This window comes from Primulina tabacum, chromosome 14 (genome assembly GCF_025594145.1).
Source record: "Primulina tabacum isolate GXHZ01 chromosome 14, ASM2559414v2, whole genome shotgun sequence".
In the NCBI taxonomy this organism is placed as follows: domain Eukaryota; kingdom Viridiplantae; phylum Streptophyta; class Magnoliopsida; order Lamiales; family Gesneriaceae; genus Primulina; species Primulina tabacum.
In genome coordinates, this window is record NC_134563.1 from 32,249,589 (window position 1) to 32,321,677 (window position 72,089).

The 72,089-nt window shown below is 34.7% G+C and overlaps 5 protein-coding genes across 7 annotated transcripts in view; 3 read left to right on the top strand and 2 right to left on the bottom strand.

Annotated features, from left to right (window-relative positions):
- Positions 1 to 5,163: 5,163 nt before the first annotated feature.
- On the top strand, positions 5,164 to 5,709 carry LOC142523959 (uncharacterized). Its single transcript, XM_075627690.1, has one exon. It carries the CDS (start codon positions 5,164 to 5,166, stop codon positions 5,707 to 5,709), a length of 546 nt encoding a protein of 181 aa, XP_075483805.1.
- A 10,804-nt stretch (positions 5,710 to 16,513) lies between these two features.
- On the bottom strand, positions 16,514 to 31,257 carry LOC142524394 (AT-hook motif nuclear-localized protein 10-like). Its single transcript, XM_075628356.1, has 5 exons — positions 30,678 to 31,257; positions 30,326 to 30,378; positions 22,265 to 22,396; positions 17,345 to 17,506; positions 16,514 to 17,032 (listed from the first exon to the last, which is right to left on the bottom strand). The coding sequence occupies exons 1-5, from the start codon at positions 31,165 to 31,167 to the stop codon at positions 16,763 to 16,765; spliced, it is 1,107 nt and encodes a 368-aa protein (XP_075484471.1). The 5' UTR covers positions 31,168 to 31,257; the 3' UTR covers positions 16,514 to 16,762.
- Positions 31,258 to 31,849: 592 nt separating this feature from the next.
- Positions 31,850 to 37,192, bottom strand: LOC142524975 (uncharacterized). The gene is made up of 5 exons (XM_075629139.1): positions 36,989 to 37,192; positions 35,341 to 35,402; positions 34,133 to 34,223; positions 33,179 to 33,260; positions 31,850 to 32,719 (listed from the first exon to the last, which is right to left on the bottom strand). Exons 1-5 carry the CDS (start codon positions 37,129 to 37,131, stop codon positions 32,048 to 32,050), a joined length of 1,050 nt encoding a protein of 349 aa, XP_075485254.1. The 5' UTR covers positions 37,132 to 37,192; the 3' UTR covers positions 31,850 to 32,047.
- Positions 37,193 to 48,972: 11,780 nt separating this feature from the next.
- On the top strand, positions 48,973 to 61,598 carry LOC142523633 (lon protease homolog 2, peroxisomal-like). Of its 2 annotated transcripts, XR_012814791.1 has the most exons (18): positions 48,973 to 49,314; positions 49,493 to 49,605; positions 49,747 to 49,858; positions 49,954 to 50,123; positions 53,612 to 53,703; positions 53,833 to 54,012; positions 54,095 to 54,178; positions 55,278 to 55,405; positions 55,863 to 56,064; positions 56,153 to 56,359; positions 56,884 to 57,014; positions 57,460 to 57,673; positions 58,304 to 58,606; positions 58,804 to 58,998; positions 59,508 to 59,568; positions 59,666 to 59,753; positions 60,278 to 60,379; positions 61,048 to 61,598. XR_012814791.1 is itself a non-coding variant. In XM_075627341.1 (17 exons), exons 1-17 carry the CDS (start codon positions 49,208 to 49,210, stop codon positions 61,129 to 61,131), a joined length of 2,670 nt encoding a protein of 889 aa, XP_075483456.1. In that variant the 5' UTR covers positions 48,973 to 49,207; the 3' UTR covers positions 61,132 to 61,598. The 2 variants fall into 2 exon arrangements, 1 of the variants encoding a protein (XP_075483456.1); XM_075627341.1 differs by having other exon boundaries at positions 59,508 to 59,753.
- Positions 61,599 to 70,738: 9,140 nt separating this feature from the next.
- The window catches only part of LOC142524946 (uncharacterized), a 6,932-nt gene continuing 5,581 nt past the window's right edge, over positions 70,739 to 72,089 (top strand). Inside the window, exons 1-2 of one of the 2 annotated variants that reach the window (XM_075629106.1) lie at positions 70,739 to 71,324; positions 71,396 to 71,460. In XM_075629106.1, coding sequence (XP_075485221.1) covers positions 70,877 to 71,324; positions 71,396 to 71,460 — 513 coding nt within the window. In that variant the 5' untranslated portion in view covers positions 70,739 to 70,876. The remainder of the gene's footprint in view (positions 71,325 to 71,395; positions 71,461 to 72,089) is intronic. The other variant, XM_075629105.1, reaches the window with a different exon arrangement.

Consider the following 72,089-nt stretch of genomic DNA (forward strand, 5'->3'; position numbering starts at 1 on the left):
GAGAATTTTTATTTTCCTGCTAAGGTGTCACCTAGCGGAGGAGTTAGAGGGTGGGGGTGTTGAATTTTCATTTTCCTACTAAGGCATCGCCTAGTAGAGGAGCAGCGTGAAAAATTTTAATTTTCCTGCAAAGGTATCACCTAGCAGAGGAGTTAGAGGGTGAGGATGTTGAATATTTATTTTCCTGCTAAAGTATCACCTAGCAAAGAAGTTAGAGGGCAGGAGTGATGAATTTTAATTTTCCTGCTAAGGTATCACCTAGCAGAGGAGTTAGAGGTGGAGACGTTGAATCTTTATTTTCCTGCTAAGGTGTCACCTAGCAGAGGAGTTAGAGGGTGGAGGTGTTGAATATTTATTTTCCTGCTAAGGTCTCACCTAGCAGAGGAGTTAGAGGGAGGAGGTGTTGAATCTTTATTTTTATGCTAGGGTATCACCTAGCAGAGGAGTTAGAGGGTGGAGGTGTTGAATCTTTATTTTCCTGCTAAGGTGTCACCTAGCAGAGGAGTTAGAGGGTGGAGACGTTGAATCTTTATTTTTCTGCTAAGGTGTCACCTAGCAGAGGAGTTAGAGGGTGGAGGTATTGAATATTTATTTTCCGGCTAAGGTATCACCCAGCAGAGGAGTTAGAGGATGGAGACGTTGAATCTTTATTTTCCTGTTAGAACATCGCCTAGTAGAAGAGAAGGAGAGTTGGATATTTTATTAGCCCTGGTGATTTAATAACATCAAAGATAAACTCGTGAGAAGCAGTAAATTGAAATGCAAAATACTCGAAAGATAGGACCGCAGGAACGAACAAGTGCTGAGCCCGAGGCGAGCGTGGCGCGCTCGCGCTCGGAAGGGGCACCCGACAGGGCGTGCTGTGGGCGAGGCGAGTGCTCGGCGTGGCAGAGGGCGAGGGCGAGGGCACTCGTGAAGGCTGGGCGCACAGGCAGGCGAGAGCTGGGCAGGGGGCGAGTGTGAGCGTGGGGGCAGGGGCGAAGCGGGGGCGAGGGTGAGCGTGGGAGCAGTGAGCGAGGCTATGTATATGGGCGGCAGAGATGGGTTGGGCGAGCGTAGCTGGAGGCATGGCGCGCTGTGAAGTGAGAGGGCGAGGCGTGATGTGCGAGGGCGTGGGGCGAGATAGGCTGGGCGAGCGTGAAGGGCGAGGCGAGGGCATGATGGGCGGAGGCGTGGCGCTCTGTGAAAGGAGAGGGCGAGGTGTGATGTGCGAGGGCGTGGGGCGAGATGGGCTGGGCGAGCGTGAAGGGCGAGGCGAGGGCATGATGGGCGAGCGGCGAGGCTGCGTGTGAGGGCGAGGCTAGGGCGTGGGGCGAGATGGACTGCGCGAGCGTGAAGGGCGAGGCGAGGGCGTGATGGGCGAGCGGCGAGGCTGCGGGTGAGGGCGAGGCGAGGGCATAGCGCGAGATCGGCAGGGCTAGCGAGGGGATGTGGGCGAAGCTGCGTGTGTGGGGCGAGGCTGCGTATGTGGGCGAGGGTGCTGGGCTAGCGAGGGGATGTGGGCGAGGCTGCGTGTGTGGGGCGAGGTTGCGTATGTGGGCGAGGGTGCTGGGCTGGCGAGGGTTGTGAGGCACGCGTTAGCAGGCGAGGACGGTGCTGTGCAGATGAACGCTTGGCGCGGCTGCTGTGCGAGTGGGAGCGCCGGGCGCACGGGCGGTCGAGCGGAGGAGGAGCGTGCGAATGAGGCGTAAGAGGGAGAGTTAGTGACCAGAGCAGGGAGAAATGAGAATGAAGGAAAAAAAAATTATGGGGGCGTTGCCCCCACACCCCCACGACCTGACCGGGCAGGTCGATCCCCGTAATTTTCGTAGCGGCAAACATTGTTCGTTAACGACAAACGAAATAAATTTTTCTATTACGGTACGTCCTCGTCGCCGATAAATCAAGGACAACACAACTAATCGAACTTTGAACCTACGATTCAGTTCGACTCGGGAGGGGGAGACTGGTGATACCCCAGGGATGGGCCTAGCCCAGATGGAAGACATGGATGAGCCCACTACCCTTGGGCCATCCCTAGCCCACATAGAAGACAAGCCCATCAAGGGCCCAGGTATCTTCCTATAAATACCAGGTTTGATTGTTCAGTTATGGATTCTCTTTTGTTTTCAGCAGCACCCTTAGCTGCTCCCCCCATATATCCTCAGTCGCTGACTTGAGCGTCGGAGGGGCTACGCCAGGACACCCTCCTGGCCCCCTCCTAACGATCTTATTTGTGATTTCAAGCTCAAGGTAATTTCAAAACCTGCGTCTGGACTAGTGACACTTGCCGAGAGCGGACCCTAAATTTCCCGTGAGTATCATGCTTAATTAGAAATGTCAACAGGTCTCATGTTGAACTTTCGTCATTTTTCTAATTCATCTACTTCCCAAAATAATATGAAGAGTACTGTTATTGATTTTTTCCCCATCTAAATAGATAGAGTAGGTCTCTTGTGAGATGGTCTCACGAATATTTATCTGTGAGACGTGTCAACTCTACCGATATTCACAATAAAAAAATAATACTCGTAATATAAAAAATAATATTTTTTCATGGATGACCCAAATAAATTATTTAATCCACGAAATTGATCCGTGAGACCGTCTCACAAAAGTTTTTGTGAAATAGATAATATCACCATTTATCATTTTCTCTTCTGTTTCAAATTTTCGTAACTTCCAACAGACGTGCTTCTACTAAAATCATAAGATTGATTAAAGTTGATATTAAATTTACAGACAAACAATTGATGAATTACTTAATTTTATTTAATATTTTTTTATACAGATCTACTATGCAATAAATATGAGAGTTAAAATAGCAAAATTGATCTATAAGTCGGCCTAATTCTGTTTTTAATTATAAATAGTCAAATTTGTTCTTAGTTAGATTAGTTTTTTCCCCTTAATTTTAGTCATTTATTCGTCTTGAAAGATGACATGCCGACTAATAATGTGTTCAACACAAAATTAACACTAGGAAAACCAACTCTGAGCATTAATTTTACATATTATTTCTTACCAAAAAATAGCAATTAACATTTATTATCTCCTTATTATCAAAATAACTACATTGCAAAGTTCAGTTTGTTAGTAATATGATGGTTCATACACTTGCTAGAGCGTCCAATTCTTATGTTAGTCCGTGTGTTTACCGTTATGTTCCTGATTTTATTTCTACTCTTTTGATTCAGAATTGTAATGACTTCTATTTGTCTCTGAGTCAAATTTGCTTAACTTTTGAATTTTTAAGTTATAAGCTCCTGGAAAGAAGATGTGATGTATCTTGTTGATATGAGTAATATCTTTTAAGTTTTCTTTAATTGTATAGTCACATATGTGCACAGTTTTAAAATGACTCTCAATCCAGTGTGAGATCAATTTATTCATGTTTCTTTTCGCTTAGACGCCTACCTGGAGCCACTCCTTGTTCGTGCTATCTAATGACACCGGCAATTATTCTCTGCTCTTATCAGCCCAAGATCATGTCAAAAGTGTTTTAAAGTAAATTTATGAAAACTTGGAGTTCACACAGCCAAATATTTTACGTCAATTAATGAAATAGATAAATACAAGTAGTAACATGAAAGTCGAATGTAAATGAAAGTAACTAAGGGCATGAGACGATTGATTCACTAAACTTATTGGTTTGATATATACTTATTTACATTAAGAGTAGGTTTCTTGTGAGACAGTCTCACGAATCTTTATTTGTGAGACGGGTTAATCCTTCCGATATTCACAATAAAAAGTAATATTTTTTCATGAATGACTCAAATAAAAGATCCGTCTCACAAACTACGATCCGTGTGACCGTCTCACACAATTTTTTTCCTTACATTAATCGCATCTTCTTGGTTAGGTTTATATACATTTAACTAATATTCCCAAACTAACCATAAAGATAAAAAATAAAAAAAAAATTAATTGGTTATACAATAATTTTCTAAATATTCTTAAACTTATCACAACTTCCCTCTTCTCACAACTTCGCGCCATTATAATATTTATCGTTTTTGTAGTTTTAATTGCCATTATTTTTTTTACAACATATTAAAACTAAATTATAAATATTATTTTAATTATTAAAATGTGCTATATACACGCAATGATTGTAAAAAATAATTTAACGATGTAATCTTTACGTACACGATAAACGTACAACCTTCACGCACGTTAATACTAATTAGTATCAGCAGATTCGACCAATATTTTTTTCCTATCTACCCTCTCGAATTTTTGAAAAAAATCTACATTCCTAAGAAAATAGTAATAATAATAATAATAATAATAATAACAATAATAATAACAATAATAATAATTTAGCCCAATAATATTTAATTTTTTTTTAAAATATAAGATAACTTAGCCCAATAAAAGTTTCGGAAACTTATTTCAGTTAAGATGTGAATATGCATCCAAAAATTTCAGAAATAAAATAAAAGATTAGACAATTAAAATTTTAACTCGATCTCGCGTATATGTGTTGTTTCTCGAGTTTGTCAAAAGATGCTAATATTTGGTTGTATTTTCAAGACTACACGAAACAATAATATGCTTAGTTACAATTTTTGTTTAATAAAAATCCTTCCATACTATGTAAAATATTAAAGCAATATTGATTTATATTTATTTGTAATATTATTTAGGCAAAAATTTGTGTGAGACGATCTCACGAGTCGTATTTTGTAAGACGGATCTCTTATTTGGGTCATCCATGAAAAAATATTATTTTATATGTTAAGACTATTACTTTTTATTGTGAATATCGGTAGAGTTGACTCGTCTCACATATAAAGATTTGTGAGATCGTCTCAAAATAAAATAAAATAATTGTTTAACATTTGCTCGGGAGGACGTCGAAGCCGATGAGAAAGAGCATTGCTTTGTGATCATTTACAACCAAAAATATGTTTCAAATTTTATTAAAATCTAACTCCATACTAAAAAAAAACTTCGTTGATATCTACGGCGCCGAATTTTTTTGTCTCTATCTTCCCACAAAGCCCATCCCTTGTTTAATTGTCTTGAACTTTTACTTCTACACCATCCCTTTATCGGCATCATTTTACGTTAAATGGCAACAATGCTTCCATGGATGTCGAGGTGAGGTTTATGTCCTTGATTCGGCTTCGAAACTAGGCTAAAAAATCTCGAAACACCGACAAGAAGGAACAAATTATGTCTAGAAACGAAGATGATTCTTGGGTGATTCGGGCATTTGAGAAGGACACGGCAGGGAACATGTTGGGCTGCACATGGCCGCCACGGTTCTATACGTGCACGTTTTGCAGGAGAGAGTTCCGTTCTGCTCAGGCGCTCGGGGGTCACATGAACGTGCATCGTCGAGACCGTGTCAAGTTACTTGAAGGGTCACCAATTATACCTCATTCCTCAACAATGGCTAAAGCTCATCCGTCCCCAATCTTTTTACCTGCACAAGAATTCGTAACAAATGGATTGTGCCTTGTTTATCCCATGTCAAAGCCTACTAGTGTCCTTGTTGGCAGGGAAATGAACGCTTCCATGGATTCATCTTCTCCTCTCACTTCTGACTCGCCGCCTAACTTCGCGACAGATTATAAATCGAGCAACGCCACGAGTCCATTGGTTTTAGATGGCAGTGAAATTACGGAGAGTGTGACAGATTCCACCCCGAATGAACAGATCGATCTCGAGCTTCGTTTAGGACGAAAGTCACCACCTCAATGGGATGATAGTACGTAGAAGTATGCCATTTCTATTTGGTCATCATGTATGCATACTCGATCATCATGAGAAGCTAAATTATCGTTATATTTTCAAAATTTGAGACTTCATGCAATAATACTGTTTGATTGATTGATTTATCAGTCTTGTTCACTCTAGTTTGATTTATGGGATCGGAAGACAGGTTTCAACATTTTCATAATATTAATCTTAATTTGCTGGATCTAATATCTGATAAACAAACATTCTCCGGCGCTCGTCGTCGTCGTCGTCGTCGTCGTCGTCGAAGATACATGGATAAGTTGTTTTTAAATATAAAAAAAATTCAAATTTTAGTTTATCCTATATATAAATAGATATATAGAAGCACTTCCAAAAAATGTATCCGAGTATTTACTAGCTAGCTAGATATGATACAAAGGGTGCAGTGCAGTGTCACTTTCAATCCTTGAATTCTGAGAAAATTAATGTAATGGGGACATATATTTCCGTGGGGATTATTGCTCTGACTTTTTTTGTCGCCCAACAATTCCATTTGGCTTTTTTCTGTCACTAACAAACTTCATTAATACTAGCTCGCTCTATACAGCAAGAGATAGATCGAGTAGCTCGTATAATTAGAAGTAAAAGATGAAGTACAATTTCATGTCGACTTTCCGAGTGTTTGGTTCCTTGTTAATTTTCATTTTTTTTTTTATTTTAGTCATTTTTCATCGGAGTGCTAACATGCCAACAAAACATAATACGTGACACCGGAAAATAATGACGACTATATTATCAGAAAATGATGACATGACACTACACGGAAAAATGACTAAAAATTGAAATGAATTGCAAGTTACTAAAATTGTGAATTAACCGACAACAAGATCAAAAATGAATTGCATAACTAAAAATGTAATTTTTTTCAATATAAATAACGAATGAAAAATCTGTTCGCTATTCGTTTAACAGCCGAATAGAGACGGATTTCGCGCTATCAAAAAAACATTTGTACACTCAGACAATCACAAATAAAACACATCAATACCAATAGTTTAGAGATATTTTAAAATAAAAACCAATTTGTTCGAAAACGAAACTGAATAAGGGGTGGTTTGAATATCTATTCAAGTTGAATTTTTAGCTTCTTTAAATTTTGATGGAAGAATTGAAACGTCAAAAATAGTGATATTTTTGTGTAAAGGATGCACCACCCACGAAAAATTATAGACCCTTAAAATTAAAATTTGATGTGTATATATTTTCTTGAATTGGATATATTACATTAATTCAATGACATCTTGGCTAAATTAAATTTCGTGGAAATCGTGTTTCTCTTTAGTGAAAAGATCTGATCCTCTGTGATAATAAGACAAGTTTGTCTGTTTCAATTTTTTTTTTAATGTTTCGATGGTTTTTAGCCATTCACTTTGGCGAGTGTTCGAACTATTATACTAGAAATTATTTCGTTAATGAGATAAGATGGAAAATAAGATAGAGAATGATTATCCGGGTGAATCGGGTAAGAGATACGTGTGTAATCCACCGGATGATAAAGATAATTTTGTATTTAGGAAATTTGAGTAAGGATAATGGCTTCAACTTAGACCTGCAAACAAGGAGAGAAACTCGTGAATGGACGCCGGAGGGGTGTCCGGCGTGACCACTCCGATGCTTAAGTCAGCAGGTGAAGAAAAAAAGCAAAGTAGCTCTATATGTGATTATATACGTGAAATGCTTAAGAATTCCAAGTTCCAACTTTTGTAAATGAAAGTAATATCTGCCATTTATATGAGAAAATATCATGATTACTTTGTTTTCAGTGCCTACCTGTTAAATATGGCAAGTCAGTTGCCCATACTTTTGCTTCTGATGACTTCTAAAACACGCCAAACTCATATTATTCTGACATATTAGATAGTCAATACCGATACACTCGAGTGTGATGCGCTTCTCGAGGAGCCGGGGTAGAAAGTACCCGGGAGCTTGCACAATAATCCGGGCTCTTAATTACCCGAGAAGAGAATAAATGCCTGGCTGATGAGGAGAGTGTCCGGCATATTGACTATGATTTTTGGACTATCCGTTTAATACCACAGGTCATCCATGACTTGGTCTCTTATGAGGTATCACCAGAGAAGAATGTATGATATATCACATGAGATAATAAGTCAATATATATAAAAAAATATAATGATTTATAACTATAATATTTTGTAAAACTTAAATCAAACGTAAGATAGATGACTCATTATTCTCATGGAACAGTAAGAATACCGTATCTACCAATAGTAAGACACTTCAGTGTTTAGGGGTACTAAAAATGATTAAAGTTTTGGCAAGGGTGATATTTGATTTTTTTAAAATTAAATATAACATTTTGATTTCCTATGTATAGATATATATGTTGGGTTAAGATGCATGAATAATAGTAGTGAGCTTTCGTGTATCAAGCTATTGAGGTTACGTCGTTTGATATAGTTGGTAAGGTTTGTCATAAAAGAGTGACGTCAGATCTTAACGAGTAATATTGTATCTAAAAATGACTGATTTTTAAGGGATATGAAACATCATTAGTAAATAAACATGCATCTCTTCGAACTTATGAGATTAACAGCTCGATCAACTAGCATCGAAGTAGTTCTACGCTGAGCTGTTACAGTAAAATAAAATAAAATTACATCTTAACCTAACGACCGTAGGTTGGATCTATCGATAATCATTTGAGCTTAAAATATATTATAATTATTATCTTTATATATCTGATTCATTTACCGAGGATGGACCGCCAGAGTTTTCTCATGGGTTAAGGCCAGCTAAGAGATGCATGTCTTTTCTTTTCTTTTGAAATAACTGATTATTGCCTTCATTTGGTCCCCCTCTGCACTCTCATTAATACCACAATACTCCATTTATGCATGCATATATATATATATATATATACACACACACATATATATATATATATCAGTGATTGATTGTCTGAAAAAAGTTTAGTTGTTTGTAGTTTGTCTTCACTGGGATATTGCCCAATTAACATTGCTGGCTTCCTAGGGTACCACGAAGTTGAGGTTTAGTACACTAAATCTTCTTGATTTTACAGCTTAATAAACGTTAGTTAGAAAATAAATTATAAACTTTTAAGTTCCACAGTTGCTAAAAATAAAGAAATAGATTAGTTAAATAAGTTGGGGAGCCATCTTATTTTAAAAAAAAATCGGAATTGATATTATAGAAAACGAGCAGGAAGGTTAATTTTAGGATAAAGTTTACCTCGTGATTTTCATGGTATTGTGCTTAATCCATAAAAAAAATTTACGGGATTGCTCTTTACATGGATTCACTTTTTTTGTAAAATATAAAGTTACATATTTTAATAACAATAATTTGAAGCATACATGTTGAGGATATCTGGCTGAGATCTCTATTTTCTAACAAACATCCGGAGGATATAGTTTCATAATGTGTCATTATATGTTAGGTTTGATATGCTGAATACTCATCTTGCATATTTATATGAGCATCGATGATGTGACATTCACTTATTCGGATAGTTCAGATTGTGTACCTGATTTTGTCGGGTTATTATTTCATACTATCCGACAAGTTAGGTACCGATAATTGGGTTCTAGTAGTTCAGATTCGGGTTTTGTGTATATATAAAAAAAAAAAAAAACCTTCTTCAAAATGGGTAGTGATCAAAACCTAGATTGTAGACAGAAAAAACTTAACCTATTTTGACCAAAGCTTTTATGCAAGTTGACGTTAATGGGTACTTTTTTCCTAGATTATTTCGTTTCATGTTGGTTTATTCTCTGTATTTGAGTTACATATTAATTTGAGAGCTATTAAAAAATATTTTTGAAAAAAAAAATCAAAGATTTTTTAAAAATTTATAATATTTAATATTATATATGTTTACATATATATAATATAAGATTTTAAAACTAAGAATACCGACTAAAAGTTAATACCATACTAATTTACTGCATCGTTATTGTTGATTTGCTTTATTTTATATTTGAATTTCCTGTCATTGATCCATATTAGTACATAATATTTCAAATAATTTTTAACAATGAATTTTTTATTTTAAAAAAAAATATTACAATAAAATCTCATAACATAGAAAATATTGTTTGAGATCAGATTCTGTACAGATGAATGCTTCATATGAGTCTTTAATATATTCAACACAAAAATCATGTGAGACGATCTCACATATCAATTTTATGAGATAAATATTCTATTTTCGGTCACTCGTCAAAAAATATTATTTTTTATTAGTAAATATGAACAGAGTTGATCCGTATCACAAATAAAGATTTGAGACCGTCTCACAAAATACCTTACTATGTAATCAATTATCCAATTTTATCTTCTTCTTTATATCTCATTATTGGAGTTTATCTTAGATCCATAAACTAATCTCCAAAATCCACTAATAAAGTTGAATTTTAAACAAAAGTTTCATGTTACCATAATTTTTCATATCAATTTTTTTTAAAAAAATCTCAATATCATAGGTTGCAAATTTTTTTTTTTTTTTGAAGATATCATAGTTTGAATTTCAATTGCGAAAAAATATTCAAGAAAGCAATATATATATATAACTTATAAACTGAAAGAGAGAATAATTACAGTTCATGAGGGCATAATAACCATCTTCATTAGAAATTCCATCGATATCATTTGAAATCACTAATTTAATTTTTTGATCATATTTATCAATAATAATTAAAGTTTGAATGGAATGACTAGTGGGGTTGAAATGACATTTTGGTCCGATAAAAAGTGAAAAGTAATTAAATGAGCAGACGGTATAATAATTAATAAAAAAAATGGAGTTTGAGAATCAATTTTTAGAGTGAAAATAACAATTTCTTTAAAATATATACCACTATTTTAGATTTTTTTTTCCAAATATTTATCATTATTTCCGACAACCTATGATATTTTTCATTTTTTTTTGCATCTTAATAATTTTGTTTTATTTTTAAATATACAATACGAACATTTTTTCAATGCTTTTTAAAATATATACAATGAAAAACAAATTTGACGATTCATAATGATAACTTTATCCATCTACCAAACTTTATATTTTATATAATACTAATAGATCTGGCACACGCGATGTGATTTTTTCGTAAAACATAATAAATGAAGTAGTTGTTTAAAATTTTAGAAAAAAAATTATAAATTTTTGAAATTGAAATGGTAATATATAAAATAAAATATAAAAAAATGTTATTATATTATACGAAAACTAACTAGTTAGTTTGATATGATGAAGTGTGTTTTAGACAAATAATAAATTACAACATGACTTCATATAGCTAGAATAGGGTGCTCATATATTATGTATAGTAATAGATAATTATAATAAATATTATTTAATTTTAATTATTGTATAAAATTTATCTAATAGATGATTTGACATTAAATATATGTAGCAGAGTGATATTTTTATTTTAAAAATATTAAATAAATTTATGATTTATACTCCAAATTACGAAATGTTAGGATCAAAAATAGAGTTTAGATATGGTTAATAAACTCTTTCAAATTTTATTTTAAATTTAATATGACCTTGACACTAGTTAGTTGTTAATGTCTATTTCTTGACTAGCTAGATTCAACCTAGACAACTGAAAATGGTTTTCTAAGTGTGGAAGGATCCGACTGAAGGTAACAAACACAAGATATATGGAAGTTCCGAAACAATACCGTTTTATGTCTGTCATTCTTCTAATTAAAGAATGAATCAAAAAAAAAACTTTAATTTATATAACTTTTTTTACAAACCCACTTTGATTAAAACTTATCCAATACATATTTTGAAACTATTAGTATCTTCTGCACAAACATGAAAACACCAATGTCTATTGAACCCTAGGTCCAGAGATATACAAACACAACTAGGGGTGGGAAAAAATATCGAAATACCGAAATACCGAAATATCGTACCGAAAAAAATACCGAACTTACCGAAAAAATCGGTATACTGAACATTTCGATACGGTATCATACCGTATCGAAATGTTCAGTATCGGTATGAAATATTTTTTTTCGGTATTTCGGTAATACCGAAATACCGAAAATAATTTTTTATTATTATTTTTTTAAAATTTAAGTTCGGTATACCGCAAAAATGTCGGTATACCGAAAACATTTTCGGTGTCGGTACGGTACCGGTATGAACTTTTTCCATACCGAAAATTCGGTATACCGAATGTGCGGTATCCGAAATTTCGGTATCGGTATCGGTATGGAATTTAATTCCATACCGATATTTTCGGTACGGTATACGATACCGTAGTTCGGTACGGTATACCGTACCGTACCCACCCCTAAACACAACTCTTTAACAGATAGCTTGAATAGCTAGAACTGCTAATGCATTACGAGTTGATCCTTGATGATATGATAAAAACAGTATGTGTGTGCTATGCATCTTTAAGATAGAACAGTAAAGAGTCCTCAAAATCGTTGATTAGGAAGATAATGAAAATGCATTAGTAGTCTCTTTTAGTATTGAATCATGCCTGTATATAGATGAACTCCTTCAACGATCAGATCTTCAACAAACGTATATTTGTACCGATATCTAACATAAAAACAAGATGTCATTTGTCTCATTTCCCTTCATAGTATGCAACAATTAATGTTCATTGGCATGTATCTAAATATGGCAATGAATGGCTTCTGAAAGTTAATACATGAGAGAGAAAAACATGCTTGTGTCTTTGTCTTATTAGAAAAATTCTTGAACAACTTAAGATGTTGATAATGTGCATTGATTGGTCACACAATATTCTAAATTGTCGGACCGGTGTGTACCCAGGACTTACTTGGTGCGCAAGTATACATGCTAGAGACCAATATGAAGCTTGAGCTTCTTATGTAGTCTAGTTTGAGTCTTGGAAGCAGCTTATTCTAGAAGAAATATGTTCAGCCTGGCTTTAGAATATCTAGTTGGAGTATTGTGCAGACCAAACAGATCCATATGCAGATCCTTGTGACCAAATAGAACCATACTGTAGGAAATTTGAGCATTTAATTGAAGAGTTATACCTTCTATTTTTTAAAGTAAATCTAACTTTCTTACCGAGCTAAGATGAAATACAGATATTATCTTTAGTAAAATCAACCTTAAACAATCCAATCATCATTTCTTGCTTACTCAGAAAGGAAATAGAATGAAGTTCAGCTTTCAATCGTTTGTGCCATAGCATATTCTTATTATCATTCAAAACAATAAAACTTGTAGGAGCAACAAGTCGGTGTTTTGTTCTCTTAATCTAAGTAGCATGATATCACCATTAGAAGATATTACAGTGCAAGTGTATTTATGAAACTCAACAGAATATTCATTATCACATAACTTGCTGATACTAATCAAGTTGTAGCAAATATTTTCATCTAGTAGCACATATCCAATGATAACTTTGTCATAGATAATATTACTCTTACCCACAACCTTATCCTTGGAATCATTTCAAATATTTATTTTTCCAATATTTATTCTTTGTCATTTGCATTCAATGGCTTCTGAAATCAACTTCACATTTTCAGTCGTATGCTTATAACTGTCATTTTCCATATACCAAATAGATTCTTTGACTAGTTTTTTTATTTTGTATTTACAATCATTGAAATAAACATTTGGTACCCAAAGCTAATTGGGTCCTGATCGGATTAATTCTTTCAATACCCACACTTGAATTAATCTAATTGGCCTACCCATGTGTATCCAATAGATTGTGAGATTTTGCATAATCTTGTATATTGTGGTAATGTGCTCTATGTCTCACTAGATGTTTTTATGCCTTTCATTCTTACCATTCATTCTATATCTCTTTCGAATAGTCTTGCAGTTATAATACCGGCTAGGTTTACCCATCATAAAGTTATGTCTGGTTGGACTAGGATTCTTGCGATACCTTTGAGATATGTGCAACTAGACATAGAGGACACTGGTTCAAGATAGCTAAGTCTTCTATGCTTTGCCTTGTTCTCATAAGATAAAGTCCAACTGGTTTGGACTTCTGGCTGGTCATGTTTATATATCGTGCTGGACCAAAGCTAGTTCTGTCACCGACTGGTTTTTGCATCTCATGCATTTTCCAAATAGAAGCGGAATATTTGTTCCAAGAATTGACTAGCTTTAAAAATAATTTATTCTCATTTATAGTTACTTGGAACATTCTTTGCAGATCATCATTCTCAGTAACTAGCAGATTGAATTTTACCTTTGGACTGTCAAATTCATTTTCGCCGCATTCAGCTAGAGTCACTATACTTGTTTGTTAGGATTTTATTTTTGCCTTTACTTTTTCAAATGATAGGGAAAGTCTTTTGAACTTATTTATCATGTCATGTAGTTTAGTGATAAAATTTTCTTTGGTGAATTCATTATAACTAAAATCAAATATCATGTCATTGGTAGTTTTCATGTCAAATTCTGCAATTTTTAGCTCAACATTAGCCTTCGGGCACTGGATGAATTCTCTCAATTGAATGGCTCTGAATTTGAATCTTCCAACTTACTTTTACTTTCCTCAACAATAAGTAACTTTTGGTCCCTCTTTTTCTTGAATGACCTCTTGTCATCCCTAGACCATCTCTTCTCAAAGGGCTTTTTTCATCTTTATTTGGCCTACTACAATATACAATGAGGTTACCCTTCTTTCTGTAGTTAAAACAAGCTCGAGTATCATCGATTTGATCTTTTTTACGATAAGAAATAAATTTAGGTCGATTCTTTCTCATAAATTAGCTGAATTTCTTGATGAAAAAAGATATAGCCTCATTGCTTATCTGATCAGCAGATTTTCTGCTAGATGACTCTTCACCAGGTAATTGATGTTGGGGTAGTAGCAGCCAAAGCTTTGATTAACTGAGGAGTTGAATGTTCTTCTTCTATGTGAATCCCCAGCTCGAACTCATAAGCTTCAAGGTCTGCAAATAGATCATGAATCTCGAGTTTGTTGGGACCTTTGGACTCCTTCATAACCACTTTTTTCACATCTCATTCCCTAAGCAATGGTTTCATAACCTTTAAAGCAAGTTCACGGTTAGGGTATTTTTTGTCAAGATAAGCAAGTTCAATAATAATGCAACTGAAACGTTCATCAAATTCATTTAATGTTTTGCCAAGTTTCATCTTGGCATTATCAAACTTTTGAATTGCAGCAGTAATCTTGTTCTCTTTAGCTGGTCATTTACTTCACATAATTGAGTTAATTTTTTTAATCTTACTGAACATATTCTTATCAAGATTTTTATAAAGAATATCATTAGCCATATTTTTTAGATTGGCTTTTTTTTCTTATCCTCAGTGGTCTAATCTGATCGGGGACTTTCAACCATTTGAGGTGCACTCACAGAGATAGCTATAGCAATGATGGCTATCAAGACCTTATAAGACCATCGGTGATGACATATCATATATCATCATAGGCAGTCAGATGTACCTTCATACGAATTTTTCAATCAGCATAATTTTTTTTGGAAAACATTGGAATCTTGTTAAATAATGTCATTTAATATATATATGTCAGAGTTCAAGTAAAAGTGTCTCTAATTCATTTTCTAAGATCAAAGATAGAGTTTAGAGGAGTGAATAAACTCTTTAAAATTTAATTTTAAACTTGAAATTACCTTAACAATTGTTGTTAGTGTATGTTTCTTGATGACTGGACTAGTGATACAAATATATATATGTGTGTGTGTATATATAAACAGATACTTGTACTGATCCGACATAAAAGCAAGGTGTTTTTTCTCTCATTTCCTTTCATAGTACGCAACAATTAATGTTCCTTGATTTATATTTAAATATGACAATTAACGACTTCTGAAAAGTTGATACTTGATAGAGAAAATCGTGTGTGTTTTTTTCTTATTAGAAGACATCTTGAACAACTAAAGATGTTAGATAATGTATATTGATTGATCACACGATATTATGAATTATTGGGTTGATATATACACAGACTGACTTGGTGGCAAGTATAATAGCTAGAGATCAATCTGCAGCTTGAGCTTCTTATGCAGTCTAGTTTGAGTCTTGGAAGCACCTTTTGAGGTGCAATCTGACGTTAGAATATCTAGATGAAAAATTGTGCAGACCAACTGAGATCTTGATGATTAGGTTGTCTGGCTTGACTTCATAATGTCCAGCTTGAAACCTGTTAATACAAAGAATATCAGTTAGATCCTGAGACAGCTCGATATTGTTTGCTATTACCAAAACGAACATATTTTTAATCTAACAAGATACATTTAATTTATAACTTTTCAAATTTATAATGCAAATTCAAGATACATTAAAAATTTGAAAATTGAAAAAATAACTAAAATTTTTATGATTTTAAATTAGAAAATATAGTTTTAAATTTTAATAATAATTATTGCATAAATGTATATGGTAGATGTTCACTCAAAGTTTGAATCATTATGATAACATTATGTTTTCCTATTTTGTCATTTCCATGATAATTTAGTTTACAAAAATATAACCACCTATTTTTAGGTTCCTTCATAATATATACAAACCAATTACAACATTGACAATTCATAATATAAAAATTTGTTCCTTAAAAAAAAATTATAATAATGATGTAAAACTTTGCTTATAATCCACACTTTTATAATTAATATAAAGAGAATAAATTAAATACACTTACAAATCAAATTATTTTTACCTTGTGATTATGTTGATAAAATATTTCTTAGTTTTCACTTTATTTTTAAAAAAAAAATACTAAATAAATAATAAATGGAGATAACCCGAACCCAATTGGGACCAAGTTTTAATCCGCGACACAAATCGTTTCGAGTAAGAATGATAATAGATGGGAAGGACTTGCCATATATAGCATAGAACAGGTTAGCATGTCTGAATTTGTCAGAAAACCAGCACATCTACCAAAGGCTAAACTAAAGAACAAGAAAAACAAATATGCATCTAAAGAAAATCCAATCTAGGGTAGGAAATCCGTCCTATACTCTGTTAGCAATTACAACCAACCTCTAAATGTAATCTAGAAATCCAAATATGCATGCTGCAGAATATGTGAGGTTAATTAGGGTGCATTTTGATTGAGTTTGGCCAACCCATTGAAGAATACATCGACACGTTCTGCATTGGTTGACCAGTATTACCGAAAGGTCCTGAGCCACGATCTAGAGGACTGTCATCATTTTCCTCAGCCGACTCGCTGGAAGCACCGGGGGAAGCAGGGCTGACCCCTGCTGCTGGTGTGCCAAAATTGACCATATGTGCTTGTGGTGGAGACGACAATCCAGACTTGGATTTCTTCCCATCTGCAATGAAACTGCCTACCACAACCTGTTAAAGAAAATAGTCTGATAATAAATATGGAATAAGTTCGAGACGTGATACATAAGAGTAACTAAGACTATTTCTTACTGTTTTGGTAATCTAAAAGTCCTGATGGAAAAGAATACAGATGCATAAATACAAGTGCAAAATCGTCATCATCGCATAAGTCTAAGATCCAAGCTAGTTGGGTCCAGATAAAACATATAAAACTATGGATTTAAATAAAGTTTGGAACTTAAATGTCTGATACTAATAGATCTTAAGGTATCACACGGTATCATAAGATTTTTAATGTGAAAAAACTTGTCCAAACATTACCTGAACTGATGATGCAGCTTTGAGCATTCCTGCTACTCCACCACCCAATACCCTGCCGTCTGAACCAGCCAGTGACACACTCAGACCACCAGTTTGATTGCGGTTACCAGAAGTATCTGATAGCATGAAAGAACCTGACAATGAGATTATCTCAAATCGACCCTGCAAACAGATGAAGGCACCATTATGCATAGTCGCGTACCACTCTCAAGATGAACCGAAAAGAAACTACACCATCTTTACATTGAGCCCTTTATAGTAGTTGCACTTTTGATTTTTTTATAAGAAAGTATATTCACCACTACAAATGAAAAGGACAAACAAAAGATATTTGACATTGAAAAACTGTAGTTCAACTTGAGATGTTATCGGGAACCAAAGAAAGCAAAACAAATCGGTTGGGAGCTTCGTACAGAACACCAACGATGAAAGATTAAGAATGTCTATTTTATGAAGAATACCCAGTAGCCACCCATTTCATCTCTTCTTGGAATGGTCTTTCGAGATTTTATTGCTAGTGATAGTTGAGGTTCAGATGACTTCTGTACAAGTGGAACAAGACTCAAATGGATGGGATTAGAAAGGTCAGAAACAGAAAAGGCTTCCTGTGGATGTTCTCGATGACAAGCAAGCAACTGCTTCCACCGGTTGAGCACACATTTTCAAGTCTGTTGGAAGGATTCTCCATTGACTGAAGATACTTTGGATCGATAAAAATGCATTTCGGCAGCTTGATCCAGAACTACTGGAGTTTTACGTACAATAAACCACAACGAAGCTGAATAAGTTTCCACCAGGGAGAATGTGCGTTAAATGGGTCAAAAAACATCAAAACCTGATAATTAATTAAAATATTTGATAGAACATAATGGGAAAGGAGGATCCATATAGCCGACCCCACTTAGCGGGATAAAGGCCTATTGTAGTCGATTAGATGTGAATAAAAATAATTATTCTTCTATTGACAAATATAAAAAACTATAAATTAACTTCCATGTACATCTCTCAATCGATATCATTATTAACAAGTGTTCTAAATTGCGTCTAGGCGGCGGCGGCCAACCGCACCGAAATGGTGCTAGTCGGCCAGCCTAGGCAGCCTTAGGGTAGTAGGACTCCGGCTGTAGCTTCAACTACGCCGGTCGAGTTTTTTTTTTTAATCAGAAACTATGATTTTATTATAATAATAGTTAGAATTACAAAGCTAGTGGATGAGCGATCCACAAGACACCACAGCAATCAGTAAACTACAATCTCTTTAGTAACAAATAAAACTACAATCCCTAACTAGGTCCGATATGAGCAGATGCTGAAACTGTGGTATGTTAATCGTCCAACTCGCTACTCTGAATTTGATCTTTTCCATAAATCCTCCCACGAGTCCTCTTTGTCAGTGAAAATTCTACTGTTGCGCTCCATCCATATTGACCAAAAAATACAATGAACAATGATGAACCAAAAAATTTCTAAGGCCCATCCCATTGAGAAATCCCGGCTCCATGAGAAACATGTCTTTCAATCTGCTTGGAAAAGTCCACTAAAAGCCCAATTGTTGTATAACTTTGATCCAAATACGAGTCGTAAAATAACAATGTAACAAAAAATGATCTTGATTTTCCTCGTTTTCCTTGCATAAGCTACACCATTGAGGACTTAAATTATGACCCGGCCGTCGTTTCTGCAAATTATCACAAGTCTGCAATTTTCCCAAAGCCACTATCCAATAAAAATCCTGAACCTTATGTGGGATTGGTACTTGCCAGATGTTAGAGAAGCAGGGGAAAAAAGGAAAATTATTAATCGGAAAGAAGGAAGAATAAAGAGAATTAACAGAAAAAACACCGGAGGACTCCCGTAACCAAACCCGAACGTCCCCAGTCCCCACACACAACCTAACTGTGTCTAATACCCCTAAAAGAGTGATGGACTCTCCCAACTCGATGTTATTTAACCCTCTTCTGAACCGCACATCCCACTGAATGGTTGAACTACCTTGAATATCACTGACGGAATAGAAATGGTAAATCGGTTTATTAATAGACGAAAAAGATGAGGAAAACACTCTTGGAAAGACAACTCACCCACCTACCTATCCTCCCAAAATCGAATGAGATTCCCCCCCTTGAGCACCGTACCAATCAAGTGATGACAAGTCGTTTGAGACCGAGAAATAAACTTCCAAGGACTTTTGCAGGTCGAGTTCCTCGCCAACCTGACATCCCACCCATTATCTTGCATTCCATAAATGCTTCCCAAAACCTTTTTCCACAAAGAATTTTTTTTACCGCGCATCTCCACCACTATTTCCCTAATAGAGCCATATTCCTCAGACGTCTACTACCCAATCCTAGACCTCCCATATCTTTCGGTTTGCTCACTTGTTCCCAATTAACAACATGGCAATGCGTCTCCCCACTGCGCCGGTCGAGTTGACAGAGAACGGCGAAGATTTCGGCGGCGACGGCTTTCCGGAATTTATATAGCCGATGAGATTCTAGGCATGATGAACGATGGAAACAGAGAAAAGAAGGAGAAGGAGAGAATGAATGAGTATGGCAGCAATCAGTGGCGTCTAGGGCAAGAGAAAAAAGAAATATATCAATTTTTTTAATTCTAGACCAATTAATAGACAAGCTCATTAATTCCCCAATGACTAAAATATTAAACATATTTCTTGTTCTTTATTAATAACAGATCTATTATTTGTTTTCATGAAACCGACTAATCCCTGCTTAGACGGCCTAAGCGCTGATCTAGAGTCCGACTAGCGTCTAGTGAATTTTAGAACCTTGATTATTAAGGAACATGTCTTCACATCGGTTTGTCGTTTCTCGTAGTTATCATATGCCAATATAACTAGCAAAATCTTTTAAAGAGACTAGCATTGTAACTAGTGTAAATTACTCATAGTCAACACTTTACCTTTAAAATAACCATCCGCTACCAATCTATTTTTATCTAGCAACCCTTACACCTGCTACAACCTTTCGCTAACAGATCCAATTGTATCAAATTGGAACAATTCCCTAATGTGGATCTATCAAAGTTCATAATTTGTTAAGATATATGAATTTCCATTTCGGATCCATGATATTGAGCCATAATGCTTCCCTGAAAGTCTTAGGATCATATAGATGGTTGAGTTCATCCCGGCTATTTTAAGGCGTAGACCATAACATTACCGCAGTCTCAAAACCCTTTCATATCTCCTCGGGACCAAAATGCCCAACTGGCTAGTAGGAACAATCATTGTGGTTGTGGTTAGTGACTTGAATCTCTTGAAGTCCATTGCACTACCAACACTACTGAATAAAACTTATTTCTACAATAATGTGGCATTTCATGAACCAAGGACTTTTTTCACCGAAGATGAGATAAGTAATAGCCAATAGACTCCAAATATTCCATAAAGAAACAGAAATATCTATTTGTCTCTCCCACTATCCACTTCATGTAGGTAACACTACCCCAAACACTAAAGTAATCATAAGTGCATAGCTTCCAAAGCATTCTCATATGAAGCACACTTTCGTGTTTCCAAAGGTGCTGAATTCATCAAACGAGTTGTTTCAAACACATAACCCCCAAAATGAGCCTGGGAGTGCAATAAAACTCATCAGAGCACAGGGTTCATTTCCTTCTCTCAAGTCTCAACAACCTTATTCAACTAGAGCGTCAAACAGAGATAATATCATTCTCTTTTAAGATAATCTGAAAAGAACGTAATTGAGTATTTACTTAATCCATTAGGCATAAATAAATGACATAATACTTCTTCCCAACTAATTATCCCCTTCAATTTTCAAAGGTCTCAAACTTGTACTTCACCAAACATACATCCCAAAACCTCTGGTAGTCATCCGCAAAGGTAGTGAAATAGGTGTATCCTCCCCAAATCCCAACACATTACAAGATTTTTGTACTAAAATTGTTTAGCTAAAAAAACTGCAATTAAACAATAAATTTATCGTCTCTTAGACCAAGACAACAATTGATCATGGTAAAGAACATGAGTAATTCATTATGATTCAATTTTTGGTATTACGAGAAATAAATTAAGGTACAAATTTCATCTCAAAGAGTTCATGAGATTAATAAAACAATTTTTGGCCAAGACAAGACTTGGTGTTTGCTTTATTCTTCTCAACTTAGTCAGAGAAAATGATAGAAGCATTCTGTTTTTCAACATTTGTTTTTCAAAGGTGAGCTAGAACTTTAATTGTAGACAAGAAAACTCACACTTCAATTTCTCTTGATGTCTAAGAGTTGCTTATCAATATTCAGAATCCGCACAACATAATTCACTTGAGATACAAGTATAAAGAAGGAAGAAAAATCTCCAAAATAGAATGGGCACCAGCAGAACTTAAAACAATGATTAAGGTAGTTTTTTAATATCAAGTTTTAGGTTTTCGCATGAATGAAGAAATCTCTGGCACATTATTTAGTGGCCATGAGTTACGGCGTAAAGGCAGATAGTTTTCTTTATATTGTGATCCCCTTAGATGTATTCATTCCAGATTCCTTTGATTATTTTCGCCTCCTAGAAGAATTAGGACTCTTTGTCAAAAAACTTCCAAACCCTAGCAAGTTCTCTCGATGTATGGACCTTGAAAGTCCAAATTATCGGTAGTGGTTAGAGAACACAATTCTTTGTGGCTCATCACATGACCCTCGAGTGGTGAAGGATAAATTTTTGTGAAAATTACCCAAAAAACCCATTCAAAAATTTCATATCCAACAAACCTAAATATAGTAAAAAAATTATCATTTAAAAAATATCAATCTTCTATTTTCCATACAAAAATACCCAAATTTGTCCAAATATTATTTTTCCACAAAACACAATGCATTGATCTAACACCGCAATCTTTTTGGTACAATTATATGTTACACCAAGAAAAAATAAATGTCACTCACCTCATATGTTACTGTGCCGCCAGACATTGCTGGTTGGCGAAGCGTCACATTGCTGATGGATCCATTAGCAGATAGAATGCAAACTGTACGTGGTCCCTGCTGAGAGAATGCCATGATTTTTGAAGCTATATCCTGAGAACACCAAAAAAAATGGAAATTATAACTTCTTCCTCAATGCATAAGGTTCGCATGGAATTGGACAGCACTGCAGATACAAAAGGTTGAAAGATGTCTTAGCACGGCTTCTTGCACTTACACAAATCTTATTCCATGCAATGTAAATTCATTGTATAAATCATGCTTATTTCTTGGATTATGTTGTGTTCCTTTGAACAAAGAAGGCTTTTTTTCCCCTAGGACGCCTCTTCTTAAAAGGCTGCTTAATTAAAGGACCCAATGGTATTTAGGAAACAAACATATTCGGGACCATTTATGAACTCAGTTGAACTCGAAATCGGTATTGTCAATGTCATTACTTACCACAAGACTCTTAACAATTTAAAAACCAAATCAACTTTGAGCAAACATTTTTGCTCAAAATGAAATTCAATATAAAGTACACGAGCAGGCTTTGACAATTGACTCATTATTTAACGATAATATCATCGATATATAAACAAATATTAAATTTTGGAGAACAATAGTTGAATTTTAAAAAAAAATAAAGAGTCGTGCACTTCTCAATCCTACAAAGTTCATTCCTTCTTTCATAATTTTCTTATAATTCTTTCAATGTGACAGGACGTGCGCTTTGCACATTCTACTGGTGTTTTAACACAATGGATGTGATGCTTGCTCTGACTAAAAAAACACACTAAAGCATGGATATTGACTTCCATATGACCTTCTCTTTATTCATCCTATCGATTGAAGACGTCTTGATTTGGTTGTAATTATCCAACTATGGATCTTCAATAACATCTCAAGAGATATAATTTGTTTCATAGACAACATATGAAATCTCTATATGACTTTTCAGAAGCTTCCATTTCTGTAATTGCTACCTTAAGCATATGTTACTTTTTTATGGACTAGACTGGATATTCAGATTCTGTAGAACAAGGAGTTTGAGCAGCTATTGATTTCTAGATGGTCCATAACACTACAAAGGGAAAAAGAAACACACTTGTAGCACATAGGTCAAAATCATTAACTGTATTACCATCTTGACTAAAACCTATCACTATAGTCACATAATAGACCCTTTTACAAAATTAATCATTTTTTAAGATGACCTACGTGTAGGATTGAAATTTTACTAAAAAAGATATAACCTTACAGCAATTTTTTAATTTAATGAAAGCTAGCATAGCAATGAGTGCAGGGAAATCTAATTCACTCACAACGACAAATAGAATAAGGTTAGGAGTGCTTCGTATAGAAATAGTGACTGATCGCAACCAAGAAAGGTTTATTTACAATAATAGAAATTTCGGTGAAGCAAATTTCTGTGACCATATAAGTCAAAATCTTTCGTAAATTTTAATCAGTCCAATGACTTTCTGCAAGATACACTAATTAATTATGACTTACCGTTTTCTTTAATACACATTGTGAACATATAAATTCCATCACAGTCCAAAGGTTCTTTCAAATTTTTTCAAATACTTCCACTTTTTGTAAGATTTTGTCCTCGATATTTTTTGACATGTTCTTCCCTTCCAACGACAGCCATACCCAAAACATTCGTGCTTCCATTTTTTTGTGAGATTTGGTCCTCAATATTTTTTTCCATGTTCTTCTATTCCAGCACATGTTTGTTAAGAGGATCTCAGATCACTTTTATGTTTCTAAAATAGAAGGAGAACAAGAGGGGACAAGTTTAACCGATTCGCCTCTCATACATGGCACCGTCATTGCAAAAGGAGTAATACAATAACATGGATTTGACAAGAGGTTACATAACTCGAAACTTTAGATATTCCAAACCTCTCCAAGTTCAAGAATCCAGTCATGATTTATTTGGTCTTTTTAAATCTTTAACATTCGGTTTACACAGAGTTGTCCAAAGCGCATGAAGTGCGAGCAAAAGCACACCACTTCAGTGAATCGCGTGCTTCAAAGAGAAGGCAAGCTTTTTTGTTAATTTCTGGCAGAGTTTTTCTCCTCTGTTTATTATTTAAAAAAAAAAAACTGGTCAACCCCTAACAAAATTTTCTCTTCCCTCCCCTGTACCATCGCGTCGCCTCTGCCAGCGCATTAAGAAATGGTGATGTAGATTTGGAAGACGAAGATGTTGATGATTTTAATATTTGAAATTTAAAATAATTTTGATTTCATTTTAATTTTTTGTTGTGCTTTATTTATGTATGGCGTGCACTTTGCTTTGCTCTTAAAGCTATGGGACATTTGAGCACTTTAACGAGATTGCGTTTTAATTACTACGAGTTTACCATTAATTGCTTTATTTTCTTAGCATATATAAATTACAATGCGTAAGAAATATTCATCACCATAATAGAAATCTAAGAAACATATCATCGTCTCTAAATATGTAAAATAAGAGAAACTATGCCATTTGCTCAGGCAATTTAACAAATTATCATCCATCCAAGGAAAATTGCAGCAAACAAGCAGGTGAAATCAAACAGAAAACAATAGATTTAACCTTTGCTGATTGTAGCCAGGGACCCACCCCGGACCCGCTTGTGACCCAATTAGGCGGGTTTATTAAAGGGCCGGGTCAAACGTCATCCCTAGTTCCATAATACCAAGATACCCCATGATCTACTATAGCACGTAGTAATAACCATTCAACAAACCTAGACTTCCACAAACTTGCAATAAATCTCATACCCACCGACTCTCTCTTAATTTCTTGAAAAGCGACTATATCCGGTTATTCCCAGTGTTCTAAATGGCGGTCGAGGCGGCCGCCTAGGCAGCGGCCCTCGACCGCACCACCTACGCATGAGGCGGGTGTTTTAGGCGGCCCAAGCTATACGGCGTTGGGGAGGCGAGTCGAGGCGGTGAGCAGGCGGCGAGGAGGCGGTCAAGGCGGCGAGGATGCGGTTGAGGCGGAGGAGGCGGGCAGTCAAGATTTTTAAGTTGTAGTCAACAATTTAAAAACCTAGTCAACAATTTTAAAAACATAGTCAAAGTCAACTAATTTTAAATATCAAAACCCTAGCACATGTAGATGATTTGGAAGATTAGTTATGTTTAGTATAATACTTATTCTAATGATGGATAATGGATTGAAACTTTGAAATTTAAACTTAGTTTTATGGTAAAAGTAATTATATTACTTTGTTAGCATATAGCACTAATATGATGATGAATCTTTATTAATTATCTTGTTAGTTTGCATATATATATTTATTTGCACACTATTTAGATGATATTATATTGTATGAAGATTCTTTGTGCTTAAACATTATTTAATTACACATCTTACATAAAAAATGATGACTATTTGTGATTATATTGCATGATTATATATGATTATCTATACAAAATTACTCAAAAAATTCAACCGCCTAGGCACCGCCTCGGCACCGCCTAGGCGGCCGAGGCGGTAGGTGGTCACCGACCGCCCCGCCACCGCCTCCCGTCATTTACAACCTTGGTTATTCCTTACGCAGAATTACTCAAACTAGACCCCTATGTGTACCCGACCCTCCTCCCCTAATATTCCAAGAGCAAATCTTAATTCAACCATTGCAGGGCCCCTATGAGACGATCTTTTCTCATAACTGATCCCAATACTCAATATCTTTTAACTCCCTGGAACTTTTAATTCTCGACGTATTTCCTACTTCATTCATTTCAAGCAGTTTCTCAACCCCCAGTCTAGACAGGCAATCCTCACTATCAGCCCATCCTGTAGAACTCTTTGTTGATCCCTCTACATTCCCTTGAATCATCCTCCAATTCTCATCCCCAGACAGGCAAACCACCAGCTTGTACGGCTTTTCACCCATCAATGATTGCACACTATCTCATGATATCCCCCCCTTAGAAAGACCCATAACAAAAAAAGACAAGGAAATAAGGCTTTAAGAAATAAGGATTGTTTTAGAGGTGAATTATGACAAGAAGGGAGAGTCTCTCCCACTTTGGGATCCGAATAATATGTGTGGTGATAAGCCCAAATCGTATAGAGATTTTAGGGATTTTATTTTATAATATTTGTGCTTATCTAGAATTATTATCCCTAATTTTGTGCTTATCTTAATTAATTTTATAATGATTGTAGATTTGAACAGAAGAGGAAAAAATGCCTAAATTGGGAGATAAGATGATTTTATAAGATTTCAAAGGAAACGAAATATCAAAAGAAAGAAATAAAATATTCTCATTCCTTGATGATATTGAAAATTTAGAAAAATCTATATAAATCTTGATAAATATCTTATCTACATTTTTTATACTTGACATGGGCTTAAAATATTTGAAAGAGGAGGCCCATTGAGAAGAATAAAAAGGGGCAGAAGCGTAACAGGAGAGAGAGGCACAAAACAAAAGAAAAAACCAGCGCGGAAGGGACATAACAGAGAAAAGAGGAGAGAAGAGAGAAGCGTACAGAGGGAAGAGACAGAAGAAGGCATCGCAAAATCGCAAAAAGAGAGGAAAGGAAGAGAGCAAAACAGAACAGAGCAGGAGGGCCGTAACAGGAGAGAAGAGAAAGGAAGCACAGAAGAAAAAAACTACAGTGAAGTAGCGACAACGCGGAAGAAGAACATAAGGGGAGGAAGATTGGAGGACAGAAACTGAAGGAATTCCTCACACACGTCTAAATCACAGAGAATTACTCTTATTTCCTTCTTTTTTTTGTTTTCTCTATGAACTTAAATATGACTTTTCACTTCTATTTTGAATTCATGGAATAATTTTCTTTAGGCTAAGACCACAATAGGGCCAAACAATACTTTATTTGACTATTTGTTTTATTTTCATTATATTATTTTTCTAGATTTTAATTATTGATTGATGTTAGTTTAATATTTCTTGTTAATAGCCTGATCAACTATTTACATGTATGTTGATTGATCACGAATCGGAAGATGATTGATTAAATATAGCAACAAAGACGTCATTTACACATGGTTAAACTGACTAGAAATAGTATTCGGTTTCAGTGTGCGGTTTTAGGTGAAAACTGAAATTCCACGAAGATTTAATGCATTTAGATCTAATTAAATTCAATTAGAAATAATTGGACTGTTAGATTTAAATAGGTTTATTAACTCAAGGAATCGTTTAATAAATAAATTTGAGGATTTCACCGTGATTGTCAAGAATTAAATAGTTAATTGAATTTTAACATGTGTCAACATAGTAGAGTTTGGTACCGTTGTGTTTCTTAGTTATTTATTTGAATTTGAATCCCTCCTTGATATTTGAATCCCTCGTTTTTAATTGCAATTATTTTATTTAAAGTTTAGAGTAATAATCCACATATCATCTTTTTATTTATTTTGTCTAGCTTAAGTTAATAATATAAATTCTAGTAATTAAATATTAGTTTCTGTGGGATCGATACTTGGACTCATCATCCATTTATTATAACTTGACCTAGTCCGCTTGCTAGATTTATTCCCAACCGAAATCGTCGGTCATGTGGCATTCACAATTTTTGAGGACCCAGAGAAGATGCAAAAAGACCTCGTATGTCCTCCATTCCCAAACAAATAGGTACTGAGATATCTGAACCAGCTGGGCTGCCAAACACGGATGATTCTGAGCTCTCTCCATAACTATATTCGATCGCATCGTTGTGTATTTGATCCTCGCATTCACCAAGACCTCCGCCTCCCAACGGCTGATCCCCCATCCTCAATGGATCTTCCCTTGATAAGTCATCCGCATATGAAATGTCTCCACCACCTCTTGTACGAACCTTTCTTCTATAGTGTACATTCTCAAAAGTCTACTCTGATGCCCTTCTCCCTACCCCACAACTAAGCAGTTCTGCAACTCCAACCACTAACTTGTTTATATTCTGAATGGATCGGCTTCTGGAATCATATACCTTTTGAGGAATAACTCTCTTGAGATTCTTGATATGTTTGCCTTCTAAGATCGGTTCTAATCAAAATACTTGTTTGCTGAACTTGCACCATTTCCTTTAATATTATCCGGCTGTTGGTTTTCACTAACAAACAGGTCCACGCCTTCGATGTTGTGAATATGTCCAGAGTACCAAGTCTCATTAATATTCTTAGAGATAGCCCAACCTTCAGTCACACAAGCCCCACTTTCAATTGTTGTTTCCACAACTACTTCCTCGGTTTTTGCCTACTGGTCATTATCGATATTCACGTCTACCTTATCTGAACCTTTAGATGATTCGGCTTCCTTGTGTCCCTCACAAAAACCTTCATTTTGGCCCACCCAACGTCGTCCTCGCTCCGTCAACCACAACCTGAGCGTATGATTGTCGTTCAAAGATCTCGTACATTGCTATATTAACATAACCCACCACTACTTGAATATCCAGGAGACCAACCTCCGATTGAATCTGCATCACACTCCAATTGGATATTTAGTTTGCCTATTATGACTTCAACTATTGTTGGTTTGACTAATTTATATAGCAGTTAATTATGATTAGAAAAGCATATTTGTTATTTTTTTCTCAATTTTCCAACACTTCATTTCCCTGTTTTCGAGGAAATAAAATCTAACACTAAATATTGCTAACGTTGAAAATTTAATTGTTACGTCAGAAAATATAAAATAATAGAAAATGTTTGAATTATAATTTCATAATTTAAGCCACTTTCAATAGATGCAAATCGAGTAGGGGAGGGGAGATTTTTGAGGGGCAAAGTTGGATTTTGACAATTGGGATTATTTATCACACGTATAGAAAGGAATTAAAAATCAAAGAAAAACAGTACATAGAGCAGGGCCCAAGGGAAAAAATAGGTAGGGTATTTTTAAACCAAACAGGTGATGGGCTTCGACCAATAGTTTAATCCTTCTATTATTACTTCCAAGTAAACATTGCATAAAAGTTATAAGTGGTTATTATTTTTTATTGACACTTGAACCTTTCAAGTCAAAATATGCCAACCAAATAAACCACGATTTCCACGTTTACAAGAAATTTGCATCTTATATTGGTATAGTGGTGGCCTCATGATTAATTGTGAAATCACATTGATTATTTACGAGATTTTTGCACCAAAACCCTTACGAAAATTAAATAGATGTCTCTGCCCTTTACTTTTTATAAAAATTGCACGATTTACCCTTGCTAATGCTATTTTTTGAACACGCACGGGTGTTGTAACCAAGAAACAAATTTTTGAACAATATTACATTGAATGTATCGCATGAAACCCAATATTGAGTTGAGATTTCCCCGTACAAATCATGGAATCTTTAAGAAAGATTTCATGGTATCTTGCTCAACCTTGCTATTTAGATCTTGAAAATGTATATTCCAATAGATATATTTAGTGGAACTGAACAATATTATACAATAATAAAATGTCATTTTTTAAATTTCGACATAATATTGTTCAAGACTTGGTTTCCTACCTGAAGCATGACCGCGTGTTCAAAAAATAATGTCACCAAGGATAAATCATGTAATTTTTATGAAAATTCAAGGTCTAATACGCCTATTTAATTTTCATGGTAGTGAAGTACGTATTTTCGATATTTCACATAGGATTTTTGTGCAAAAAAACTCCATCATTTACTTATCATTACATCCAGATCGTTACTTCAAAAGAATCCTTCTTAGATCATTTTTTGTTGCATAGAAACTTATTTAAGCTCAAATCAAAAGTTTATAACTTTGCATGTGTCATAATTAAAAAGGTAAGAGGGGTGTCAAAATAACATATACAGTTCAAATTAGGAGAATGCCATATCCTCCTAATGTAACATTGTTTCTTAGAGAAACTAATAATATCGTTTTTACCCTACACCTTAGCCCTTACTAAGATTTAGACAAATGCCAGAAAATCCTGATATTAAAAGTAATCCCATCAACTTCTGAATGGTAATTTCCCAAAATGGGACAAGAATTAAAAACACTTAACATGAATTTCAGTTTCTCTTTTTTTTTTCCTACAACAATAATGAAAAGAACAATTAATTTACCTCGCCCACTGCTACCATAATCACATGAGGCGTAAAACCAACTCCAGGTGATCCTGCCAATCAAAAGTTGAACTTGAGAATCACCCTCTTAATCACGCTTGACAGCAAAACAATGCAATGGTATGGTAAAGGAGCCAGGAAACTGGTTTACTGGATAATCTAAAAGTATTTGAATGCAACGCATTTCTAGATAACATTAAAAAAAACAATTTTGAGAAAAATCTGCTGCTCGTCTCCCTCCGCCACCACATGAGCAAGTTGCAATCTTAAAGATATTTTTTTTACCCTAAAAATAATCACAGAATAACACTACATATAAATAAACGTGTCAAAAGAGCGGGTCAGGTAGTACCTAGAGCATCCAACTGTTTTTTCACAGAACCCGGAGGCCTTCCGCGGTTTCGTTTGGCCGCTGTCTCCGAGGACTGAGCCCCCCCACCACCGCTAGAGTCCACGTGGCCCACGGTCGAGGAAATCTGGTTAGCTGGTGCCGGGGACAGACCCAATCCAATGCTGTTATCAGGTGAATACTTCCTAGGCCGACCCCTTTTCTTTCTAGCCGGCTCAATGCTGAACCCACCACCGCCGCTGCCGCCGCCAGCAGAAGGAGACCCATCAGAGTAATTGTGATCTAGTGGCTTCGGCGCGGGCGCAGCAGCCATAGAATTGAACGGAAATCGAGGGTTTTGCTGTTGGTGGCCCACAGCACCAGAATTGTTGGTATTGTGAAGTGGGTACGAGTTGTTGGGCGGATGTTGGCCCAAGAAAACGGCAGGTGGCGGTGGTTGAGGATGGTGGTGGAGGTGGCGAGGCGGCGGCGCAGAAGAATCTTGTGAATCCATTCGGAATCGAACACTCAGATGTGAACTGGACAATCGAATCAATTACACATTTCAAAATAAAAATCAGGGGTTGATTAGTTTGGAATCTAATTATCATGCATGTGTACGGAATTGTAATGAGGGAGGGGTTAAGAATTAGGGTTTTACGAATATATTTTATTAAAATACTATTTAGCTCAAAATAATATACACATAATAATAGTTTTTTAAAAAAAACATATTATATTTTTATGAAATTATTTAATTTTATAAAATCGAACTATATATATAACACATGTTTCTTACATTTTATTGTAGAATCCAAGTAAATTAATTTAAAATAATAATTTACAATATCAGTGTATATGTTTTATTTTTCGAACATGGTATTTTAGAAAATGAATTAAATTCATATTCTATGCACAAAAATAATTTAACTTTATCTAACTTCTTGTTTACAAATACTAATATACGTTAAGAGTAATCTCATTGAATTAATCAAAGACGTGGTTACCTAATATATTATTATTTAACACATGTGATATGTGTATAAAATAATTGATGAAATATAAATTTACATAATCAAGATATAATATTTTTTATTAAAAATTATTAATATTCACTCCTGTTTTGGAAAGAGAGGTGCTAAATATACCGAAATTAGTTTGTCTGAAGCATGGTTGTTTTCACAAGACATACCACGTACTCAATCTAGTAAGCATTGTCTTTTCATTTCTTTAATTTTACTTGCTCAACTGTCACAATTTTTATTTCAACTATAATAAAACAACAAAAGGCTACGAAATCATGACTACGGTTCATTTTTGGCTTTCATTTCATGCTCACGTTTAGAATACTCTTCACACCTGTAATCTGAATCCAGAGACTTGCCTATAAATTTTCAACATTTTCGAGTAGCAGAAAATTGTGCGTCGATCCGGCTAAGAGATTCTTGATCCACATCAACAGGACTTACCCACTTCGGCAGAGAATAGAGAGGATGCTGGTCTTTAGATGAATCAGATTTCTCATCCTGTTCCACAAGAACAGGAAAATCACCAGATTCTATTAGGCCAGACTTATTAGACCACCCGAACATCTGAGATGCGGTCTCCCAACATGCTTTCAGATCTTCTTCATTTCGCACTTGATTCATTTTATCAACAAGATCACTTGAAGCAGGAAACTGATCAATTTCACAAGAGTCGATGTCTTTAGAAATTTCAAGGTCACCACTACCGGCATTTAACTCAGGCTTTCCAATTTTTTTCAAGCCTTGATCAACGATGTAATGAATCTTCTTTCTGAAGTTATCAGTTCTCACTGGATTTGATCTGAGCTTCGATTTCAAACCGTTCACTGTCCTACTAATATTATCATCAGAACTTGGGCATACTTCAGATTGCTGCTCTTCCTGAAACTGGTCATCATGTTCAGAATTGACTGAGAAAACCTCTCCTAACAGACACGCATTTTGTGTGTAGCGGTCAAAAGCTTCATTTTCTGTCTCAATACCTCGGTCTTTGAACTCTTTCAACTTTGAGAACCTCCATTCATTTATGACTTGAGCATCCTGAAAATTTTATTGTTAGGAAATAATTTTTCAGCCATATAAGTTGCACACTAGTTGCAAATGTACATCCTAGAAAATTTTATTACGGTATAAATTATTTAATTAAACTAACTGAACTATATCTACGGTGAGAACAAAATGAATATGCAGACAGAGATTTGGAAGGCTGTATGGTAAGACTTCGGCTAGCCCCAACACGTTCATGCAATCGGTTTTTCCATTATTAAAGACCAAAAAATGAGGGAAGTCAGTCAGATGACACTTTGATGGAAATTTTGTAACTGTTATTTTCAAGGAAACAATGAAAATTTTTACTATTTATATAGGGTCATTTTTTTTGATGCTATATTTGCCCATGCCAAGAAATCAACATTGGTTTTCAGTGCCCACTCAGGCTTATTAATTAGCAGATATTTAATGTGAAAAACATATGGAACACAGAGTTAGGATAATCTCCACCTTCCGAGTCAATGGCTTCCTAGATCGAAATGGAGTTAAATTACTGAACTGCGCAAAATTGTTAGAAAGATGGCGAAGTCTCCTGCAAAATAAATTGCATATATCAGAATGTTACACCCTCAACATTGAAGACCTTACTGTGCATGGCGTTCTCAGCATGGCAATGTATTAAATAGAAATTAAAGTCAAGCACATGAAATCAAGCCCTGGAAGGATATATGAGAAACTACGGGTACCGGGACTAAAGTGATGGCAGCAGCTAAAATTTGCTCAAAATGGCACAAAATTCGTTATGAGACAAGGGAACTAACTGGGGGAAAAGAAATTATCCTCTTTTTATTACATCTACACCAAAGCAACTATAGGAACTGATACAAGTACACCTATTCATCTGTACCAAACTGAAGACCTGCTGGAAATGTAATTTTTTTATAAACAAATATTCCGGCACGGTATATATTATTTTCCACGTGAAAAACCGCGACGATAAAATGAAGTTCTGGGTACACAAGGAAATAAAAGAAACTGATTATGAAAGCAATTATTTTTTTCCTTGATCATGAAAAAATAACTTCAAAATAAGAAGGAAAAGGCCACTGAAATATCATAAATTAAAAGTTTCAGCAGTTAAATTCATGACGAGCTTTAAAAAATGTTACTCAGTCTCATCTCATCAAATGGATTGCGTGTAAAAAATTGAATCGTCGCAATATCAGACTATGTAGTGTTGAGATTCATTATTTTATAACTAATTCTTCAAAACATCATCCAGCGAGCAGACACCTGCAGGTGGTCAGATTCGGTTTCTGTTTAATCATCAAGTTAAATGTGGATAAAGAACAACTTTATTCCATTCCGAAACATTTCTTGTAATAACAGCTTTGGAACCTATAAGGGAAAAGAATAACAGAAGTATACCAAGTTCATTGAGAGCAGAACGCACCAAAAGCTTACCCTGAATGAGATGCTTCAGTTGATTGCTGGTCTAATATGGGGGAGATGGATGAAGGTACCTTGTCCGGGAATGATGAATTGCCTTTTAAAACTGCACCAACCACAATTGCATGTGTAATTTTGCCAAGAAGGGATCAATAGAACATAAGCTCATCTTTCAGAAGTGATTTTACATGCAAAGTACGATAAAATATTTTTTCTGGAAGAGAATGCAGCTATAGAAGAGGTTTTATACATGGGCCACAATCAAAAAGTAATCTCAATCATTCTGCCCAACGAACCTTTCTCACACCTGCTTTGCTACCTTATGAACTTTCATAAATGACTATATCGGCTTCTCTAAGGTGGATGTAGTTGCAAGAGCCTTAAAACATAATCTAGCATCTAATTTGCATTTATTTTCTTCAGTCACAAGCACAAAATATCATGCTCATGCACAAGGCTCTAAATTTCGTTAGACACTAGTTGGGCGCTAGACCAGCGCCTAGATGCCGCTAGGCGGATTCCATGTTATCAGCATAATAAGATGAAGCTTGGTCTCTTAGGGTAAGCCAACAAATCGTAATTTTTATTGGACTTTGGTTTAGAACCTATGAAAAAATAATTTTCGTTTTTTTATTGGGATGTGCTTTCAATTAAATTAAAAGTCAAAAAAACTTTTCAAAAATCCAAAAAAAAATAATAACTTTCGGCCGCCTAGAACCGCCTAAGTCCGCCTAGCCACCTAGGCTGGCAGACTAGCACTTTTCAGTTACCAATATCTATTCTTTATTCATGAGCATCATCTAAAATATGAAACTTCCCACAATTTGCATGTTGCTGGAATGGATCAAATTTCTGTCATCACATGAGTAAACATGCAGGAAAACTTCCATCTCATACGAAGAGCCGTTTTCCCCTTATCACTCACAATCATATATGCTTGCCCCAAAATGGAGCTTAACACATTGTAAAAAAAAGAGGACGATTCAGGCTTTGAGAATTCAGATTGCACCAGTGCTGAAGATGCTGAAAAATATATATGCACAGCCAACAAAGAACAGAAATTGGGAACTCCACTTTGATATCTTAAATTCAATAATAGTGATTACAAGTAGAAAGGCAACGAAATCAGAATGGTCAGAATGCAATGCCTCAATTTACTCTTTAGTGTAAAATATTTGAGGAAATATAAAATAATAATGCCACTGATACTATAGTAACCGCACCGTGTATGTGACAGGGATTTTGAGCTTTTGCACAGCAGCTTTTACATGACTGGTATGGACACCTGTTATTAATTGAACTCGTCATAAATGACATTCATGCACTAAATTCCAGTATGTCAAGCACACCAAGAATGTTAAAGTGGACATATAAACCAGTCCAATTAATACATGAATTCAAGCAGAATGAATGATGAGAGGAAATTCTGACCCACTACAAGCACCAATACAAAGCATAGTAGGATGTTTTAAACAACTTCCCTTTAATTGAAGAACCTCTAATTTTCAACAAGGAAAAAAACATTCCAGGCAATTCCATGAAACACATATGAATGGCATTCAAAAATTCGAGTACAAACAAAATCGGGTCTGTAGTTAAGCCCTTGGACTCCATACTGTAACATATATTTCAACAAATACAAACTTTACTGTTTACTTTCAGAGTTGTGCATTGACAACTTGTCCAGTGAGATGAAAATTAGGTTAGTTGCAGTTGATTAGAGCAGAGTCGCAAAAGAACAAAAAGATCATTGGATATAATAAACATGGAAGATAATTAAACCCAGTGTTCCATGGAATCTCAGAGCATGCACCCCCTGAAAAAAGTAGAGTTTTGAGAAAAATCTTTAGAACAGGTCAGCTGGACTTCATCAATATATGCAATAAATTCAAAGCCAACTCCAAGCCTAATTCAGAATTGCGTTTTTTTGTGAGTGACAGACATTAGAATTTCAAGACACTAGTGACAATTTTAACAAAGTGAGGTTCATCCCCACATCTTGCCCTCAAAAGGAGCAATGATCGGTCAAGCTACACGAGCAACAATCACGTTACTAGAAGCGCGAGGCATGAGAGAAAGAGTGTGCTTTGTTAAAGCTGAGGCATATAGAGGCACTACCGTATTGCAGTTCATTTTCTACTCGACTATTCTTAACATTTAAGTTGAGCTTAAACACGTGTTGAGAATGAAAAGTGCACCAAAAATAGGGCTTCATGATTAACATGTGCCCTTCACCACAGTGAAGCACCTTTGCCTGTGTCAAGGCGCAAGGGATTAAGCATCAAAGGGCGTTGAGCAGAGATGCATGCTTTATTGGCTTCGAAATATACCTCTACCAACTGGAAAAAGCTTTCGCCAACCCATGAAGCAACAATTAACATTCAAGAAAGCCGGTTAATTAGCCCCTTGGATGTTTTTTTGAGATAGGGTTTGGAGTGGGCTGGCAACCGTGGTCTTATCTCCAATAACAACTTTCATGCAGAATTGATCCAGAAAAGCAACTTCCCCAAACAATTTATTTTACTGAATTATATTCATATAACACTCTTCCCATGCCTAAATCCTATTTATGTGTATCTATTTTAAACTGTTAAACATCTCAATGGTCAAAATCTTAAAAATAAAAATAAAAAAATGCAGTAACATTATTTGCCTCCTACAATTTGGGTGATACAAGTATAAACAACTCACAAATTCTTGGTTACGATAGGAATTAGGGTTCAGGTTTGGAAATTAAACCGGCTAACAAACTATCCACAAAAGACATCAGAAAAACAACCAATCAAACGGAATAAATCCAATGGCGTAGAGAAAAAAAACGAAAACTAGCAATAGCAAAACGCAAGTAAATTAAGAGATTAAAAAACAAACCTGGAGCGAGCGACGTTGCCGCACTTGATGCACTTAGGTTTGTTGAGGCCCCGGAGGTTTTTCGAAGAGTTGGCGCTCAAAGAAGTCAACGCCGCCACAGAGACGTCGGCACTGACGGTTTTGGCCGGGGATGAAGCCGCCATTATTATTATGTAAGATCCAATTGGCTGGTCTCGGACGAAGTCTTGTTGTTTTAAAGCTAATTTTTTCACTGATATAATACAGGGGCATTTTTTTATTTTTTAAAAAAAGGTCCTCCTGAAAACTACATAACGAATTTTGATATTAAAGAAAATTAATTTTAAAAATTAGTTTTTTCTAATATTTAGATTCCAAATACACTTTTTGATATGAGCATGAGCACTCAAACATGTTGATCAGAAAGCAATTTTTGTGCAGCTCAGGTTTAGCCAAATTCAAGATCAAGATCCAGCTGATTGAGCCATTTTGAGTAATTAGATGTATTTGGGCCATGTACTCTTTTTTATTATTATTGTTTTGGCTTATTGTAATATTTATATATTTTTTAATGGGTTTGTTAATTTTTTATGTTAAACTTATTTTTGTATGCTAGAGAATAGTGGGCCATTTAGAATAGGGTCTTGTATAAACTATGTGCCTATCATTTTTGTGAAGCTCGGGGTCGAATAAGGTGGGGTGATCGTCGGTGCCATAAAGTTGCACTGACAATGAGCAGCTCCTGGCAGGCTTCTAAGCGAAGGAAACATGAATGAACCGATTTTACACCGGAAAGAAGGGGATTCCAAAACTGTTCAGGTATAGGACTGTGCGGTTGATGAGTGCTTAAAAAGATTTTATAGATATTACTCATATCAAGAAAGTACATCTTCTTTTCGGGAGTTCATCACATAAGAACTTCAAAGTTAAGCGTGATTGACTTGGGTAATTCTGGGATGGGTGACCCGCGTGTGAATGAGGACATAAACACGCCGGAAAGATTCGTCTTGGTACAATGAGGACCGTCGTCGAATCTGGAGCGTTACAATTTTATGGAGGAAAAAAATTGCATTTTAAGTGATATTCACCCCTATATGTGAGGGCTTCAAATTCATATGGGATTTGCATCCTATTTTGTTCTCGTGACCAAATGTTTGGAACTTATCAAGGATTCATACCTTGTGGGGTTCAATCTTTGATACTGGACTTCCTAGCTTTCTAAGTAGCGGATCGAGTTCCTTTAACGGATACTTTTGGTTCTTGCTTCTTTATAGGTAATGGATATCAAGGTTCTTTTCGTATTTGTTGCAATAGATCAAGGTCGAATCGCATACCGAGGTTTTTCTTCGCTAAGCAACAGATCTAGGTTTCATCTCAATGTTTCCTGTTTTTGTTTTTGTCTTTGTGTTATTTTTATGTCGGGTAACATTGTTTCTTCTATAAGTTGTTTTGACTTTGTTGTGTCGTTTTTCTATTCCACGCATGTTGTTGTTATCTTTGATTTTTAAAACGTTCTTGGGTCGTAAACATGTGTCGATTGTGATTCTCATGGTTCACACCAAGACTTTCCCATGTTGTCGTATGTGCCCAAAATGTTATTGGGTAGTAAACACGTGAATATTTGTTTTGATTCTTTAGCCATACAACTATATCTCATTGCATGGTCCAAAAAATCATGAGAAAAATGTTAGAGTAGGTGCCCGGCAAGCCAACTTGTGGCTTGGGCTTTATTGACTCTAATGTAAAACAATCTTTATTTTAATAATATTTTACGATTTTATTCGATTATGACATTATACTTTATCTGTATACCCATGCAAGCTGCATAGATAAAGTTCTTGAATATACAATAGGTACCATGAGGTCTGCGTCTCAACGTAAGATCATGAAACTCATTAGGAAGCGTACCGTATATTCTAAACAGTTTCCTAGTCGATTCAGCCGCCTAAAACAAGGATAAAGGTCGCTCGAGCTCGAGACTAGCATCTGTGGTGTAAACGCCATGTTTCATCGGCAAGGGCATGGAGATGTCCATTCACACAGATGGGTGATCATATGATGATGCACTGAACAACCCTCCATCGGACTATCCAAGTGGTTCCCACTTATTGAGTGGAATAGTTCGTAGTTATGGTTGTACATCATTAGTTCTTTGACCCGGGACAATGTAGGGGCTATACGTACTAGCATGCACTTTGATCCGCTTACCGACTCCATCGAGGGTCATCAGGTGGCGAGGTTGGGTGTAGTTTCAAAATACGTAGGAGCAAATGCATTGTAGTCGGGGATTCACCGTTCGCCAACGGGTGAAGATATACCATGTGATCTGATGAGTTAATAGTGCAAGGAGTCTCTGGCCAGAGCAAGAAATGTGCTTTAGGGAAAGGTGTTTTCCTAGTTGCACATGCCATGACACTATTAGTACTCAAAGACAAATCACATCGTTATCGAATTCATATGCAACTCTCGATATACCAATGGTTGCAGATTCGATCGAGATATATGTGTTGAAGGGACCGTACTGTACGCTAACCATGACTAAAGGTTCTTGCAGGCACTATCAGTGATACCTAGGGGATCATGGGGCGATGCTACTAGACGCTCTTACCATGATCCGATGGGTGCAATCAGAAACGAGTTCTGACATTCTTGATCAAGGAGTTGATGAAAAGAATGGGGTTAACTAGGGTAAACCCAAATAAGAATAAATGTTATTCTGAATCACATGGAGATGTGAACCCATGGCTAGCTGTATCCCTGAACCATTGAGGGTCACACAAGTATCGGATTTTGTGTTCCCGTTGAGATAGTCAAATTTCAAGGAGTTGGAATTTGGCGACTATAGTTTGATGGAGATCAAACAAGAAGCTTATAAAGGAGTTTATGAGCTGATTTCATAGGATGAAAGAAGTGGAAGTTAGCATGATTGCTAAATAAGGAAGGAGAGTGGAACTGCCTGTTTTGTGAAGGAGTTCACTAAAACTTGCAGCTGCCATATATGGTAAGTTCTAAATTTGGTAAATGAAAATTTTGATTTTCGAAATTTTTGATTTTCATTATATGAACAAGATTTGTATCATTGGTACATCGGCGCTCTCGGATCGTCGATCGGGATTATAATGAGTTCGGAATTATTTTTTTAGTGAATTTGGAATTTACTAATTAAATGATTGTGCTAGTAGTGGTGACTACTAATATGCACAAATTCTCATAAATATTCTAGAGGAGTCTAGAATTAAATTAACTAAGGAGTTAGTTTATAAATTAAATAATTGTTATTTAATTTAATATACATATACATGTAGATATTTTATATGGTGATATAAAATATGTGTATATAATATTATTATATCATGTATTATTAAAGGTTAATAAATACATTATATATTAAACATATGAGAGTTTAAATATAATGAAATTATTAGAGTCCTTGTGGGAGAGGAACTCCTAATTAGATTAGGAGTCTCACTCTATATAAACACCACTATGACTCATAATTAAAAACCCTAATTTTGCACACAAAATTGAAAAACACTTTCCTCCCTTTGCCATAAAGCTCTCGGCCACCTTAAACAAAAGTTGGAAGAATTTTTGACCAAAAGCAAATTGGATTTGCTTAATGATTGATTAAGAATAATAATTATTGGTTAATGATTGATTAAGAATCAATTAGCACAAAATCCATTACTATGAATCATGGAACACACGGCCATACCATAGAATTTTTGAGAAAATAATTCGGCCACTTTGTGTTCTTCCAACGTTGCACCGACTCCGGATTTTGGAAATTCGGAGGTTACAATCTCAACGCACAAATCGTTTGTGATTTCTAGTGCAATCCAAGCGAGGAACAAAGTTTCTGATCGTGGACCTAATTAGGAGATAAAAGGAGAAGAGCCGTTCGTAGGGATTTACAAGAAGGACTATCTCCGCGTAAAAATCGGAATAGTTTGGAGTCCAAGCGTCAAGAACGCAAATGTATAATTCTGAACACCCTATGGATGTTTTGAACACACGACGCCCAAGAACAAAATTTTTAAACTTCCGCTGCGTCTTGGGTGCGAGAATTCGATGTCCCACAAAAAAACCCTAATATATCGATATATTGAGGATTATCTGCTGGACATATAGAAAAGTTCTTAATAAATTTTGACATATGAACCATAAAACATTATCTAATATATAAAGTTGACAATCCCCGTAGAACTTACGGAAAACCGGATGGAGATGCAATTAATTCTTTTTGAATAAATAAAAGAATAATTACAGAAACTCAAGTCAAAAGCAGCATGAACCATGTCCTGGATTCATTCTTCAATAGTCCAGATCATGATAAAAGTTGTTTTTAAAGAATGAATAGATTTATCCATTGATATTGTTAGATGCAATAAACGAATGTGAAATATTAAATATTCGATACTAAGAACTATGTCATATAATTTTTGTGCAGGAAAATTGTACGAGTAATTTATCCAATAATTGTCTACAACCTCGCAAATCGAGGTTTCATTCGGGCTTTGATGTTGCTTGTTGATAAAAGAAGATAATAAATCATATTCTATTATCTATCGGGTTTTATATGTTCTCTCTAATACACATCATTCAAAATTATTTATTATAAATGAGTTCATTGAAATACAAAAAACATTTGAAAAAATTGCTCAGACAATTTATCTAGAAAAATTCGAATTTTTCTTAATATAAGAAATAAGTATTCAGATTCAAAACAAACCGATTTTATAAAGAAATTAGGGTCTGAGAATGGAGCCAAAAAAAACTATATTTCCAAATAGATAAGATAACAAGTCAAACACGGGAAAAAAAAATTGTCCAAGAAACTCAACTGATAATAAAGTTTTTCAACAATAGGAAAGATTAGATGTCCAGAAAGATCGAAAGATGTCAAAATAGTATTTGATATTACAAGACAAAGAAATCAATCAACTTGTAATATCATATACTATTTAGAACATTATACGATAGGAATCTACCATAGAATGATAATCATTAGAGAATTGGAGGTTCATATCAAATGAATTCAAGTAAACGACCTCGGCCAATTGGTTAATGGACTAGAGTTTCTATAGGAACACAAACCTTGTAAAAAACTCGAAAACTAAATGGACTTCATGGCATAAGATCATATGTGAAAAATCTAATGAGTACGAGTTCAATCTCAATATACATCATAGTAGGGATATCATATGAACAATATAAAGCAGAATATTTTGTTATTTATATTGATTTAGGGGCTGAACTTTGTACCACAAAACGAGAAGTCTTTCCAAAAGAATTAGCTGAAGAATTACCTCAAATAGTTGCACGAGACTTCTCAACACAAATCATAATCTTATGCAAATAGATTTAAAAAGCAGAAATTCAAATCGGAGGTGCATGATAAACACATTGGTACAAGATGAAAACATCATCGATTTAATATCATGATACGAGAGAGGACACCTTGTTAGGAAATAATTTACTACAAATGTTTAAATCTTATACACAAGAAAATGATGCTAGATATTTAGTGTTCATAACATCATGTAATCACAAGGTAATAGTCTAGAGACCAAGATAGACATTTTATAGAATAATGTCGATCCAGTTTCGCGGCAAATGTATGGATAAAGGAAAATTTTAACACCAAAAAATGAAAGATTCTAGAAGGTTTGAAGAAATAATAATCCAAATAAAAATATAGCAAAACTTCCAACTAGAGGAAATGAAATTACTCAAAATAGTTTTACACCGGAAAGATGTAGAACTTGAATCAAAAGTATCCATATATTATGTCAAATGAATGATCAAATAAAACTAAAACGAAGATCATTTGTCATGGTGTGGAAAAAAACAACTTCAAGTTAGCCAAAAAATTAACGAAGACATGGAATATGAGTTCGTCATATACAAGCATATCCCGATGAACATATTTGATAAAAAAATATGGAGATTATTATTATCAATAAATATTTGGACATTGGTTTAATCAAAGCAGAAATATCATCATACAGTAGTACATGTTTTCTAATAATAAATCATAGTGAAATTGAAAGAAACAAACAAAAGTTAATAATTAATTATCAAAAAATTAATAAATCCTGGAATTTGATATATATTTTATGCTTAGTACAGATCATTTAATTAGTTGTATTCACAATGCAAAAAATGTTCTCTAAATTTAATTGTAAGTCCAGATTCTATTAGATTTGGATGAAAGGAAAAAGCAAGAAATTTACTGATTTCTTCATATCACATGATCATTATATTTGGCAAATATTACCAATGAGATTTACTAATGCACCTCATTTATTTTAAAGAAAGATTGATAATCTATTTAAAGATTATCTTGAATTTATTTTTATTAATATTGATGATATTTTAATAGTATCTAAAAATATGGAAGAAAATGTTAAAAATTAGAAATTTTCTTTATAGTTCGTAAACAGAAAAGACTAGTTATATCTTAAAAAAGAATGTCATTGCTACAAAGAAAATTAAATTCATTGGCGTAGAAATAGATAAGTCATAAATAGTTAGCAAGAACACATTATGGAAAATGGCACATAATTTTCCAGAAATACTTGAAGACAAGAGACAACTCCAAAGTTTATTAGAAGTTCTTAACTTTGTTGAAATATTCATCAAGAATCTAACAAAACAATAAAAATATTTAGTCAATTACTGAAGAAATATGCAAGATTCACATGGACAGAAAACACACTAATGAACTTAGCCAACTGAAAGATATTTGAAAAAAGCTCCCATAAATTGGTATTCCGAAGATAGTCTGGTATTATACAAAAATTCAAATGATCATTAGTGGGCAGAAGTTCTTACAAAGCTCATATTAAAAGGAGAAAAACCATGCAAATATATTGCAGTTGATTATTCTAATATGTAGAAGTCATATGATGACACATCAACGAAAGTCCGTTCAACGACAACGATTTTTATTTGTTGTCATTGCTAACATTTGCGACAGATTTTTTACATTAGCGACGGAAATAATGAAACAGTTGCTAATTAACCATCGCTAAAATTAGCAACGAATTTTCCATAAAGTCTGTCGCTAATTTAGCGACGGTTTGTTATGATATCCGTCGCTAATTGTTTCAGTAAAATAAAAAAAAATACTTTTAATAATTTAATAAATCTAACAACATTCATGATCTTAACTAACACTTAAAAATTTACAATAAGGTGAAGGAAAAAAATTTACCCTAAATCGAAACTAAAATCGTGTAAGAGAAAAATTTTAAGTGTTGTGAAGCAGTGTGAAGAAAATGGAGTGGGAACGTTGGTATTTATAGAGAAGTTGCGACGCTTTTTGATATAGCGACGGTAATTTTATAAATCATCGCTATTAGCGACGGTTGTTCATACACTATCGCTATTCTCGACAGTTAATTAAAAAGTGTCGCTTTTAGTGACGGTTATTAATAAACCGTCACTAATTTAAAATTTTTAGCGACAGTTTTTAATAAATCGTTGCTAATTTAAAATATATGACGGTTTAGCTTAAAACCGTTGCTAAATTTAAGGGCTTCTCCAACCCTGCGCTATCATAGCGTGAAACGCTATAATAGCGCATGGTTTCCAAAATGGTGCAGCCTCCCTCCTCTGCGCCGCAAATTTGGCGCAGAAGAGAAACCCAACGCCATTTTGGCGCTGGGTTTGGGCCTTTTTTATTTTTTTTTAACTTTTTTAATGTTTTTTAATTAATATAAATATGTATTAAATATTTTTAATAATATTATTATATAATTGATGAGTAAAATTAAATCGTGTTGATATAAAATATAATTCATAATAAAAATTAAAACACAAAAAAATTAATTATAATTATATTAGAAAATTTATAAAAATATTACTAGTTTTTTATTTTATTTTTGATATTTTTAACTCTTGTAAATATATAATTGATAAAATATCAGAAAAACTAATTTTATGTCAATTTTAATAATGAAGCATTTGTATTAATTCGTATTATAAATATTAGAGTTAATATATATAAGAATCAAATAAATAAAGTTAAATATTAATAAAAATAAAATTATAATGATAATACTAATGTTAACATTAATTATAATTATATTTTAAAATTTATAAATAAATAGTAAACAAAAAGAATATTTTAGGAATATACTTTTTAGTGTAAGATTTGAAGTAAATGAGTTGAAGATGAATGTTATATTTGGTGTAGAAACTGCACTATTTTGGTGCAGATTTATGGGTTGGAGATGGCCTAAGCAATGCGACAGTTTTAAGAAACCGTCGCTAAATTTCGCGACGGTTTTAATCTAGCAACAATTTAGTAAAATCGTTGTGTTTTGTCCAAAAAACAAGATAATGGAGAACTATTTTCTAAAATCGTTGTCGATTGTCCAAAAAAACACGCTAATAGACAACAATTTATAAATCGTTGTCGTTGACCCTAAAAAACGCTCAAAGACAACGGTTTTAAAACCGTTGTCGATTGTCCAAAAAAATCACGCTAATAGACAACAGTTTATAGAACCGTTGTCGTTGACCATAAAAAAATGCTCAAAGATAACGATTTTTAGAAAACCGTTGTTTTTGACCCCTAGAAAGACAACGATTTTCTAAAGATCGTTGTTTTTTGCTTTAAAAAATGCCATACGATAACGATTTTCAAAAAAACCGTTGTAAAAAATAAAAGAGAACGGATTTTGCGAAAAACCGTTGTCGTATGTGTGTTGTTGAATGACAAATTTGATGTAGTGTCATATTATGAATTTGAGACGTTTGCCTTGGTTCATAAAGATGGACAAACTCAAGTTTGCGTATAAATTTTATCAAAATTCAGTTAACGAATATTTTCTGTTAAATACAATGACATGAAAAACTAAATGATTTTAGAAGATATATTTGTAAGGAATTTTTTTATGTGGAATAGCAAGCTGTCGGAGAGCAAAAAGACTCGCCAAAAATTATGTAATATGACTCAAATTAGAAGATAGTCAAAAGAGATCTGTCAAGAATGTCAAAACCAGAAAATATCAAAAGTCGGGAAGGATTTTCAACCAATATCTAACTGAAAACATCTTGCAGAGACATGTCCAGACGGTGAAGGATCACACAAGGCACGTTTTCATTAGAGACCACAAAAAACTAAAAAATTCCTCGATAAATTTAAAGAAAACATGTGATCCATCACTCCATTAGTGGAAGATAGGACCAATCAATTACTACCAAGAATGGCAGACAAAAGAAAAGGTTGTTCCTCGGCTACCAGCATTAACTCGCAACAACTGAAAAACGATAATGTAAAGTTATAAAATAAGAATGAATTCTGTATTTATCAAGAATCTCTATATAAATATTAAGATAGAAGGAAGTTGAACGCCTAAATCATCCTCTTCAATTTTCTTTCAAATAATTATTGTAATATTTTATTTCAATTTATGTCTATTGTATTTACAACTACAATTAATAGCTAAACAAGTTATCTCATATTTTACACGAGGTTATTAATGTATATAATTAGTATGTCTGAATAAACTCTTGAGACTTTTACCTCTCTCGTGTTATAATTATTTCAAATTAAACATTCAACTCTACACCTTGAGGTAGAAAACAAAACAAGACTGCTAAGTGTTAGTGAAGGAATCTGTGACGTGAACCATCATTTGCGACTATGTGATTAGTCTACGAGGCGCAGTTTGTAAAATCCGACAAACACGACCCGACGATATTTTGGTCAAAATGTATGAGTTATAATTTATTTTACGAAAGCACGATGAGTTAGAAAAAGTAAATAAAGTAAAATTGGGTTAAAATTGGAATTATGGACAAAATTGGGTCATAAAAGTAAAAGAACAATTTTGGCTCACTAAAAAGATAAGGGACATAATCAGAAATCATCAAAACTAGATGGATATTTTAGTCCTCGAATATTTATTCTACCGTCTGTTGTTTGGTATGATGATTTGTGGTTCATGAAGCCTTTTATAAAGATGAAATATCTATTTTTTTCTTTACTTGTCTTGTTTGAGATATGGTTAAGAAACGAGAAGTATGATTTGAAAATTAATCTATCTAATTCTAAGTTATTTATTTTACTATCTATGACAACTTAACATATGTTTTTTTACTAGAACAAATATAAAAATTTGGGAAAATGTTTATTTTTTATCATGTATATTTGTGTTTTTTACAATTTTGATCATTTATGCTGCCAAAGTTCGATTTAGATCGCTTTTATCTTTGTTTTTTTATATTTTTTTTGGACGTAGTGTTGATGTGGCAATGACTCAACACCAACGTGCGTAGTTTCACATCAATAATCTTGATCTAAAAAATGAATGAAATTGTAAAAAAATAAAGATACATGATTAAATTTGATATTTGATAATATATAGAACAACAACAATAATAATAAAACAAATTTATAAGATCAAAATTGCAATTTTTTTAAATAAAAAATGTTTATATTTCATATCAAAAAAGTTGTTTTGGATAATATTCGACCATATTATGTTTGATAATTTTATTGCTCTCATTTTTGTTATAATGCTCCAATATATTTAGTGTACCGTGTTTTTATTAGATTGTTTTAATTTGTACATTCACATACAAAAATATCTATCTCCACCATGCATACTTTACGAAGAGCCCGTGTTTATAAAAATGTTTATGTTATATCGATAATTTATAGTTTATCTGACAAAAGATTTTAAATTTGTATGTACTATAAATATTTTTATATCTACTTATAAAATATGTCTTATCGAAGACCAAAGTGCTCTCTAATCATTTCAATAGTTGTAAGTTATTTTTCTTAACAATATAAATTTGAATTCTAAAAAAAATCATCACCCGAATATTTATTTTTAGTAGGGAATCTCATCCAAATTTGGAGCAACGTTTTTTTTATTTTTTGATGATTTAGAAACTCACAACAACTACCCTTCAGTATGGATCGAGTAAATTTTTATATTAACGTAACAATCTGTAAATATAATTATGTTAGTTATGTAAACCACACAAAACAAATCTATGTGAAAAACTCGTTCGAGAATGTGTCGGCTAAGAGAATTCAACTATTGATAGTTGGAAATGATGAGGCGGAAAGTTTGTAATAAATCAACTGTTTTAGTTCATAATTATTGACAATAGCATTATACCAAAAGGTCAGCGGGTGGCGTCGGTTGACTCGTGGTGGACCAGAGTAATCGATGGGGCAGCCAGCCCACCACTTTATGTCCACACAGACGACGTCGTTCTATTGGATAAGATAAAGCGTGCATCAATCTCCTCTCAAGTCAATCAGCTAAGCTCGCCACGTTTATTCGTTAAAATTTTGATGGCATGGAAGATCGCCAATTTATATTCACTAAAAACCATATTCTATGATTTTTTTATTATTTACAATCGTAATAACAATTTGATTATATAATTGTAATAAAAATTTGACTATAAAAACAACCTTATATTATTTCTTGATAAATTAATTTAAAATCTTATTACTGTATTTCCAAAACAATAAGCAATAAACTTCACAACAAAACATTATATTCTTTATGAATTTTATGGATGAAAATTTTAATTGACGAAAGATTTTCAGAACTCGTATAAATATTAGCGCATAAAAACAAAAAGAAAAGAAAAGTTTGGAATATCTTTAAAGTGAACATTAATATTTTTAAGATAAAAAATATTATTTTTTTTATGAATTATTTCGTATTATAAAATTGATACGTACGACTGTTCGCATGAGTTTTTTTGTTATATTATATAAGAAAAATCAAAAGTTAAATATAAATTAATAATACAAAATGTAATCATAATTTAATTTATATTTAAAAAAATTATTGAAGAATTCTACGATAAATATATTATTTGAAATTTTTATTTATAAAAATACTAGAATATAAATATAAAAATTTGTGTGAGATGATCTCACGAATCGTATTTTATGAAACATATATCTTATTCGAATCTATATAAAAATATATTATTTTTTTATTGTAAATCTCGCAGTGTATCGTATCGCAAACAAGGAAGTAAGAGAGCGGTTAAGCAATGCGATATAGGAGCTGGGGTAGGGGCTGGCTGTGTGATTGAAATTTGATCAAACCTCACCTGTTTCTTCTTCGACCTCGCCCCTCTTTTTCGTTCGATCACTGAACCCTAATTGATATAATCTAATTCGCAAATTAAGGCGCACTAAAATAAAATATAGGGGAAACGAAAGGAATATATTTGAGAATTAGTACAAAATTTTATTTACATAAGCTAATGGCTGAATCGGTGGAGCTGCCGGGCCGACTCGCTATTCTTCCCTTTAGAAACAAAGTTTTATTGCCCGGAGCAATAATTCGTATTAGCTGCACTTCGCCTAGCAGGTGTTTTGAATTTTTTTGTCTTGCTATTTTTTTTTTGTTGAATACTGTTCCCAGGCAAATTTGTATGTTTTGAATTGAAATGATTTGTTTTCTTAGAGTATGAAAAGCAATATGTTATTTTTTGCATGATAACATTGTGAAGTTAATGGAAGTTATTTTACGTTAATGAATGTGCTAGTGTGAAATTGGTGGAACAAGAGTTGTGGCAGAGAGAAGATAAAGGATTAATAGGCATTCTGCCAGTTCGTTATCTTGCGGAGGTCCCCAATGCTGGCCCCATGCCGTCGCCAGGTTAGTAGTAGCACTCGCTCACCAAATCGGATGTTATTTTTGTATGTAAAATGTGAAAACTGAAAAAGGTGAATCGAATGTAACCGCAGTAGTAATAGGAGTTGTGATGTCTGATGAGTCATTTTGGAATTGTATTTTAAGGCATTGGAACTAACTTGAGTGAGAGAAGCTCAAAAGTTCAAGAGGAAACAGCTGATATCTTCCCTAAACATGGTGGCAAGAATCAACAAGAAGTTATTCACTGGCATAACAGGTATTTATTTATATATGATGAAGCTAAATTTTGTTAGTATTCTGAGTGTCTGAATATTGGAGATTATATACCTGTGTTTGATGGTTTTCTTCCAGGGGAGTTGCTGCCCGAGCTTTACATCTGTCAAGAGGAGTGGAGAAACCAAGTGGCAGGGTCACCTACACCGTAGTGCTTGAAGGCTTGTGCAGATTTAGTGTGCAGGAGCTTAGCACAAGAGGGACATACTACACTGCTCGGATCACTTCCCTCGATGCGACAAAAGCTGGTAAACAATTAGCACACTTCGTATTTTTTGGTTAATCGTGGATATTGGTAACTTTGGACCAAAGGCAGTCAGTAAATGTTGCTCTGGCCAAACAATAATTCCTAATGATACTCACGGGAAATTTAGGGTCCGATCCACGCAAGCGTCACTAATCCAGACACGGGCTCCAAAATCACCCTGAGCCTGAAATCACAAATAAGACCGTTAGGAGGGGGCCAGGAGGGTATCCTGGCGTAGCCCCTCCGACGCTCAAGTCAGAGACTGAGGATATATGGGGGAGCAGCTAAGGGCGCTGCTGAAAATAATATAGTGAATCCAATAACTGAACACTCAAACCTGGTATTTATAGGAGAATACATGGGCCCTTGATGGGCTTGTCTTCCTTTTGAGCTAGGGATGGGCCAAGGGTAATGGGCCCATCCATGGGGTATCACCTAATGTTAGGAAGTACAATCCATGTTGTGCTGGGTATTGTGCATTAAGTATACATAAACAATCCCGTCTTAATTAATGAGGAAATTTGATGGTTTTGTTGTTTCCTTGGGCTCCCGAGATCATACTATTGGAAAAAAATTATTTAATTTATCCCACGCACCTATAAGTTTATCTCTTTTAAAACAATTTTTACGTAATTGATCGCATTCACGGGATTATATCATACCTCGCAATTCTTTAATCATGAGTCCAAAATCTTTAAAACTTTAAACTATGAACCATTGAACTTAAATCAACATGGTCCTACAAAGATCATGACCTCAATTGAGGTTCTTCTTTTGTTTCTTTATTTTTCTTCAAATTTTGGGGTATAGACACCACAAGGAATTACCATATGAACATCCATGCTAGTCAATGATTACATTTATATGATGAGGTTGCCGGAATATCGCCTTGGAAGACGTGAGGGTGGTGTGAACGAGAGGGAGCAAACATTTTGCGTGAATCTATTAAGTTTTTGCATAATTTGTTTTGGTAATTCTACATGTAATCTTAATATATTATGAGTTTGAATAAACATTGAACTTTTCCATGCCAAGTTCATCCATAATAATGAATATAAACAATTACTTGAACATTTTAAACCCGTCTAGTAAAATCATGCAATCCTAGTTCGTCAATCGAATTGTTATTGCAGATGAGCAACCCTTACTCATTATTACAAGTTTAATACTGCCTGTCGTCATAATTGCAATTACTGATTTGAAAAGTGTTCTAACTTGGAGGCTTTCTCAAAAGAGAACCTTACAAGTTTGGAATCCCCTCTTGAAGAAATTCACAATCCTATTTTGTCGGACACATATTCATATATCCTTAAATTCAACTCTTTCACAACCCTCTTTTAATTTTCAGTGCAACCCACAACTAGTTCAGTGTGATCTTTAACATTCTATGGGATATAGTAATCTAAGAATATTTATTTACTCGTGATGCATGGATCAACGAACATAAAATGCCAAATATATGATTTATTATTAATAGTAAATAAAGAAAATTGGGAATATATCACAATATCAGCTAGTAGTTGGCTCAATGAGAAGCTACTTTAACAAGTTTTTTTATGAAATAGCCTTCTAACTAAAAAGCTAGTGTATGAATTTGTGCTGGTTTCTTTCATTTTTACTGCATGTTTTTAATTTTTGGCAGATTTTCTCTCGGTTAATTTTGATTTTATACATTTTGAAACATAACAAATAATAAAAACAATCCAGCCACAGTGTCACGTCCCAGGATTGACTTGGCCACAATTTCCTTTGAAATGTAAATTGAACCTTGATGTGTTTTTCAAAAATGGAATCAAAACCATTTTTCTGTTTTAGTTCCATAATCAGGATCAAATTCAATGACTTGCAATTTGGTTCTGGTTTTTAAAAATTAGAAACCAGAATCGAAATTTAATATAGAACTGCATGGAACTGAGAAGGCCATCTTAAGTTTTATATTTCCAGTATACATTTATAATTAATTTATATAGTTCCACTTTTAATTGGGACTGAATCATTGGTTTCAAAATCACAACAACTGATTTTGGAACCATAGTCAAGGCCTCGTACTCCGTCTAAATTGTACTTTTACCGAGTAGATAGTTTGTAGTATTAATAAAAAAAAATTCCCTCGCTTTTGGTATTTTTCTATACCTTTTTTAATAATGGAGATTTAGTGACAGAAAAAGCTTGTTAGACTTTATTTAAAAGAGATTGCCATTCTTGGCATATTTTCTCTCATTTAATATACTATCTATTTGCTAAATGTTGATTTAACCTTTCAGTAAATGCACCAGTGCTCTTTGGCTTTGTCTAGGATTTTTGGTTAATTTGTCTAACGCATTTAACTGTATATTCTATCCTTACGATTATTTAGATATAACTGCTTTTTTTGGGTATATGTTGTTTATATGCCACACAAATTTGGCAAAGTATTTTCTTAAGTCAAATCTACGTCCAAAGCATTTACTCAAGCTATGAATCTATGATACAATGCATATGTAGATTTTAAAGGAGTTTGTTTACTCCAAATCCCTATGATATGTGTGCTTATAAATAGAAAGTATGGTTTATTTTCATAAACAACTCTATTATATACGTAATATTTGCATCAGATTTTTGGTGAACTAGTTCAGGACAGGTTCTAAAAACTAGTGGGGGATTTTATACTTCATCCACCGATTTTGCTCGTTTTTGACTAGCTCTGCTCAACTTTGGCCTCATATGTTCCAGACTGGACTCTGAACTTTTAAATGCAATAGTTCCTTGAGCCTCCAGTGAAGAGTTCTGGAATGTTCTGAAGGCAGCTGTTTTTGTCAGTTTTTTTTTTTCTTATGGTTATTGTGATAGTACAGTAATTTAAGGCAAGTACTAAAACTTTAGTACAGTTTCTCAAAAACTCCAAAAAAATGTGTGAACTGAGTGTGCCCATTTTAATGATATATGGTGAATTTGTTACAAAATTGAAGGCGGTGTTACTTTTTCTGGCATGAAGGCTTGTGTTCACTTATTTATTAACCGATAATGTTCTCAAACTTGGGTATCCCATTTGAGTTAATGAAATATTTGTAACCCTTTTAACTCTTTATCTTAATCTTTATTTTCCTAAATGTTCTTTACGCATTTTCGGGGCATATGGGGTGAAAGGGTACTGAATAGAGTTTGAGGGCTAAAAAGTTTGTTGGACCACAATGAAATCCTTCATAAACATATGGGAAGAAGGAAAGGAACTGAATGGCTTAATTTAATTTTACCTTTTATTATAGCCGCTTCCTTGCTTCCCACATGTGTGAATTAATGAATTTGGAAGTTTGGCACACGTTTCCGTCCTTTGACACAGGCTGAAAATATTTAACTGAATTCTATATCTATTCTTGCATAAACAATTGCACTTCAGATTCTGACCTAAGTTATATTGTTTTTCTTATGCTCATTAAGTTTTACTTTACTGCTCTTTGGACATCATCTTTGATTTATTGACTGCTTTAATGTTCTTTTATAATCTTATAGAGATGGATCAAGTGGAACAAGATCCAGATTTTATAGCGCTATCTAGACAATTCAAGGCCTCTGCGATGGAACTTATCTCTATTCTCGAGCAGGTTGGTTATGTGAAAGACATAAGCATTTATGGAGGAAATCCTGTGTTGGAAATGGACATACGTTTCAGTGTTTTTCCATTGTAGTATTACTTATTTTTCATTTGATCCTTGTTTGATTTCTGCTTTTAGAAACAAAAAACTGGTGGCAGAACTAAAATTCTCCTGGAAACAGTCCCCGTGCACAAACTGGCAGATATATTTGTTGCAAGCTTCGAGATTAGCTTTGAAGAACAGCTATCCACTTTAGATTCCGTGGATATTAAAGTGAGGCTAGCAAAAGCAACAGAATTGGTTGATAGGCATTTACAGGTCTGTAGAATTCATCTTATGGCTTTGTACATCAGTACGGATCATGTACAGTTAAGAGACATGCTACAACTGCTTCCTGCAGTCTATTCGAGTAGCGGAGAAGATTACACAAAAGGTCGAGGGGCAGTTGTCAAAGTCACAGAAAGAATTTCTCCTTCGTCAACAGGTTTTTCTTACTATATATATTTCATACGAAGGATTATAGTGATTCCTTTTAAAATAAACCATGAGAAAGCTCCTTGGCATGCAGAACTGTCTTTGTGAGATAAAATGTATTTAGGCATTCAACTATAGTTATTAGAGGCGCCTGCATGCATTCACATAACATAGTGCTTGTGTTTGTATTTTGAACTTAAAAATTTACCTATCTTGTTTAATTTTGGCTCTCTCAAGGTCAAATATTTGAAACAACCGAGGCAAAAGAATTTTCCTTGGTTTCCGCCTTATAAAGTTGCCAGCTAGTCCTGTGCTTGCTTCATGTAAAATAATCAATTGATTCCATTTTTATACTAATGTTCGGGCTCGACCTTTTTCCGTAGTTTGCAAAAACCATTTTTTTTACTTGCAGTAACTTATTAGAAAGAAGAAAAGTTATAACTGACTTCACTATCTAGTTTCTTAGTACCAACAATTCTTTCGAAAAATCTCTCATGATTAATTTATAAATTGTCTTGTAAATTCCAGTGTTCTAAATATCCCTCTAGGCGCCGGCCGACCTCACCAGAAAGGTGCTAGTTAGTCGGCCAGCCTAGGCGGCCTTAGGGTGGTAGATTAGGAAAGTAGTTTGGTTAAGACCAATTTTACCTGTTATAACCATGGCGGCGACGGTATTTAAGAGTTTCCAAGATTTCAAAGTGATGAAGAATAGCGAATATTCTAGGCATTATGAGATTTGAGAGGAGATGCTAACGATCAGAAACAATGGTTCTCGTCTAGGGTTAGAAAATACTAATATATAAAGGACCAATTAATGGGCTTGTAATGAGACAAGCCCATTGACTTAAAAATGGGCTGATTTATTGACTTAAAAATGGGTCACTTGACTAAAATGAGCCTCCTTAATTAAAATGGTCCATCTAATAACTAAACTTTCAAAAATTACTCCTATTTTTTTAACATGTCTAGCAGCGCTTAGGTGGGCGTCTAGTCCCCGCCTAGGCACTGATCTTAGGCTGATCTGACACCTGACTAACGCCTAACGAATTTTAGAACCTTGGTAAATTCTAATGGTATTCCTACACCTTCGTACTTTTTGTATGTGTAAGATGAGGGCTATAAAGGAAGAGCTTGGTGATAACGACGATGATGAGGATGATGTGGCCACACTAGAGAGAAAATTGCAAGATGTCGGGATGCCTGCAAACATCTGGAAATATGCTCAAAGAGAATTACGGTACAGTACTTCATTACCAATCACTTTGATAGATCTCAAAGAGCAGTGATAGTGGATTTAAATATTTCATCTAAATTATGTTGAAACTATATTAGCAATATTCATACATCAATACTTGTGTTAAGCTATCAAATTGTCAAACATTTGATGTAATAGTTAGTCACTCAAAAGTCAAAATGATGGTGTATTGACTTCATGTACTGTAGCAAAAGAGCATTGACACATTGGATCTTCTATCGAGACATAATTTTTTAATACTCATACTTTAAGGCGAAGATAAGTCATATTTTGTTAGTCTTATGCCAAAGTTCGCAAAGCTATATCTGCCAATCTATTTTGTGAGATATGACATTGTTGTCTGCTATACAACCCATAGTTTGGACTTCTTCTTGCTCTTGGTTCAGAATTCCAAATCTGGTGGAGCACTTTTTTCATTTTCGAATTAATTTTTGTACAGGAGACTTAAAAAAATGCAGCCACAACAACCTGGATATAACAGCTCTCGTGCGTATTTGGAGCTTCTTGCTGACCTTCCCTGGCAAAAAGCCAGCGAAGAACGGGAATTGGATTTGAAGGCAGCAAAAGAGCGTCTCGACAGTGACCACTATGGTTTAGTAAAAGTCAAGCAGCGCATAATTGAATATCTAGCTGTTCGGAAGGTTGATCTCTAGTTCGGATTTTATTCTTGATATTTTTCAATCTTGCAAATGTTAATCCAACTGAATCTGTCTGAAACATGTCATACAGCTCAAACCAGATGCAAGGGGCCCGGTGTTGTGCTTTGTTGGTCCACCAGGTGTAGGAAAGACATCTTTAGCCTCGTCAATTGCTACTGCTTTGGGCAGAAAATTTGTTCGCATATCACTTGGTGGCGTCAAAGACGAGGCTGACATTAGAGGCCACCGGCGAACATATGTTGGAAGCATGCCTGGACGTCTTATTGATGGGCTGAAGGTGAGAAGGGATCATATCGAATTTTTCCTTGATGTTCACTTGATAAGATTAAAAGCATTGAGGTTTTCTTTTTTACAATAACATGCTATTGGTAAAATGAGGTGAGACGTATATGACTTGTCCTTTTGCGGGGCTTTGACCTTTCATTTGTGGCTCTGGGTGGGATTTTAATTGATATTTGTCCACCTTTTCGTATTAGAGATTTTTTTGGTGCTACAGCACATGAGTGGATTTTGTGAGGTAAAATTAAATTTGTTATGCAAACTATCTACGATGATCATGATTTAAATTTTGTCTTTTTCTCATCAATTTATGAATGATTGTCCTTCATAAATTGGACTTCTAATTGTTTTGGTTTGGGGTTTTGGTGGGCAAGATAGAACACCAAATTAAATAAGAGTAATATTTCATCGAGATGAAAATAATCTTATGTCCGTATATTTTTTCATCCCGAGTTTGGTGCATTTGCATATTTCACAGATTCTTTTCTTGATGAAATCAATGTATCTTTTTTTATTTTCCAGAAAGTTGGTGTTTGCAATCCTGTTATGCTTCTGGATGAGATTGACAAAACAGGTTCCGATGTCCGGGGTGATCCAGCTTCAGCGCTGCTTGAGGTCCTTGATCCCGAACAGAACAAAACTTTCAATGATCAGTATCCTTACACTAGTCATGTTTGGCTGACTATGTTAAAGTACTTGGATAGTAAAAACTGCTTTAATTTTCTCATCTACTTCATGGGGAATTCAGCTATGAAGATATGGTTGTGATGAAGTCATAAAACCTGATAAATTCGTACTGAACTTATGGGAAATTTGGACACAGATTTTATTTAATATTTCTTTTCTTTCATTATAAGCTGCTCAGGCATAGAAGTGAGTCATTAAGAATATGGAGTTAAAAGATATGAATTTGAGTTAAAAAGATTTGAATTTATGTTGCAGAATCATGAAAAAATTTATTGTTCCACAGAAATATGAAAGAATGCCCGTGTCATGCTTTTGTTCTTTCATTACATGTTTATACGTTGAATTTATCATCAGTCTTGTGCCAAAGTTATCGAAAAATAAAAATAGGTGATCCTTGATTGAAGTTTTTAGCTATTTGAATGTTCCATTTGACCTTTCGAAGGTTATATTTGTGGCTACTGCAAACAGGATGCAGCCTATTCCTCCGCCACTCTTAGACAGGATGGAAGTCATTGAGCTGCCTGGATATACCCCTGAAGAAAAGCTTCGAATAGCAACCCGACATTTAATTCCGCGTGTACTTGATCAACATGGACTGAGCTATGATTTTCTACAAGTTCCAGAGGTATGGTAGTCACTAGTCATTATGCACTTGTTCCGTTCTATGATGATTCCTCATATAGAAATATGATTGGATACCTGTTGTAAACTGGCATGATGCATATATGTTTTGGTTTGCATTGTAAGTTTGGCTTTTGCATGTTATTATGTGGTTCTAGTTTAGTCCTTTTTTGTGAGCATAATTTTGTATGTTTGAATACAATTTCCTGCATCTCCCCTAGCTTATCTGGATCATATCTAGTCATATATTACATTTTTTTAACTTTTTGGATTTGATTTTTTAATTATTTAGCTTAATTAGTACCTGGTTTACGTGCTTGTAAACGTGGAAATAGGTGTTGTCTCTAACCCATAGGTCATTTTATTAGCTTGAGGATTTGAGTCCGGCACACCACATCATCAATTTGAGTAGATAACGATGCTGCGGCGTGCTTTGGTGACCCCCTCTTTCAGGGTTGACGTTTGCATTATTATTAATTATTTAATTAGGTAGTCTTATTCATATGACTATCACAAGTATGTTCATGCTTACGAAGTGCCTCCTGTTCAACAGTTCCATCATTGGCTAGTCATTTTGTCGGATTATCGAAAACTAATGGACTTAAGCCGTACTGGTTCCTTGATTTTATGGTAGGCCATGATAGAACTTGTCATTCAAAGGTACACTAGGGAAGCTGGTGTCCGCAATCTGGAGAGAAATTTGGCTGCCCTAGCTCGTGCAGCTGCCGTTAAAGTTGCCGAACAAGATCCTGTTGTGCCACTTAGCAAAGATGTCCAGCGGCTGGCTTCGCCTATATTGGAGGGTGGACTTTCTGATGAGGCTGAAGTAGAAATGGAAGTTATTCCTATGGATGTCAACAACCATGATATCTCAAATGCATGCCGTATTACCTCACCTTTGATTGCGGATGAAGCTATGTTGGAAAAAGTTCTCGGAGTAAGTAGTATTTTCTTTTAAATAAATGATAACTATTAGAATCCCAAAAACCCAATTTATCTTGTAACTTTGATTGCTTTGTAAGGGATATTTGGGTTCTGTTAGACATCGGTTGTTCCTCTTTTCTTGTTGCTGCAGTTCTCATCATCTGTCATGACTTACAGTATGACGTATATATCGTTTATGCTGTTTACTAGCCACCAAAATATGATGATAGAGAAACTGCTGACCGAGTTGCAACTCCTGGGATATCTGTTGGACTTGTTTGGACAGCCGTTGGTGGGGAGGTTCAATTTGTTGAGGCTACTGCGTTGGTGGGAAAAGGTGATTTGCATCTGACTGGGCAACTTGGGGATGTAATTAAAGAATCGGCACAAATTGCATTGACGTGGGTAATAATTTTCACTCTTTCACTGCACATATGGTTTTATGTAGTTATAAATAATATGCTTGTCTTGACTCTTAGTAAAGTAGAAATGCGGTTTAGGATGCTGCAAGAGTTGAAATTTGCTATCTAAAATATATTGTCGTAATTCCAACTCTTAATGTACAGTAGAATTCACTAGAAAGTTGTGTGGGTGCCACCTAGCAATTTTTTTGCTCGGTATTTTGTCAAATTTTGAGTGATTAGGCGGGGATATGATTACCATATTCATGTTTGTTGGAACTAGCAAATTCACAATGAAGCAATAGTTGACTGGTCACTTTTAAGCATTATTCCGTCCGGCTGCTCTATTTTAGTTAAAAATAATAATTTTCTGATTTCTTTTGTTGCTTGAATTTTTCTGGTACAATTTGATGTGGGGTACCATTTAATTGTGTGGAAAACAAAAGGATAAAGGTCGTCTCATAGTTCATAGGTGTTTGTAAGCTTTATGGTTCTCTCTATTCATGTACACAGGTAAGAGCAAGAGCAACTGAACTGAATCTGGCTGCTGCTAAAGATTCTAATCTCCTTGAAGGTCGAGACATTCATATACATTTTCCTGCTGGGGCTGTCCCAAAGGATGGGCCTTCAGCTGGTGTAACTCTTGTAACCTCATTGGTTTCACTATTCAGTCAGCGAAGAGTTAGAGCAGATACAGCAATGACTGGGGAGTTGACTTTAAGGGGTTTAGTCTTACCTGTTGGTGGCATCAAGGACAAGGTATATTTTTTTGGAGATTTACACAGTAAATTTTATGTTACATTTGTGAGATTTTACATTTTAGTTTACAAATATGAACTATTATTTTGCAGACCTAATAATTTTCAGTGATGAGTATTGATTTGATGCTAGATAAACTTCACCTGTCTTAGATAAGGGTGGAAATGGGATCAAATCAAGGTTAAATGAGGTTCTTCATAGATGGGATCAGCAAAAATATATTGGCTCGAAATGAGTGTCCAAATTTTATTTTTTTCCCTCAACCTATATAAGCATTCTGTCTAGCATAACCATTGTTTTTCCACTAATCACATTATTATCCATAATAATGTGCTATATTTTGTGTTTTCTTGAACGCTCTTTGTTTGAAATGAATATTTAACAAAACATTGTATCCTTTATATCCTATAGATGTACTAGATGAGATAAATAAGCTCATTTCGTCTTGTGTTCATTTTTCATTGACTTCAAGTAAGAATTGGGTTTGCCACCATGTAAATTGCTTATTGTTGTCCACTCGACAGGTTCTAGCGGCCCACAGATATGGAATCAAAAGAGTTATTCTACCAGAGAGGAACTTAAAAGACTTGGTGGAGGTACCATCAGCCGTGCTCTCTTGTTTGGAGGTAAATTTTGCTCAATACAGTTTTATGTTTTGTAATTGTGTCTTGATTTTGGGAAGTTATGAGTTTAGATGTATGGTTATAAACAATATGTATCGAATTTTATCTAAATAATATTCTTATTTTGGTTAGTCGAAAGTAGAAGTGAGTCGAGAGACTCCCGAGTATTTTGGTGCAGTAAAAATTCAACTCGAGGTTGGTTGTGACCGAGCCAGAGAGGTTGATTATTAGGTTACGTTGGGTCGATTTCGGCATTTTTTACTGCTACTTGAGCGTTGATCTGCCATGTTAGTTTTTAAAAAATATTTTTGATATAATTAAACTCATCATTTTGTCTTTGATTCTTTTAATATTGAATGTTTTGAATCTTAGTTTATAAAGACTGGATAGTATTTTGGTAACTGATTTGTCCAATCTCAAGCTCAACTGAATCTTGAAAAGATAAAGCTAATCAAAGTCGAGCTTGAGTGACTCTGCTCCTGCACGTTCGCTAGTTGGTTTGAGTTTGAGCTCTCAACAAGAGGGTTTTACTAGAAAGGGACTAGTAGGGGAATTGTCCTGTTCTCAAGCCGAAAAAAAGTGATGTTGATAATTATATGTATAATTTTTTAAAAGATTTCAAGTTTAGTTCCTAAATATGTTGACCTAAATTATGTATCTTTTTGCAACAGATACTGCCTGCAAAGCAAATGGAGGATGTGTTGGAACAAGCTTTCGTGGGTGGTTGCCCATGGAAACAGCATTCAAAATTATGATAACCCTCGATATCAAGTGTATTTATAGCCCAGATTCTCTTGAGACCACAAACTTCGTGGAGATGGAAAAAAAGTGACTTTATATACTGGTCGACCAAGCGATACGATCAAGTGTATAGCAATATTCTCGATGTTAGTAACCTATCAATTAATGCATATGGAGCATTTAACAAGCAAGTCTCGTGCAGCTGCTTGATTTAAGTCCTAAGATGTCAACTACTCCAATCCAGTACTGGAAACCTTGTTTTCCACTGTTCCTCAATGTGGATATTTGGCCCTGAGTGGACAACTTATTTTCCAAACTATAGTTTGGTACATATGATATGATGTGTGATATGTAATATAAAGATATGTTAAAAATAAGTAACATGATAGAATATAATATTGAATGTTTTGTATGATTTTAGTAAGAGATTAAATTTGTTTGTTGGGTATAATCTTTATCATAATAAAATTTGATTTTTGCATTGTTATCAAGATTTTTTGCACGTGCAGATAGGGTGGACGTTTGGGTTCAAGTATCGGGTACCAGGTCGGTTCTTTCAAAATGTCTGGTTCAGGTTTTTACTCTTAACCGATTTTTTTTGCCCGGGTTGATGTAAGACATTAATACGTCGAATACTGTTTTTTTACGTTTAGATTTTTATATAATTAATAAATAAATAATACTAAAAAATCATAAGGAAATAAAAAAGAAAAATCGACAAATATTATTCAAAATTTTTGTATTTGAAAAACATATGACCATTTTTATTGAAAATGTTTTCGACTTTTTGAGAAAAATGTAAAAAACCAAGAAGAAAATTTCGGGTATCAACAATTTTGAGTCAAGTTAGGATACTCGAAATTACCCGAACTTTTAATACTCAAACCGAAGTCTACCCTTAAGTGTAGATTTCAAAACTTAAAACTTTTTTGGATAAAAAACAAAATTTAAAACTTTTTTTCTTGCACACACTAATGCTATATATAATATATATAAAAATTACAATGTGAAAACGGGTGATTTTTTTAAAATGCATTACATTATAAAAGGGGAAAAACAAGTAAATTCATTACACACACTAGTGCTATATATAATATATAAAAATTACAATGTGAAAACGGGTGATTTTTTTAAAATGCATTACATTCGTTTAGGATATTTTCATTCGTTTAGGTCTCCGAAATTGCGTTTTACTATTTTAGAAAAGTTTTGTAGAACTCACAACTTTCATAGGAACCTCGGAATTTAATTTCGCCAGCTATTCTGGAACCCCCTCAACTTTTTCTTTCAATATATATAAAAATTTCGAAAATTTCTATTTTTGAACATTGTTGGTGTCACACCTCGAGCCCGGACTCGCGCCTGCATGACTGCACAATGGGTCCCTATAACAACTACTTCGTATTCATCCTCGTTTTACTAAAATGATTAACCTAAGTTGCTATAGAAGTCCATTGTAGTCCATTATAAACTCATTTTAAATATTTAATTTTTACCATGAGGGACAAGAGGTATCACAATCACTCCTCGTTCAGAACGCGACGTCCTCTTCGCAGCCTGACCTCTCGATCCACCAACAACGAGAATCTAGAGATGGTTCCTATAGGTTCAAGAGGTGGCTCCTGTCATGTAGCACTTTTCCCCGCAAGTTCAAGAGGTGGCTCTCATGCACGTAGCACTTTGCCCTGCATAGCACTTATTTCTCGGTGTTCCTTGCCGGTGACCGGCTCTGATACCATTCTGTCGCACCATGGTCCTAAGCCCGCGCCTACGTGACTGCGCACAATGGGCCCCTATAGCAACTACTTCGTATTCATCCTCGTTTTACGAAAATGATTAACTCAAGTTGCTATAGAGTTTCATTGTAGGTCATTATAAACTCATTTTAAATATTTACTTTTTATTATGTGGAACAAGAGGTATCACAATTATTTTACAATAGTTTAGTATATTTCAATTATCAATTTTTGAGAAGACCACAACACTGAATCTTGAGTGTCAATTTCTGAAAGACATATTTAACACAAGAATTTTGTTTAAAATATTAACACGGTTTTTTGAATATAATGATATCAAAATTTTTAAACCTACCCCTATTTGTGGCAAGAATATTTGCTAATTAATGGACATTATTTCTTCACTGTATTTGGGTGTCAAACTCAAAAACCACCTTAAAACTTGAGGGAGTAATCAATATTATTCTCAATTATGATCTAGCACAATACCTTATATTGCTAGATATATATTACTTTTTATGGATTCAATCTCCTTGCTATATATATGATGTTTGAATTCATCTTCCACTCGTGAAAATTCGGACCCTCTACCACCTACAAATTCGAGAGTCTTCTTCACTTTGTTGATTTTTTATTACTTCTTCCAAGTTCGAAAATTTCTTTTGTTTTATTTAGTTAGATATTTTGTTGGGTGCAATAATTGTTCATGTTTGGTAGAGCGATCGAACCGTAGTACTTGAGCTACGGTGCGGTTTAAAAGATTTGAGTTGCACCATTACCATTAGTTATAACTTTTGGTAAAGCGCTTGCTATAACTTTTGGTAAAGCGGCAAGCGCTCGGTCCTATAATTGGTATCAGAGTCAAGGTCACGGGTTCGATTCCCATTGATTGCAAGGAGTGCAATTATTGGGAGGGAGATTGTTGGGTGCAATAATTGTCCCTGCTTGGTATAGAGATCGAACCGTGGTGCTTGAAGCTGCTGTGCAGTTTAAAAGATTTGAGTTGCACTATTACCACTAGCTATAGCTTTTGGTAAAGCGGCAAGCGCTCGATCCTACATATTTACTTTGTATGGTTAACCCTCCTTGCTATATAAGTAGCTCAAAGCTTCATTCATCTCTTGTAAATTTGAGAACCCTCATCACTTGCAATTCGAAAATCTCCTTGACCACCTACAAACAAAACAAATCGAGCATAGAGGTTGCCATATTCAAGGCTTCCAGCAACTGATATTCGCCCAAGTCCTGTCATACGAAGTCATCCATTACAAGCACCGCCAAAGTTCAAGCGTAGAATGCCAAACCAATCTAAGGTCGTGAAAGACCTCAAGCTCGAGATCGAGACACATATGATGAATTTCACTAATTTACTTTGTGACAAGAACAATTCAAAGGGATTTATGGAGCAACTTCAAGATGATGTAAAACAACTCTCCTTCGACTGGATATTTGCAAAGAAACAACTTAAAGACTACAAAGAAGAGCTACAAGAGGCCCAAAAATATGGTCAAAAAATGTTAACTGTGGCTTAAACATGGTTCGACGACTACCATACTGCAAAACAATTTGGTAACCTGTTCCAACAAGAGTTCAATACGTGTATTCAGGAAACGGGAGACTGTATCAAGAAATCAAGCAATAGTTTCAAACTAACCAAGATTTCATTAACGTTTTGATTCAAGACTAAGGTAAGTGGGATTATATTTTAAAATAATTTGTATATAAATTGTTTAAATTTTCGAAACTTTGTTCGAGCATGAATTATTCGTTTCGTGTTGAGTTGAAAGTACCATTTGTTTTGAACACCGCTAGGATTAAACTAGATATGGGTGGAAATTCCAATACGATAAGTTTATATCCCTTTTACGGTGAGATTATAACCATTGTTATGGTCTTGTCCCCTTAGAGAATTACAAATTAGGGACTAATATTAATAAACCATGGAAATTAGATGAATTTTAGTGTTTACGATGAATTATGTAGCACGTCGAGAGATTATGAAGTGTAAATATGATTTATGATCCAAGTTATGAGATGATATGTTATGATTTTCGAAATTATATATATATTTTTCATATGTCTCGAAAAACATCCACTTACTGAGTATTTAACAAAATACTCATCCCTTACATTCACCCCATCTAAAGATGATGAACAAGTTGAAGAAAAGGAGCAAGAATACTTTTGTGGATGATGATAAATATCTTTTTATCAAAGAACTGTAATTGTAATTCGTTATTTGATTTATGATGTAAAACGACTCCGCCATCATATTTGTTTTCATTTGTTATTATTTCGAAGATTTAAGTTGTAAAGACAATATTATTTATGGTATTTATGAAATATATTGTTTTCGTTTATACTGCACTACAATATTTGTTGTTTTGCGATTGTGTAATTGCTGAACAACGTCGATGTCAACTAGCCTAGTAGCAAGGCATGACATATTTTCTCCGGTGGAAGAATATAGCTCAAATTCGTGCACTTATTGCTATTGTTGCTCGTTTTGACTTGCAACATGAACAACTAGATGTTAAAACAACTTTTTTCATGGTTAATTTGAAGAACAAATCTACATGAAACAATCATAGAGATCGAGGTTTTGAGAAGAGAAAACCATGTTTTCCTGTTTAGAAAACATTTGTATGGTTTGGAACAATCCCAGACAACGGTACAAATGGTCTGATGCTTTCATGCATGCAAATAATTACTCTAGGGATGAGTATGATAGTTGTGTGTATATGAAGAAACTCAAGGATGGAGTATTTATTATCTATTATTCTTGCAAAAATATATAGGAAATTGAAAAGCTAAAGACAATGTTAATTACAAAGTTTGAGATGAATGATATGTGAGCTTCGAAGAAAATTTTGGGAATGGAGATCTACTGTAATGACCCAAAACCAGTTTTCAATAAATTATGATTAATCAAGATTAAGTGTCATTACTTAAGCAAACCAAGGTGTTTATTTAGTAGCTAGTTTGGAACCACCGGAAGGCAGTTCGAAACCTCTGAACATTATCGGAACTTCTGAAGGGAGTTCGGACCTTCCGATCGGTGATCAGAGTTTCTGAAGTATCGTGTCAAATGAGCATTGACACATAAGAGTTCAGACCTTCCAAACCCAGGATAGAAACTTCCGAATTCATGTGTTTGATGAGGTGTTAATACGACGACGACACATCAATACATGGAGAGCTCAGAGCTTCCGAACCCGAGTTCGGAATGTACTAATTCCACCTATAAAAATAAGGCACTCAAGATTAATATTTGTACACTTTTTACAAGTTTATCTCTCGAATCTTAGTGTATTCTAGGCTTTTCCATATGTTCTTGGAGTTTACACATGTTGCTCAGAGTTCAAGGAATAAACGGTGACTCGAGATTTGAGCTACAAGGATATCGACCCCAACGGGCTGATGACAGACAAAGATATGATCTGCAGTGTCCTTTGTTATGATCGGGGGACATTAGTTAGTTATAAGGCATGATTGAAGAGTAATAGCAGTTGCTTTTCATATGATTATGATTCATGTTTTTATGTCATGATATTATGCGACATTTTCATATCATATTGTGCCCGTTATCCTTGAGATAACCAATTTAGTAAGGTCTCTCAATCCTCATTTGTGGATGATCATACGCTAGTTGACATAAGATCCGACCAGACAAAATGCTATGATGACACAGAACATTGTAGGTCCACATCTGTTTGAGGTATGAGTTACCCAGAGGTAAGATCCGCAATGAGGCTACATACTCTTGGAACCTTTTTGATTGAGCACTATTTTCCAATTTGATCCTTGATCAATAATCATGATTCATGCATGCACATATAAGGTTGTATACTCATACATTATGCACTTGATGATTTGTCGCTCATTTTCTTGCTTTCATCATGGACAACCTATTCCATGGTACATGTCTCATGTAGGACAACCTATTCCGGGAAAGAGTGCTACATTTAGGTGTTGTCAGAGCATGGAAAGATTTTTGGGACATAGATAATCTGCATTTGGAATTTATTTTGCCTTTGTTTTCCTTTTAGATGTTAGGAAAAGGAAAACGTGGAGAGGACAATACTCGTGGAAGCCATCATGAGGATGAGTCCATTCATGACAGCCATGAGGAGCACCATCGAGAGCATCACCATAGTGAACATAGGAAAGGTGCCATCAGGATGATGTTAATGATGGAATTCATTAAATTCGGACCACCACCTCTTACTAGCAATTAAACTGTAGATGTGGCTGAGGTATGGCTAGATTGGACGGAGCAATGTTACCACGCCTTCAAGTATGGTGACAAGAAAAATATGTAGAAGGCCGATTTCATGATCTAAAGGAAAGCCAAGAAGTGGTAGAATGCCACGTCATCTACACTGAATCAGCATCACAAGCACTTCCAATGGGAGCATTTCTGTCAGTCGTTTCTGACACATCAGTTTACACCGGCTCTCCAAAAGGCAAAAGTGATGGAGCTCTTGACTTTACACTATGTTTACTCGACGATCGATGAGTATCAGAGGCACTTCATCTACTTTTTATCTTTTGCATCCCGTGTCGTCGAGAATTATGAGGCGAAGTACTCCATGTTCCTGAATGAACTGAACCAGGACATCTATGACTGTGTGACTATGAATGATAATCTGACATCCTATGAAAGCTTGGTTAACCGTTGCGACAGGTGGATATCTGAGGACGAAAATGAGAGGTTCATAACAAATTTTGAATCCAGAACCCAGGATCAGATCTTTCAAAGTTACGTGTTCAATGAGGTGACAAGACGACGGCGACTCGTCACTGCATGGCGAGTTCGGAGCTTCCAAACCCAAGTTCAGAACGTCCGAACTCTGCCTATAAGTAAGGCACTCTGGATTCACTCTCAAATATTAGAGCATTCTAGAATTTTCCAGCTAATTCTTGGAGTTCGTACTAGTTGCATAAAGGTCGTGGAGTAAGCGATGACTCGATGTTTGAACTATGAGGCTATCGACCCCAATAGGCTGACGACGGACAAATGTATGATCCGAGGACCTTATTTATGATTGGGGGATAATAGTTAGTTATAAATCATGATTGGGGAGTAATAGTAGTTATTGGTTAATATCGAGGCTTGGAACGAGTAGTCACCTAGTTATCACATGACAATGTAGAGGTATATATATACTCACTGAGATATCGTGCTGAATATGCATGCTTATGTGTTAAATTTTACTAGTAATATGATTATGATGCATTGTTTATGTCATGATATTATCCGGTATTTCCGTATCATGTGGAACATGTTATCCTTGAGATAACCAGTTTAGTAGGGTCGCTTAGTCATCTCTACTGGATGATCAGAGACTAGTTGGCATCAGACATGATAGGAAAAAATGCTATGCTGACCCATTAAATTGTAGGTTCACATCTTTTTGAGGTATGAGAGTGTCACCCAGAGGTATGATTTGTGACAGGGCTACATATTCTCGGCTCCTTTTCGTTGGAACAAGAGTTTTCAGTTTGATTTCCGATCACCAGTCATGATTCATATATACACATATAGGTTTGTACACTGATACATTACGTAATGAGAGATTTGTCATTCACGTCCTTACTTTCATCCTGGACTCCATATTTCATGGGGCAAGTCTTAGGTTGGACAGGCCAGGAGAAGCCGGTGGGAGCCAGTAGAGATCGGTGCCTCCAAGAGAGTTATTCCAAGGTTTGTTCTCGCTGTTTATTTATGTTTCTAGATTCTTTTGATATGGTTGTATTACTTATCCAGGTTTTACCGAGGGTGTAGCTGAGGAGATTGTGATCATGTATTGTGTTGGTTTTATGTTTCTACACTTTATGATTAAGTGAAAAATATGTAATTAAAATACATTTCATGATCTTAAAGCATAAGGTTAAACATAAAATGCAACAGTGAAAAATATGTAATTAAAATACATTTCATGATCTTAAAGCATAAGGTTAAACATAAAATAGCGGAGCGTAAACATGTCCATAACGCATCATATCAATATATACATGTTCAATTTTCTTTATTTGAATTCCGTTAATTAGCTGTGAGTTTCGTATCATCGTATTAATCGATCAATCCAACTACGTATAACTGCGATACCCGATGGCGGGGACGTAAGCGACAATATTACCCATCCACTAAGCCTTGGCCTTACATGTTATCATATTTTCGTATCATCATATTAGACACAACCAACTCCCATATTTCAAAATATATCCTCATATTCATCACTTATAAAATCGTGCATATACGTAAATTTCCTTAAAAACCAAGCATGCAAGTATTATTTTTTTGTAATGATCATGTGCTATTAGCCTAAACCAACATGGGCCTCGGCCCATACCCATGCACCAATACTGGTCATGGGTCGTTAGGATGGTCCAACATGAGCCCTAACCCATGTACCGTTACTCATAGAATATCTCACCTCTGGAAAGTGATTTCTTTCGCTCCCCCCAAACCATTATCTGAACTAATGGTTTGAAGTTGAGGAAGGAAGATTCCCCCATTGCAAGAATTGATGCGACATATTTTTGTTTTTGATTAATAACATATATGAGTAAAAAAATAAACTAACATGTAGAACATTTTAAATTTAGGTTTTAATAAATAAATCTGAGTGCATATTGAATAATCATCAATGATAGAAAAATATTAAATCTATTTTTAGAAAGTATAGAAAAAGAACCCCAAATGTCAACATGAATAAATTCAAATCAATGAGAAGAATAAGATGTATGCGAGAAAAAGAGACGTGATTGTTTAGCACGTGAGAAAACGTCACAGATAAATTCTTTAATTGCAATATATTTGTAGAATTATTTACAATGAAATTAAAATGAGACCTAGATGGCTGACATAGACCAGAATTTCATAGGTCAAATTTATTACAGTGCTTGAAAGAAAAAGCATGATTAAAAACTAAATATGCATATAAATAAAAAAGACCATTTCGAGCACTATCCTGACCAATCTTATTCTTCGTTGCTCGGTCCTAAAATATACATAAGAGGATGAGAAATTGCATCACAATTTGTTGACTTTGTTAATAGTGAAATGGATAAAAAATTGAATTTAAATGATGAAATGTAGAAAACATTCTGAGAGTAAGTGATGATGAACAATTAATTGTGCCTGGTGATTAAACTGTTATATTTTTATTTATCTTATAAAGAAAAAAAAGAGAGATATACATTTTATGGTCAGAAGCACCAGATCAATAATCCAACAAGAAGGTAAAGTAAACAAGTGAGAATTGTACCTAACAAATAGATGACTGCAAAAGCAGTGCGAAGGTGGCTTTGTTTTCTTTACATGTTTGATTGCAATGGCGGAAGGTGGCTCTGATTTCTTCACTTGCTTATCAAGAAAACCATGAGTCTGATAACAAGTAGCAAAAGTATGACAATCCTTGTTGCAATGCTCGCAGAAAAAGGTGTTGGCATTGTCCTGGAGAGCCAGATATTGGCTTATACGCCTGAAGCGCTGCTGAATCAATAATAGGAATAGATCAAATATTAATCTCTTATTGTTTTTTCTTCTTGACATACCAAATTATAGATACGCTGAATTGAAGGAAATGGCTCCATCAAGAGAATTTGATTACGAACAGACGGAAAAAATCAAGGATCTATTGAAACTCCATGGCATGATCTTGATTTTGTTGATCAATAATGCTTTTAGCATTACCACATATACATGGAGTAATAGAAATAATGAAACCAAGTTTGTCTCACAAATGATGAGCCCAGAGAAGACGTTTCATTTCTTTGTCAAAATTGAAGATAATAAAAAAATATGCATAATGTAAACCAAACTAGATTATTCTGTTCCATAATTTTGTTTTTGCTAAATAAATATCTTTTGGATATTGGCGGGAAAACAGCGCGTCCCAAATTTCATTCGCGATAGTTTCATTTTCCCGCCCTCTCTCTTCGGACAAGAACCCTAGAATCGACGTCTGCGATTGTTTTCGTTTGCGTATTTTTTGTTGAATGCTTGCCGATCATCATGGAGACCGTCCCGCCGAATTCTGAACGATTCAGCACCACTCAACTCACCGCCACAACCCACACCACCGCCGCGTGGCTCGTATTCGGTCTTGTGATCGGCTGTCGCCGCCCAGTGCGGTTGGAAGAAGTGGCTTCCAAATGCTTGTTCCTCCATGATACACCTCATTACATACAGTTTCTCTGCTCGATTCCTAATTCTCCTCTTCGTTTAACTGCTGAACGACTCGTGACATTTTCTAAAGCTGGATTCGTTGCTATCACTCAGTTTTTTACTAATTCAGATATGATATCTGTATATCTTGATTCACCCGAGTTCATCCCCCAGTCGCTGAAAGTAGTTGGTTCAAATGAATTAGTGGAGACTTATTATAGGAAAAGGAAGAGAATGAGACCGGATGTTGAGAGTTTCTCAGTGATGAAAAGGAGAATATTCAAGGATTTTAGCGGTAAAATTATTTTTATTATTGCTTTTAATCTCACTCCTTCTTTGGCTTTGAACTTTTTTAATTTCTTGCAGAGGAGCCGGATTCAGAACGAAGTGAGTATGTGATGCCCAGCAGATTTCAGAATGTTCGTACTCAAGTAATTTCAGTGCCTCCCATTTTATTTTTTTGTTTATCTATCGTTCGTTGATCAAGATGAGCCATGTAGGAGCAATTTGTGTTGTCATTAGGTAAAGGGATAAATAAATCTTGATGGTTACATCTTTATGCAAAATTTGTGTTAAAAAAATTCCAATAAATTTAAAAAGACCAACATGATAACATCAATCTTTACTAATTCATTTCCAACTCAATGGATACGTTTAACTCGCTAATACATTTTCCATGACGCAAACTTGCAGTAAATACAAGAATTACCCTTCTATTCCATCAGCTACTCTTATATTTTTTATTGTCCAACTGATTGTGTGAGTTCTCTTGGCATATCCATTAATGATTAATGTACAGCCTTAGTGGTCAATATGGATTCTTATATAATAATATAAAGATCCACGATAAAAACAATCATTGAAGCTTCAAGGCATCAGCAATATCTTTCATAACAAAAGGAAATCTGAACTTATTTGACTACGTGTCTCTTTCTCTGGTTTCCTGATATAGTATTTTTCAATTTCGTGGGATATTTAATAATTATTCTGATATATTACTCTACTCGTTAGCATAAGCTCCGTACTGATTTTTCAATCATCTTTAACTGCTCAATGCTTC

Excerpts from the sequence above, each read along its gene's own strand:
- LOC142524975 (XM_075629139.1), bottom strand. The coding sequence starts at position 37,131 with ATGGCGGCTTCATCCCCGGCCAAAACCGTCAGTGCCGACGTCTCTGTG. Across the intron at positions 34,224-35,340 it reads AAATCCCTGTCACATACACG|TTTTAAAAGGCAATTCATCA; the intron begins GTGCGGTTACTA and ends TGGTTGGTGCAG. Across the intron at positions 33,261-34,132 it reads ACTGAAGCATCTCATTCAGG|GAGACTTCGCCATCTTTCTA; the intron begins GTAAGCTTTTGG and ends TTTATTTTGCAG.
- LOC142524394 (XM_075628356.1), bottom strand. The coding sequence starts at position 31,167 with ATGGATTCACAAGATTCTTCTGCGCCGCCGCCTCGCCACCTCCACCAC. Across the intron at positions 17,507-22,264 it reads GCGGCACAGTAACATATGAG|GGTCGATTTGAGATAATCTC; the intron begins GTGAGTGACATT and ends ATCTGTTTGCAG. Across the intron at positions 17,033-17,344 it reads AAGCTGCATCATCAGTTCAG|GTTGTGGTAGGCAGTTTCAT; the intron begins GTAATGTTTGGA and ends TTTCTTTAACAG.
- LOC142523633 (XM_075627341.1), top strand. The coding sequence starts at position 49,208 with ATGGCTGAATCGGTGGAGCTGCCGGGCCGACTCGCTATTCTTCCCTTT. Across the intron at positions 50,124-53,611 it reads CCTCGATGCGACAAAAGCTG|AGATGGATCAAGTGGAACAA; the intron begins GTAAACAATTAG and ends ATAATCTTATAG. Across the intron at positions 58,999-59,507 it reads CACAAATTGCATTGACGTGG|GTAAGAGCAAGAGCAACTGA; the intron begins GTAATAATTTTC and ends TCATGTACACAG.
- LOC142523959 (XM_075627690.1), top strand. The coding sequence starts at position 5,164 with ATGTCTAGAAACGAAGATGATTCTTGGGTGATTCGGGCATTTGAGAAG.